Source organism: Dasypus novemcinctus, chromosome 25 (assembly GCF_030445035.2).
Source record: "Dasypus novemcinctus isolate mDasNov1 chromosome 25, mDasNov1.1.hap2, whole genome shotgun sequence".
Taxonomy (NCBI): Eukaryota; Metazoa; Chordata; class Mammalia; order Cingulata; family Dasypodidae; genus Dasypus; species Dasypus novemcinctus.
In genome coordinates, this window is record NC_080697.1 from 1,119,328 (window position 1) to 1,191,416 (window position 72,089).

The following is a 72,089-nucleotide window of genomic DNA, read 5'->3' on the forward strand; positions in this document are numbered from 1 at the left end:
TTGCAAAACGGTTTTAAATCATATGGCCAAATTTGGGAGCATGTAGCTAATAACATGTCAGTAATGAAAATATGTGTGCCTGATATTGGAGCTCCAGAAGTTGCCTGTAGTCAGCTCCTTCAATTTACCCAATTCCTATGGGCTATTTGCCTCAATTGTTTGTTCAACTGGACATAGTCAAACCAGCAAGTTATTTGTACAGCAGGGCTTTTATTAGCCAAATTTGATGGCATATGGCTCTCAGCATTTGATATTTTTGTTTGAAAGAATGACTTATTTGGAGGATTTCGGCCTCTGGATTACAAATGAAGGAAAGCACCAAGCACAATAGCAACAACAAAAAAGCCAACAAAATGGTATAGGTCTCCATTCAATAGGCTTTTACTTGGTTTATCCTGCTTCCTTTCTTGGCATGAGTTATTACCAATAATAATATTACAAATAAAAATATTGCTAATATTGTCTGGTTTCATCATGGTGGGAGAGGGTTTTTGCTCCACATTATTTTCTAATATGATTATCATTTACCAAGTGGAATTGCTAATCTCCCTTCTTGGTGGCACATACTTTATGTAAATAGTCCCAGAGCACTAATTTAAATTTACTGAAGGATATTGATAGGGAAAGAGTAATCATTCATCTCACATATACTGAAAAAGTGGAACGTTCCCAGGTGGTATGAATTTAGGTTTATATGTGTCCTATAACAAATAGTCCCATGATAGATCCTGGACTGTAAAATAATCTCGCATTAATGGGCCTAGAAGAGTATCTGTCTCAATGTGTCCTCCAGTCCTGATGGGTTGAAGGCAAAATAGGAAATCCGTATTCATGAGGAAAGATATGAAATGGTCTCATGTATACAGAATCCTATAAACATGAAAATGAGACATGCCCCTTTTAAGTATATAAAAGAGCAATAGAAATGTTTGTAAAAATTATTAAGTGATGTAAGTCTTCCCAAAGGTCTAGAATTAAGAGAAATTAAATTTTAGGCAAACGTGAAACCCAGGCAAGAAGAATCAATGATGAGGTTCCTGGGAAAATAGCACCAGAATAGCTCATACAGGGTGCAGCTCTCATAAAAAAATAAAATAAATAAAAATAGGGAGAAAGCATAGACATCATCCCATGGAGCTAGTTTGGGGACCTGCAGGAAAGAAGAGTGCCACATTCATCACTGAAGAGAACTGGAGATGGAAAAATTAATGGCCCAAAAGGAAAACTGTGAGTGGCTGACTCCACAGCAGGGAATGGCACCCATCCCCCACCCTCAAGGAGAACAAGCTCCATAAAACCTGCAGCTAAGTAGCCAACAGAGAGGGAAAAGGGCATATTCCTCCCAGGGAAAGAGAGAGTGTGGCAGAGGCCTGACTGTGGTTTGTGTTAAGGGTGTTTAACGGTATAATTTGGTTTTGAGTCTATGGTTCAGAAGTCAAAGGAAATTGAAGGATTCATCAGTGGAAAGATTTGACAAAGAGCACCATCTGATGTCCAGCCAGGAAAGTGAAGAAAGACAGACTTTGTTGCCCCTGATTCTTTCCCAGTCAATTTGATCTATTCTATGCCACATTATTGGATCCCTGACCCTGTTTTGATAACTTAAACTGGGAAAAGTTAAGTTTTAGAAAAAATAATACCAGAAATCAAAAAAGAGCTGTGAAAAAAAAAAAAACTAGGCAAGAGAAACAAGTTGATGAACAGAGAAAGATCTCCAACATGATTAGATGCCCAGATATCAACAGCAACAAAATAACAAAACATAAAAAAAGGAATATATGGCCAAGCATGGAAACAAACTAAGAATCCAGATGAGACAGAGGAGTAAAGATAACCAATCAGTGATGTTAACAAAAATCTTCTTAACCAATTCCAGAAGTTGAAGGAAGATATGACTGAGATAAAGATATTAAGATGACACTGTTAGGTGCATAAATGTTTATGATTGTTTTTTCTTCTTGAAAGATTATCCCTTTTACTAATATGTAGTGTCCATCTTTGTCTCTCACAATAACTTTGTATTTTAAGTCTATTTTGTCTAATATTAACCTTTTTTGCTTATTGTTTTCTTGTAAGATTGTTTTCCAGCCATTCACTTTCAACCTCCTTGAATCCCCGGGTCTAAGGTGGGTTTCTCGTAGGCAGCATATAGATGGGTCATATTTCCTTATCCATTGTGCCAATCTGTATTTCTTGACAGGTGAGTTTAATCCAGTGACATTCAGTGTTATTACTTCCAAGGAATTACTTATATTAGCCATATTTTCTTTGGATTTGTGTATGTCATATTTTGTTTTTATTTCTCTTTTTGTCTTTTTAGTTGTTTTTTTACACTCTCCTCCAACTCTGTCTCTCCTGTTTTATTCCTTCTTCCTGCAGAACTCCCTTTAGTAATTCTTGAAGGGCAGGTTTCTAATTGGCTTACTCTATTAGTTTCTGTTTATCTGTGAATATTTTGAAAATCTCCAACATTTTTGAACAACAGCTTTGCTGGATAGACTATTCTTGGTTGGAAATTTCTTCTTTTAGTATCTTGACTATGCCATGCCACTGCCTTCTTGCCTCCATGGTTTCAGATGAGAAATCAGCACTGAATCTTATTGAGCTTCCCTTGTACATGATGGTTCTCTTTTCTTTTGTTGCTTTCAGTATTTTTTCTTTGCCTTGAGCATTGGATAATTTGACAAGCATATGTCTTGGGATAGTGCTGTTGGGATTTATGCTGTTTGGGGTGTGTTGTGTTTCCTAGACATGTACATCCATCTCCCTCAATATGTTTGGGAAGTTTTCAGCCATTATTTCCTCCAACACCCTTTCTGTCCCCTTTCCCTTCTCTTCTCCTTCTGGGATGCCTATAATGTGTATGTTTGTGCATTTTGTGTTGTCATTCAAATCTCCAAGTCCCTGTGTATTTTTCTATCATTTTATCTATCAATTCTACTATCTGTTTGATTTCTGATATACTGTGTTTCCATATCACTAATTCTTTCCTCTGCCTCTTCAAATCTGATGTTATTTGCTGGGAGTGTATTTTTTATTTCTTTGCTTGTGCCATTCATCACCATCATATCCATTATCTTTTTGCATATGTATACAATTTCTTTAGTATGCTTTCCAAGTATTTTTTTGATATCCTAATCTGTCCCTTCACTTCATTAACTTGGACCATTATATTTGTTTGGAGAATTTTGATCAGTTGTTCAATGTTTTGCTCCACATCCTGGTTTTTAGCTTGTTCATTGTATTGGGCCATGTCTTCCTGATTATTAGTATGGTTTGTGTTTTTCAGTTGCTAACTATCTGGTCATAATTTTATGTTGTGGTTTGTTCGGTTGATTATCTTCTGTCTCTAGTCTCAGGTTTTATTTAGGTGCTATTTCTGTGTATGTGTTAAGTCTTCCTTTTGATACTTTGTTCTTTATTTTCTATTTCCTTGTTGTTGTCTAAGTTCCTTAGACTGAAGGAAAAAGATTAGGACCAGGGAAAGCAAAAGAGGTAAGAAAAGAAATTGTATAATAATAGTATTGATAGTAAATGCTAGCAGAAGAACCATATAAGACTTAAGTGAATGAATATTAAACTCATGTGCAACACAAAGAGTGAACCCTAATGTAAACTATGGACTACAGTTAATAGTATAAATATTTTCATCAATTGTAACACAGGTACCACACTAATGCAGTAATAATAATAAAGAAACCTCATATTTTTAATGTAAAAAAATAAACTCATGTAAGTTCTGTAGAGTTACAGTAATAAAAAGTGGAGTTCCAACAATGAGAATGGAAACTAAATATGGAGAAGAATACAGTGTGAATTAAAAGACCAGTGTGATCAGGAGAGAGGGAAAAAAAAGAAAGGACAATAACATAAAGAGTGAATAAAAGATAGAAAACAGAATAGAAGAGCTAGAAATAAAATGCCAGAAAATTTGGTGGCTAAACAAAGAGAGGTGGAATATAAGAGCAACAACAGAAGATGGAAGATAGAAAAGTGTAAAGGAAAGGAGATAGTGGTGGTAGCCAAAATCAGTACACACAGAAAATTGAGGGAGTGTTGAATTCCCATCCAGGGGAGCTTTTTGTATTCCCCAATGGAAGAGCAAGAATCCCCCAAGTACAAGGGCAAAGTGAAGTGAAGAAGGATGGTCCAATGATGGTCCCTTCATGCTGATGAGCCTATCCTTATGAGCCTGTGTACTTAAAATTTCTATGTGTCCTAGAGCTGCTGTGTGCCTATGATTTACCTCCTGAGAGCCTCTATGTAGCTCAAATGTGGCCACTTTCTAAGTCAAACTCAGCATATAAATACATTACCTTCCCACCTGCATATGATATGACTCCCAGGGAGGAGCCTCCCTGGCACTGAGAGATTACTATCAATCCCAGCTGGTAATGAAATGAGAAAAAGACCTTGAGTAAGAGAGGTAAATGGTAAAGAAAAATGAGTTGATTTGGTCAAGAGACTTCAAAATGTGTCAGGAGGTCATCAGAGGGGTCACATTTATGTCTCAGCAGGATCCCAGAGACAGCCAAATAAATACAATCCAGGGTAATGCTGCTTTTGAGGGCTACAGAGATACACAGGTTCTACAGTCATGGCAGATGACTCTGGAGTTCAGTGCCTTGCCAGCGGGCCCTACTTTGGAATTTGTGCTCCTCAGTGTGAAGGAGTTGGACTCAGGTGAGACTTCTCTACACATGCCTCTTCTGTCACATTTACTGAACCAAAAGATGGTTCTTGGAGAAGATTAGCTAGTTTAAACAAAGGAAAAAGACAGACGATGTAAATAAATAAAAGTAGAAATGAGATGGGGGCATTAATGCTACCTGAGCAGAAATCAAAATATCAAAAAAAGATAATATTAACTGTATGCAAACAAACTTGACAATGTTCATAAAATGGATGAATTCCTAGAAATCCATGAAGATCACACACTGACCCTAGAGGAAATCAAAGACTTCAACAAGCCAATCACAAGTAAAACAAATTTAAGTCATCAGAAACCCCCCAAAATGAAAGGCCCAAGACCAGTTGGCTTCACAGTGAATTCTGCTAATCATTCAAAGATGATCTAATATTGATCTTTCTCAACCTCTTCCAAAAGTTGAGCAGGAAGGAACATTACCAAACTCTGTCACTGAAGCCATCACCTCAATACTAAAGCCAGACAGAGATATTATGAAAAAAAATTATAGACAAATATCTATAATGAATATAGATGCAAAAATCTTCAAAAAAAAAAAACCTTCCTGACCAAGTTAAAAAGCACATTAAAATTATGCATCATGATAATATGTTGTTTTTTTGTGTGAGGTACTGATGCCAGGGATTGAATGCAGGACCCTGTATGTGGGAAACCAGTACTTAACCACTGAGTCACATTGGCTTCCCTGAGTTCGTTTTTTTTTTTTTTTTTTGCTTGTTTGTATCAATTTTAGAAGGAATTGGGAACTAAACATGTGGGAAGCAGAGACTCAACCATTTGACCAACATCCATTCCCTGATCATATGGGTTTTATAGCAGGTATGCAAGGATGGTTCAATGTAAGAAAAACAGTGTATTACACCTCATTAATAAATTGAAGGTAAAAAGCACTTGATTATTGCAATTGAGCTGAAAAGATTTTTCACAAAACACATCACTTCTTGATAAAAACTCTCTGAAACATAGCAGGAGAAGGAATCTTTATCAATAGGATAATGGCCATATGTTAAAAAACCCAAGACAAACATGGTAGTGAATGGTGGAAGATCATTTTTTTCCCCAATCTCATTGGAAAAAACCTAGGATGTCCACTATTTCTCCAGTTAATTAGTATTGTGCTAGATGTTCCAACTAGAGCAATTATGCAAGAAAACATACAAAAGGCACCCAAATAGGAAAGGAAAAACTAAAATGTTCACTATTCCCTGATGATATGGTCCTATCTTAGAATATCCTGAGAAATCCACCACCAAATTACTAGAACTAATAGACATTTTTAGCAAAGTGGCAGAATAAAAGATTAATATGCAAAAAGTCAATACAGTTTCTATATACTACCAAAGAGCAAACTGAGGAGGAAGGTAGGAAAAAAATTCCATTTACAAGAGTGACTAAAAGAATCAAACATTTAGGAATAACCAGCCAAAAACATAAAGGGCCTGTATTCAAAGAACTACAAAACATTTTTAAAAGGAACCAAGGAAGTCTTCAATAAATTGAAGAACATTCCAAGTTCATGTGTTGTAAGACTAAACATCACTTAGATGTCAATTTTACACCAACTGAACTATAGATTTAATGCAATGCTGATGCAAGTTTAAAAACCTTTTTAGGGAAGCTGACTTGGCCCAGTGGTCAGGGTGTCCGTTTACCACATGGGAGGTCTGCGGTTCAAACACCTGGGCCTCCCTCCTTTACTTATATGGAGCTGGCCCACATGCAGTGCTGATGCGCAAGGAGTGCTGTGCTGTATAGGGGAGCCCCATTCGCAAGGAGTGCTCTCTGTAAGGAGAGCCACCCAGCATGAAAGAGAGTTCAGCCTGCCCAGGAATGGCACTGCACACACAGAGAGCTGCCACAACAACAAAATGATGCAACAAAGAGAAACACAAATTCCCATGCTGCTGACAACAACAGAAGTGGACAAAGAAGAACACACAGCAAAACAGACACAGAGAACAGACAACTGGGGGGGGGAAGGGGAGAGAAATTTAAAAAAAACAACCACTGTCCTAAAAAAAAAACCTTCTTAGTATAATTGGAAAAGCCAATTATCAAATTTATCTGCAAGGATATGGGCCCCTGAATAACCAAAACTGTCTTAAACTAAAAGAATGAAGTTGAAGGACTCTCACTTTCTGACTGTAAAGCATATTATTTACCTACAGTGGTATAAAAAAAAAAGCATGTACTGATATAAAGATAGATTGATGGAGTCAAATCAAGAGTTCCAAAATAGACCCTCATATCTATGGTCAAGTGATTTTTGACAAGGCTGTGAAACAAACCCAGATGAATCAGAACAGCCTATTCAACAAATTGACCTGGGAAAACTGGATAATCATATCTCAAAGAAAGGAAAGGATCCTATCTTACACCTTATACAAAAATAACTTAAAATAGGTCAAACTAAAAACTAGACTCTTAAATCTCCTAGAAGAAAATGTAGGGAAACAACTTTTAGATCTTGTGTTAAGTTGTGGTTTCTTGGCCCTTCCACCCAAAATACAGCCAATGAAATAAAAAGCAGATTAAAAGGACTTAAGACTTCCTCAAAATTAAACATTTTTGCATTTCAAACATTTTTTCAATAAGGTTAAAAGGCAGCATATTCAATGGGAGAAAAAAGAAACAAGAGTTTTATTGCCATGTTTTATAAATAGTTCACATAAGTCAATGACCAAAAAACAGTCAAATTTAAAAATAGGCAAAAGAATTGAATAGATGTTTTTTCCAGAGAGGAAATACAGATGGCCAAAAGAGCACATGAAAAGATGTTCAGTATCACTAGCTATTAGGGAAATGATCAAAGCTGCAATGTGATAATGTTTCATGCCATACAGAATGGCCATTATTAAAAAGATAGAGAATTACAAGTGTTTGAGAGGATGTGGAGAAATATAAACACTCCTTCATTGTTGATGGGAATGTAAATGGTGTTGACTCTGAAGGATGATTCGGTAGTCACTCAGGAAGCTAAATATAGAAGTACTCTATGATCCAGCAATCCTACAACTAGGAATATATACAGAAGAACTGAAAGAAAGAATGCTAACAGATATTTGCACATCCATGTTCATAGTGGCATTACTCAAAATTGCTAAAAGATGGAAAAAGCTTAAATGCCCATCAAACAATGAATGGATAAACAAAATGTGGTATAAACTTCAAGATAATACTCTTCACTTGTAAGAAGAAATGAAATCAGGATGCATGTGACAAAAAGGATTAACCTTGAGGATACTATGTTGAGTGAAATAAGGCAGAAACAAAAGGATGAATATTGTATGTTCTCACTGATATGGACTAACAACTGTTAGTAAGCTTATGTAATTACACTATAGAGTACAGGTTAGTAAGAGATAAAATGCTAGCTAAGAAGGGGGAGTTGATATGGAATGTATGTAAAAAGTTTAATAAAGTCAGTTGTAAATATGTTGCAATGGAGAGAGTTGAAAGTAACACATTATAATGACTATTACATACACTGCTTATTTATAACCTGTGATTGCAGATGAAAGATGTAGTCTAGGAAGGTTAATGTTAATTGAAAGACAGCTATAGGATAGTCTGCTTGGTCATTTTGGTGGTAGATGAGGATTCTGTTTAATAATATAAATACAAGAATGTTCTTCAACTACAAGATGTTAAGAATTTGGTGATAAATAAGAAAAATACAACTAATATAGACTATAATTACAAACAATATTGTAATGTTTTTGTAGGAAAGGCAAAGAAGGTACTATATCAATGCTAAAGGTAAAAAAAAGAGTTTAGTTTTATGAGAGGTTAATATGATTAAATGGTTTTTTCTTCATCTCCTTCATTAAGAAGGAGATGTAGGTCATGTCATTTAACCAATCTCTGCTCATTTATGTATCCTTCTGAACACTGAAGAAATAATTGAGTTTGCTTTTAGGATTAAATATGATAAATGTGACCGGGCAGAAAATATTTAGATTAATGCTTCCATAATTTGTTAAGCCACCTTTGTATTTTATTTTATTTTTTGAAGTAGAGATAAAGTTAGGAAAAATCAATGAGGGAGTAGATGTGCTCAAGTGGTTGGTTTCCTGCTTCCCAAGTATGAGGTCCTGGATTCAATCCCTGTTACCTTCTAAAAACAAAATAAAAAACTGAAATAAACCAACTCTCATTGGAGAGTGGATGTAACTCAGTGGGTGAGGTCTTGCTTCCCATATAAGCTGTCCTGATGTTATAGACCAGTGATATTGACCAGACTCAGACTTTGAATAAAATTACAATTGAGAGCTTTATTAGCTGCACGGCGACTGCCTCACCCTATGCAGAGGGGAGAGAACAGCCCAGAGTCTCAGGGAAGGGGTGGTTTTATAGCTTTTTAGGAAGGGGGCATCTACTAATAAGCAAGCAGGCACAGAAGCAGAACACTGCGGTTAGCTGAAGATAGCGTATCTATTTTTTTAAAAAAAAAACTCTTCTTGTGAGCAGTCTCATATTATTTATTGGCACTCTCCTTGGCGGCAGCCCTAAGGTATTTATTTAACTGCAGGCAAGGTTATTTATTGGCACTTTCCTTAGTGGCAGCCCTGAGGTATTTATTTATCTGCAGGCACTTGCAATTCCTATTTCTTAATGTAGTTCTATTCCTATTTTCCCAAAGTGGCCTTACCCTTACACTGAGTTCAATCTCTGGTAACTCTTGGGGAAAAAAAAAAAAATCAGTGGTGGCGGGGTGACGTCATCAACCAACGCCGGAAGCCATACCCTGAAAACACCTCCGCAAAATGGTAAAGACTGGAGAGGGGCTCCACGAATGCCGAATTGAAGAAAGAGAAAAGTATCAGGTAGGAAACTTCTATCCAGGACCAACTGGTCCTCTTTGCTTCCCTCTCAGTGGGAGCCCTGCAAAGCTTCTGGGTTCTGCAGCAACCAGCCTGGACCCCTCTCACTGGGGAAAGAGGTTTTCGAGGAACTAACAGCAGTGAGTTGGGGCCCTGTGTGTATCCAGGCACAGAGACCCAGTGCTGAAAACAATTTGCTGCAGGGTGCTGGAAGCAAAAGGGCCCCCATTTTGGGGGGGGGGGGTAGGGAATAAAATCTCAGATTGGCTGTGGTTGAGCAGTGCCATCACTACATCCAGTTTGTGCGGTCGAATTCCCTAAATGCAGAATGGACCTTTCCGAGGGTCCCACCTTTCTGCAATGACTCTCCGAGGCAGGATAACCTAGCAGGGAAGAAACTTTAGGCAGAAAAGCCTCACAGAGAAAAATGGAGAGGGAGGATTAAACTGAAAACCTGCTGGACTGGAGAGTTCCAGAAATGAAAAGTGTAAGGAAAATGGGGTGTGGAGAAGTAGGAGCCTGTGACCACCCCCACCTGAGAGGAAAATTCCACAGCCCCCTAACCGCCTATATCTCACTTCTGTAACTAGCTTGCTCAACTGTAAAACCTTATCTCAAGGCCTCCTCCTGTAGAAAGTGTCATCAGCCCCTGCCAAAAGACCACCTGACCCAGACCCTTGTAAATAACAAGAACTCCCTGACTGCTTGTCTCCCCTGATAGAATTCCCAGCGCTTGATTAACCACAAACACCTGCTTCTGTATGTGCTTGCTTGCTGAGCTATTGCCCCCCACCCTGAACCTAAAAGCCTATATAAGCAAACTCCCCCCATGACTCGGGGCTGCTCTCCCTTCTGTGTAGGACAAGGCAGTTCTCATGTGGCTAATAAAGCTCTCAATTGGAACTTTATTCAGAGTCTGAGTCTGGTCGATATCACTAGTCTATAACAGGGGAACTGAGTGAGGAAGACTTTAAACAAATCATAGGAGCAGGGGACAAAATTCTACACAGAAACAAAGAGAACAGATGAAGATTCCTGAAGAAGGAAGAGAGGAAAAATGGGCAAGTTATGGCAGGCTGTTATGTTTTTTGTATTGGGGAAAGGAGCACTTATAAGAGATAGGAATTAAGTTAAGCTTCAGCTTGCTGATGTAGGGCTTAGCATAAAGGTCTCCATCTAGGGTCTGTGTAATTTATTTACCTCACCTCAGTTTGATCTGGCTGTCAGCCATTGAGAGTTGTGATAAAAATTTAAGGTGTTGAACCCATTTCATTTACTGCCTAAGGCCTTGGGGTAATATTTGCTAGTTGTTTTCATGTTGGGCTCATAGATGGTCATGATGTCAGTTTTAACATGATCATAATTTTTAGATCATCCCAGACATAAAGAAATCATTTGCTGGGTCACAAGTGGTTGGTGACCTACATTCAAGTGTTTGGGAAAAACAGTCCACCAGGGAGATTATAATGAATACTATGAGTGATAAAAGGTCCAAATGCCCACCTCATAGTATATGCCTAAGCCCAGTTCCCATGTTTTGACCCAAATGAAATCAAAGTGATCAAAAGGAAGGCCTTACCTGTTTAAATCATGTAGCGCATTTAATTATTTCATTCACTTTTACCTTAATCTCCATAGAAGTATGTACCCAAATATAACAGGTGGTGTTGGCAATGACAAAAATGCTTCCTTGTGCAGCTAAAAATAACAAGTAATAAGTAACAAATCTAATGACTTGTTGTGCAGCTATAGCTTTAGCAGTAGATTCAGTAATTTCTCCTATTGTAAGTCTACTCCTGTTCTCATTTGTGTTAGCCCTAAACCAAGATAGCAGCAATCTGCCCAAAGAACCAAACCTAGAATCATTACCTCCTTGGGTAAATTCTCTTTCCCCTGAGACTGTAGCTTGGGGGGAGTAGTCCAATGGGAAGTTTCAGATTTATTATGAATTCCTAAAGGACTGTGAGGTGACCAAATGCTTATTGCCCAGGCATTTTACCAACGATAAAGGTAATTTACAACCCAGTCAACTATCTGATAACATTTCCAAAATAAAAATATTGACCGGGGGGATGGATGTGGCTGAAGTGATCAGGCTGCCAACTACCATAAAGGAGGGCCAGGGTTTGATTCCCAGGGCTGCCTGTTGAAAGGCAAGATGACCATAATGGTGAGCTGGCCTGAGTGGAGTGCTGAGAGCTGGCCCATACAGAGAGCTGGCCCAGCAAGATGATGCAACAGAAAAGGCACAGAGGAGATACAATAAGAGATGCAGCAGACCAGGGAGCTGAGGTTGCACAAGAGTTTGAGCACATCTCTCTTCTGGAAGGTCCCAGGATCAATTCCCAGTGCCACCTAAAGAGAAGACAAGCAGACATAGAAGAACACACAGAGAGCAGACAGTGAATACAAGGCAATGGGGTGGGAGGGAAATGAATAGATAAAATCTTAGAAAAAAATTTTTAAATTATTGCCTGGCAGAACAATGTAAATACAGTCAATGTGATGTTGTTTGTAGATTTATTAGTAGGAATACTATCATTTGTCCTTAGTGTCCAAGGATCTGTCTTATTGAGACTATAAATGAAAAGCTTACCAGAATTTATTTGTATTGTGAATATTTTGCAGATCCAGTAACCTAAACCTGAAAGTGGACATGCATTGTTAATATAACTTGTAGTTTGTGGAAGTATGTGGACTATTAAGGCAAGTTTTATGAATTCTTCTGTGATATTTTTATAATTCTCTCAATTGGTTGTGTGTATTATGTGGTTTACACTGAGCAAAAACAGGTACTTTCCTTCCAATGCACTTTAAAGAACAATTCCTGAAATACTGAGTTTCCAAGGGAGAAAGTTTGCTAGGCAAGCAATGAGATCATTGGTCTAGCAAGGGCCCAAAAATCTGCCTCCTTGATTTTGAGGAGTTTAAGGTTTTTATGGTTTCAAACAGGGGAGGGTGGAGTGGTTATAATCACAATAGTAAATATACACAAACCTATTTTTCAAATAACCATAAGCAAAAGTAAGATCAGACTGTAATAACCATCACAATAGTATGTATACACAAGGGTGTGCCTCATTTGAAATAATCATAAAGAAAGGTGAGGTTGACCTAGCCAGTTTCAGTAATTTCAGGTATTAGCTTTGGACTATTCTATAATATAGTGAAAAAATAAGGGGAAAAAACATCTGTATAATGATTCAATAATCATAAATTTAAGCTAGTTCTTAATTCTTGGTAACAAGGTTCCAGGTCCAAGAAATTTTAAAGCAGAATAAAGAAGACTTGGGTCTAGTATTCACATTTGATATGAACCAAATTGTGCAATTTGATCTGAAGAGACTGAACCATTTGGGATAAAAAAGAAATTTGTTATGGGTAGAACTGTGGGGTCCCTTGCAATGTGCATATATCAGGGTTTATGGTAACAATTCAAACAGTCTATAATGTTACATTCCTTCGAAAAGTCCTTGTAGAAACAGACAATGACATTGTCTTTCCAAGCCAGTGCAAGGGCAAAGCATAATGAAATATAAAGATTTTATACATTATGAGTGTTTGTAAGGTAGAGTCTATGTGAGGACTTGTTTATGCTAGCATTTGATCTGTTACCTTGCAAATAAGTAGTCTACTTTGTGACATTGTCTACTTCCTTTCCTGGCTATTTGGATTTTTAACTCTCCAAAATTAGTCCAGGAGTCTGGTAGAACATTTTTTTTGTTGAGTAAAGTGGACCCATGGCTCAACACCCTGTAATAAATTTGCATTACCAGAATTTAGGAATACTTGGCAGAGTTCCTTTTAATCAGGATCTAGGGCTGTATTTGTATGTGTCATTTCCAGTAGATCCATTATCCTGGTGTCAGATTATGATTAATGGAGTGTCTGTCATACGGGATAGGAAAAGTGTCCTTCATTTGTTGAAGGTAATCTTTGGCATAATGCATTAAGGATTTACAAATTGGGTCATGTTATTGTGCAACAATGTTCTCAATTTATTCCCAGAGATAGGTCTGCCAGGAAAAATGTCATATGGGGAGAATTTGAATTTCCTAAAATAAATGCTATGAATAAACAGAGGGCCTAAGGTAAAATTTGGGGCCTGTAAAGTCTAGGTTCTTCAATTAATTTAGACAGCATTAATTTAAGTTTATAATTATGCCTGTTTTACTAATGGCTGTTTTTGCATGAAAATATGCAAGTGCATTTTAAAAATATTCACACTCAGTCCTTTTTGTGTAAACCTTTATCTTAGTAAAGTAACTGCATATGGGAATAAAATGGCAGAAAGGAGATAACTTACTTGTTCACAATTTTCAACTGGCATACCAGATGTGAGGAACCCTCTTTGCTTCCAGAGCATGATGAAATCACTGTAGATCAGGGGCTGTAAACCAGGGTCTGTGGAGATTTCAGGAGCAGGTTTTCAGGGGCTCTGTGAATTTGAATTGAAAATTTTAATTTAAAGATATGCTGATGTTGTATCATAAAATTATGTGCTGCTACATTCTGAGTAGGGGTCCATATTGTTCACCTGACTGGCAAAGGGGTCCTTGGAACAAAAATGGTTAAGAACCCCTGTTATAACTGTTCACTGAATTTCCTTTTGATGGAAAGCAGGGTTGGGTAAGGGTAGAGAGTTCATCCTTTTTGGTGGAAGAAAATTGTGGATGGCTGCCTTATGCAATCAGTGTGTGCTTGATACTAAAGTAAACACACTCTAGAACAATAAAAATTTTCCTTGTTTCTTCAGCACAAATATAGTCACAAGGGTGACTCAGAAAATATTGGTAGATTTCCATTCCTCTTAGATATACAGATTAATAAGAAACTTTTTGCTATAGGTGCTCTTTAGAGTACTTTCCTGGGACAACCAAAATCCATAAAAGTGAGACATATCTTTGAAGAAGCAGAAAGGTTGGTTTTGAGAGTTTTAGAAGGAAATGAATGACACAAGGTGTGCATTGAGTAAATTTATCTTAACTAGCATCTGTGTTAATCTAATTTTGTCTTTTGAATTATAGGACTGATGCTGTTACAACTACATTAAAAAAGAGTTTGCCATCAAAGTGCTGGTTTTTTTAGAGAGAAAGAAGCTCTGAACTACACTTGTGATGAAAGCAACCTCATTAAGACTTCGGTTCCTTGCATTCTCAGTTCTTTTGGATTCTCATGAATAAGGGAGAGAATTTTAACCAGGTGGGAGAGTACTCATTTATTTTGTAAATGATTTACTTTTTAATCAGAATGTGTTATTTACTTTGATGACAGGCAGTTGGATAAAGGCAATTTGAGGTCAGGTAAAGTTATTGTGGATAAATAATATTTCTGGATTTATAATTTGCTCATTTCCAAAGTGAGACTCTTTTACTATATTACCACTCAAGGCAGGATTTTATGCATTTAGATGAGGAGAGAGACCAAAATATGAACAAACAAATGAATAATAGTACAATGAAAAATTATATGAGTGACCTGAAGGAATAGTAGAATTTTAATATAGGCTATAGGAAGGGTAAAGGATACTTCTGGTTGGGGTTCAGTGACAAGATCTCTCAGGAAATGACAAAACAAAGACTAAAAGAACATGAGTATGATGTGGGAAGTTTTTAGAGGAGATTTCCACAGAAATGAAGGGTGGTTATAGTGTTCAGTGCTGAAATAATAACTAATATGAATGTGTTTGAATGTTTCTGAGAAATGAATTCTTATTCAATCCTTGGATGCCTGGAGAAGTCCTAACTTAAAATTACTTAATTTGAAGGAAATAGTTTGTTAAAGTGGCATATCTTGATTATATTCACATTGGGTGACATCTAGGTTAATCAGAGAGTTAGCTCTAGAAAAAGAATTTATTCTCGATTTGTGGGCTCCTGGTGGTATTATTGTTTTCAGTTATGTTGGATTTTTTGCCTTTATGAAAATAGAGATGTACACTCAGTTTTGAGCCAACAGTGGAGTAAATTAAAGCAATTGAATAGATGTGTGATTGTCATGATAGTGTACAGAAGTGGGAGAGAAAGGGGGCTACATACAATTCAGCCTTGAGATGGACTAATAATCCTGTTTGAGTATGGCCATGCAGAACACAAGAAGGAATATACTCAGGACTGAACTGTCAGAGAAGTCTAGGAAAAAGAAAGTTCCCAAAAGGTCCAATTCCTTACTTCCAAGTTATAGACTGAAGCACACACTGGATTTATTCATGGGGAGCTTATTGGAGATGGTAGCATGATTTACTTAAGAGGAAGACTGTCATGCTACTAACTCATTCTTTAAGGTGTGTGAGTAAAGCATAAAAGCGCTTATGTAGATTGACTATGAAAGAAGGAAAAGGAGATCAGGCACAAGAGATGAAATAGACACAAGGGGCATTTTGGTTCATAAAAGAAAAGAAACAATGAGGTTAAATGATGATGTGATTGAGTGTGATAGGAGAGAGCAGTTGCAAGTAAAGACTACAAAAAGGAACAGGGAAGCCAGTAATTCTCTTGGAGATATTCAACTTAAAACAGGTGACAAGGCTCTTCAGTGAGAGAGGAGGAGTAACTAATGGGTATGAATGCAGGAATAACTGTAGACATTGTGGTGCCAAGTTGAGGTGATTTCTTAAAATGACATCATTCACCTAGTTATTATGGGGTTAATCTCCTCTGGTAAAAGTAATATGAAATGTGAGAACATATGGATTCAAGCTACAGGACTTGAAGTGATTATGGGAGATGGAGGAATGACTCAATTATCAAGATATAGTCTTTTTCCCACATATATTTGAAAGTACTAGGAGTTGTGATTGTGTATTAGTCATAAGTGAGAGCTTAGTAATGTGCTGTGTCACATGCAGTAATAAACATGACAGAAAATTAAAGTCACTTCCTATGTGTGCAGATATGGAAAATAGTAAGTTATCTATTGACACATTGGGTAAATACAATGACATCAGAAATGTTCTTGATCCGAGGGGCAAGATGGCGGCTGAGTGAACATCCCTGTTAGGGTCTTCTGCAGGGAATCGGCTGGGCGGTGTTGGAGACTCTTCGGGACCGGATTGTTTCGGGATTTTTGCTGGTCCGGAGGTGTCTGGACATCGATTTGGAGGGAAGGTAACAGAGAGGATCCGTCTGTGAAATATACACGGAGATCCCAGCTACCTGTAGAGGATTCCCTCCTTGGGTAGGCGGAGACGAGGCATCTAGCCCCGCTCGGTGGGGCTGAGCCAGGCCGGGCCGCAGCGGCAGACGCCGGAGCCGGGCTGGGCTGCGCCGGCAGCGAGCGGGGCCGGGCGGGGCCGAGCCGGGCCGAGCCGGGCCGCGGCGGCCTGCGGAGCCGGGCAGGGCCAGTTCAGGCCGCGGCGGCAGGCGGCAGACGCCGGAGCCCGGCCTGGGCCGCTGTAGCGAGCGGAGCCGGGCGTAGCCAGGCCGGGCCGCAGCGGTGCACGGAACCGGGGGGGCCGGTCCAGGACGCGGCGGCGAGAGGCGGACGCCGGAGCCGGGCCAGGCCGCTGTAGCGAGCGGAGCCGGACGTAGCCGGGCCGGGCCGCGGCGTCGTACGGAGCCGGGCGGGGCCGGTGCAGGCCACGGCGGCGAGAGGCGGACGCCGGAGCTGGGCCGGGCCGCTGTAGCGAGCGGAGCCAGGCGGAGCCGGGTCAGGCCGTGGCGGCGTACGGAGCCGGGCGGGGCTGGTCCAGGCTGTGGCGGCGGGAGGTGGACACGGGAGCTGGCTGGGCCGCTGTAGCGAGCGGAGCCGGGCGGAGCCAGGCCAGGCCGCGGCGGCATGAGGAGCCGGGCAGAGCTGGTCCAGGCCTCCGCGGCGGGCAGCGGCGGGCAGAGCCGGGCCTGCGGAGGGGTTTCTGTTCTTTGTTTTTTTTTGTTTTTTGTTTTTTGTTTTTTGTTTTTTTTTGGAGCATCAGCAGTACTGGGGAGTTCGTGGGCCCTGGGCGGCCTATTGGGGGTTTGTGGGAAGGGAGGTGCTTGCAGACCCATTTGGGCAGACAGACGGGGGGTTTTAGGGCATAGCGGGGGGAAGTTGTTGTTTTAGATAGTGTTGCAATTGTGACACTGTATACCTGTATCTCTCTTCCCCCTATCCGTTCCCCACCGTTTGCCCATCCTCTTTTTCTTTCTTCCTTTCTTCTTGTCTTTCTTTTTTTCTTTATTATAATTAGTGTTTTTTTTTTTCGGTTTTCTCTTTCCCTCTTGTCCCTCATCTTCCACTCATTTTATTTTAATTCAAGTATACAATAGGTGCTACAGGGAACACCTCACATTTGCTGGGTTTTCCCATCCTCCACTGCCTCATTTCTGTGTGAACTGATTTAGGCTACCTACACTATCCCCCTTCCCCTGCATCTTGATATCCACTATCATCTACTGTCTCTCCTATATTCCACCCCCCACCTCCCGTTCTTTGATCCACAAAGTGTCTAACTCTTAATTTCTAATACCTTTGTTCTGTTTTCTGTCTGTTATCCACTCTTGAAACTCCTACCTTTCTTTTCTTTTTCCCTCTCTCATGAAAACAATAGCTTTGTAGTTCATACCATATTCCTCCCATATTCACTCATCTACTTCATAAAAGGTACTCTACCTACAGCTATAACTCTATACAATCTACATGAATCTAACCTCCATCCTCCCAGATCTCATATTCTTGCTTTGTTAACATACATCACCAATACTACTTTACACTTTTCCCTTGCTTACACAATTGCCTTTCCCCAACACTAATGCTTTCCTCTAAAGTGAACTTAACCAACAACAAGTAACTAGAATAAGAAGAAAAAAGTGACAAAGAGAAGAGATAACACCTATGCAAAAATAACAACTAATTAACCTCCAAGAGCAGACAAAGAAGCTAAGGAACTGATTAAATTCGTCAAAATAAAGAGATGACCAGAAAGCAACAAAAATCTACAAACCAAACCAATAATCAGGAAAACATGGCTGAATCCAATCAACAAACCAGTAATCACGAAGGGGAGCAAAACTTGGCACAAGCAATGAAAGATCTCAGAACATTTATCACCGACAAATTTGATGCAGTAATGAAAGAGGTTAACAACATGAAGACATCACTTGGAGGGGAAATTGCAGACATACGCAAAAAGATAACAGATATGATGGGAATGAACACCACAGTTCAAGAAATCAAAAATACACTTGCAGCAAATATCAGCAGACTAGAAGAGACAGAGCAGAGAATTAGTGATGTGGAAGACAGTACATCAGAAATCAAACAGATAGTAGAAGGGGTCAATAAGAAGATAGAAAAAATCCAATTAGGATTTAGGGACCTGAATGACAATGTAAAACGCTCAAACATACGTATTATAGGCATTCCAGAAGGTGAAGAGAAGGGAAAGGGGTCAGAAGGAGTGTTGCAGGAAATAATGGCTGAAAACTTCCCAAATCTACTGAAAGAGACAGATGTACATATCCAAGAAGCACAGCACACTCCACAACTCATAAACCCCAACAGGCCCACCCCAAGACATATACTTATCAAATTATCCAATGCTCAAGACAAAGAGAAAATCCTAAAAGCAGCAAGAGAAAAGAAAACCATCACATACAAGGGAAGCTCAATTAGATTAAGTGCTGATTTCTCTTCTGAAACCATGGAGGCAAGAAGACAGTGGTATGATATAGTCACGGTACTAAAGGAAAAAAATTTCCAACCAAGAATACTCTATCCAGCTAAACTAGCATTCAAACATGATGGAGAGTTCAAAATATTCGCAGACAAACAGAAACTGAAAGAGTATACCAACAAGAAACCTCCCCTTCAAGAAATTCTAAAGGGAGTTCTGCAGGAAGAAAGGAAAAAACAGGAAAGGCAAAGTTGGAGGAGAGTATAAGACCAACAACAACAAAAAAAAAAGACAAAAAAAATATACAAACAAAATATGACAAACACAAATCCAATCAAAATATGGCTAACACAAATAATTCCTTGATGGTAATAACACTGAATGTCAACGGATTAAACTCACCTATCAAAAGATTCAGACTGGGACATTGGATAAGGAAATATGACCCATCCATATGCTGCCTACAAGAGACACATCTTAGACCCAGAGACGCATGGAGATTGAAAGTGAATGGCTGGAAAACAATCATACAAGCTAACAATAACCAAAAAAATGCAGGAGTAGCTATATTAATATCAGACAAAATAGACTTTAAATGTGAAACAATTGTGAGAGACAAAGAAGGATACTACATTTTAGTCAAAGGGAAAATCTGTCAAGAAGATCGAACAATCATAAATATCTATGCCCCTAACAAGGGTGCCTCTAAGTACATCAGGCAAACACTGGAAAAACTAAGTGAAAGAATAGATACATCTACAATTATAGTGGGGGATTTTAATACACCACTATCAACTCTGGACAGAACATCTCAAAAGAGAATCACCAAAGAAACAAAACATCTGAATAGTATATTAGAGGAGCTCAACCTAATAGACATATATAGATCGCTACACCCAAACACAGCAGGATATACATTTTTCTCAAGCGCACATGGATCATTCTCCAAGATAGATCATATGCTAGGCCACAAAGAAAGGCTGAATGAATTCAGAAAGATTGAAATCATACAAAACATTATCTCTGACCACAGTGGAGTCAAGCTGGAGATTTGCAAGGGACAGAAGCCCAGATTTCACACCACGATTTGGAAATTACACAGCACACTCTTAGAAAAACAGTGGGTCAAAGAGGAAATCTCAAAAGAAATCAATGACTACCTTGAAACAAATGATAATGATAACACAACATACCAAAATTTATGGGATGCAGCAAAAGCAGTACTGAGAGGGAAGTTTATAGCCATAAATTCATATATCAAATAAGAAGAAAGAGCAAAAATTGAAGAACTAACTGCACATTTGAAGGAATTAGAAAAACAACAACAAAGTAACCCAACAGGAAGAAGAAGGAAGGAAATAACAAAGATAAGAGCAGAACTAAATGAAATAGAAAATAAGAAAGCACTTGAACAGATAAAGAAGACCAAGAGCTGGTTTTTTGAGAAGATTAACAAAATTGACAAACCTTTAGCAACACTAACAAAGAAAAAAAGAGAGAAGATGCAAATACACAAAATAAGAAATGAGAAAGGCGATATCACCACTGACCCCACAGAAATAAAGACTATCATAAGAGGATATTTTGAAAAACTATATTCCAACAAAAATGACAATCTAGAGGAAATGGACAAATTCCTAGAAACGCATAAGCAGCCCATATTGACGAAAGAAGAAATTGATGATCTTAACAAACCAATCACAAGCAGAGAGATAGAATCAGTTATTAAAAATCTCCCAACTAAGAAGAGCCCAGGGCCAGATGGCTTCACAGGTGAATTCTACAAAACATTCCAGAAAGAACTGACACCAATCCTGCTGAAACTATTACAAAACATCGAAACAGAGAGAACATTACCCAACTCCTTCTATGATGCCAACATTACCCTAGTACCAAAGCCAAACAAAGACATCACAAGAAAGGAAAATTACAGACCAATTTCTCTAATGAACCTAGACGCAAAAATACTTTACAAAATACTTGCTAATCATATTCAACAACACATTAAACATATTATACACCACGACCAAGTGGGATTCATCCCAGGTATGCAAGGATGGTTCAACATAAGAAAATCAATCAACGTAATACACCATATAAACAGATTGAAGGAAAAAAATCACATGATTATATCTATTGATGCAGAAAAAGCATTTGACAAAATACAGCACCCTTTCTTGATAAAAACACTCCAAAAGGTTGGAATACAAGGGAATTTTTTGAACATGATAAAGAGTATATATGAAAAACCTAAAGCCAATATTGTTTACAATGGAGAAATCCTAGACTCCTTCCCTCTAAACTCAGGAACAAGACAAGGATGCCCACTGTCTCCGCTCCTATTTAACATTGTCTTAGAAGTACTTGCTTGAGCACTGAGGCAAGAACCAGAAATAAAAGGCATTCAAATTGGAAAGGAAGAAGTCAAAATTTCATTATTTGCAGATGACATGATCCTATACATAGAAAACCCTGAGAGATCTACAACGAAGATTCTAGAACTCATAAATGAGTTTAGTAAAGTCGCAGGTTATAAGATCAATGCGCAAAAATCAGTAGCATTTCTGTACACCAATAATGAGCAAGATCAGGAGGAAATCAAGAAACAAATACCATTCACAATAGTAAATAAAAAAATCAAATACTTAGGAATAAATTTAACTAAAGAGGTAAAAAACTTATACACCGAGAACTATACAAGATTGTTCAAGGAAATCAAAGAAGACCTAAATAAATGGAAGACTATTCCTTGTTCATGGATAGGAAGACTGAACATTATTAAGATGTCTATCCTACCAAAACTGATCTACACATTCAATGCAATCCCAATAAAAATCAACACAGCCTTCTTTAAGGAACTAGAAAAACTAACTATGAAATTTATTTGGAAAGGAAAGAGACCCCGAATAGCCAAAGACATACTGAAAAGGAAAAACGAAATTGGAGGAATCACACTACCTGACTTCAAAACATACTATAAAGCTACGGTGGTGAAAACAGCATGGTATTGGCATAAGGAGAGACACATAGACCAATGGAATCAAATTGAAAACTCTGATATAGAACCTCACATATACAACCACATAATATTCGATAAAGCCACCAAACCCTCTCTACTGGGAGAGAGTGGCCTATTCAACAAATGGTGTCTGGAGAACTGGATAGCCATATGTAGAAGAATGAAAGAGGATTACCATCTCACACCTTATACAAAGATCAACTCAAGATGGATCAAAGACCTAAATATAAGAGCCAAGACCATAAAAACCTTACAAAGCAGTGTAGGGAAACATCTACAGGACCTTGTAATAGGAAATGGATTTATGAATATCTCACCAAAAGCACAAGCAGCAAAAGAACTAATAGATAAATGGGACTTCATCAAAATTAAAGCCTTCTGCACCTCAAAGGAGTTTGTCAAGAAAGTAAAAAGGTAGCCCACACAGTGGGAGAAAATATTTGGCAATCATATATCTGATAAGAAACTTTTAACTTGCATATATAAAGAACTCCTATATCTTGAAAATAAAAAGATAAACAACCCATTTAAAAAATGGGAAAAAGAATTAAACAGACACTTCTCTGAAGAAGAAATACAAATGGCAAGAAAGCACATGAAAAAATGTTCCAAATCTCTAGCTATCAGGGAAATGCAAATCAAAACTACATTGAGATACCATCTTACACCCATAAGATTGGCAGATATGAAAAAAACAGAAGAATACAAGTGCTGGAGAGGATGTGAAGGAAGGGGAACACTCATCCACTGCTGGTGGGAATGCAGAAGGATCCAACCATTCTGGAGGGCAGTATGGCGGTTTCTCAAAAAACTAGCCATAGATTTGCCATATGACGCAGCAATACCACTGCTGGGTATATACCCAGCAGAACTGAAAACAAGGACACAAACCGATATATGTACACCAATGTTCATAGCAGCATTGTTCACTATTGCCAAAAGTTGGAATCAACCCAAATGCCCATCAACAGATGAGTGGATCAATAAAATGTGGTATATACACACAATGGAATACTACTCGGCTGTAAGAACAAACACACTACAAACACATGTGATAACATGGATGAATCTTGAGAACCTTATGTTGAGTGAAGCAACCCAGACATTGAAGGACAAATACTACATGACCTCAATGATATGAAATAAACACGCTGCTCTAGATAGCAAGAGACTGAACGATAGGCTTACAGGAAATCGGAGGGTGGAGGAAGGATATGAGCCGATGTCTGCAAGGGTGGAATTTAAGACGAGATGGTGGTAAGTATGAACACAAAGAAGAGATAAAAGGGGGGCAAGGGGTTGCCTTTGTTTGGGGCTTTGCGGGTTTGAGGGTGGCTGGGGAGGGACGGATGGGTAACGTTGCCCAAAGGTGGGGTGAGGGAGGGGTAGCATACGAACACAGGAGAGGGTCAGGTGTTGGTGAGAGTAAAATGCCGAGAAAATCATATCAAAATATAATAAAGAGGGTTACCTGTTTAGAATGCTCAGAGGGGAGGGTCTGATGCAGGACGGGCTCCTGGGGAATGTCTAAATGCTCATTCTGCCAGAGTGGGTGACACCATGGGGTAGAAACCCAAGTAGTGAGAGTGGGGGTGGACCCACATCCTGGGGAGGACTAATGCCATCAAATAGAGGGAACTGTATCCCTCGAGAGAAAGGGTGGCTCCCAGGGCATTGGGGCAGTTGAGCAAGTTAGGCCCTGAACACTATTCCATCTATCTCTGGAAGTGGCTCCTCAGGAAACAGAGGTTGGCTGTCACTGTGGGCACCAAGGTGGAAGGGAAAATGGACGTTAAATGTGTGGAACCAAAGTAAATGGGGGGTAAAAGAGGAGTTTCTTGAGAGTACACAAGGATGGATATAAAACATGTAATATTACACCATAACATATAGGAGATGACAGACTGATAATGTAAACCATAATGTAAAACATAGGATAACTAAAAATGTAAAGAACTGTGTATCCTAAAGTATGCACCATAATGTAAGCACAGATGTTACCTTGTTAGAAAGCTAATGTCTCAGACTCTGTACATCACTTTAAGTAAATATGATATGAATAGGGCTTAAGAGTATCACTGTGGAAGGGAAAAGGTTTTCTGGTGGATGTGTGGGAGTGCTGTATATTATATATATACATTGCTGTGGTCTAGGACTCCTGTGAAGAAAAGCTGAATAATTAGGGGGGGAAAAAAAAAAAAAAAGAAAAAGATAGGATGTGGAATTTTTTCAAGTCAACATTCTTTATCTAAGTTCTTTATCTAACTTTATCCAAGTTCTTTATCTATCCTTTAAACCCATCGCTATATGCCATTCCCTAGTAAGGGACCATGACATTATATTGGGCTTCAAATTTCGGGGAGTTCTGGAACACAGAGTGTTTCAACAATGGCAATGGAGGGATACTGGTATGGGATACCAATGACAGGTGATATATGGCTGACAGGGAGCTGTACAGAACATATGTCCAGGGTGCATGGTAATGTTTGGATATACTCATAGTGGCAACAATTAAAAACCACAGCAGGGGGGGTACTGGGTTCCTGGCCAGTGGTGCTCTGTCGTGGTCCCTAGGGGAGCAGCAACAGTCTCCCAGGTACAGTGGCGGGGACCGGGAGGGAGTGAGGGTTCAACAGTGAGCCCCTGATGCTAATGACTATGCTTGTGAGCTGATAAACCTAAAATAAAAACAAGGCCTAGAGCAACATTGTGCCTGGGAATTTCCTCCTGTCAGCCTTCATGTTACTCAAATGTGGCCAGTCTCGAAGCCAAACTCAGCATGTAAATGCAATGCCTTCCCCCCAGCGTGGGACATGACACCCGGGGATGAGCCTCCCTGGCAACGAGGGACCACTATCAACTACCAACTGATGATGCAACTGGAAAATGACCTTATACAGAAGGTTCAATGCGGAACAGCAGAATATCCACGTCTACATAAAATACCATGACTTTAAAATGCTGTTTGACCTAAAGTAAGGGGGAAATGAAAAGGAGAAATGAGTTTATATGGTTACGAGTTTCTAAAAAAGAGTCTGGAGGCTGGCAGAAGGATTGCCCTCCTGCACAACTGAGCAGAGTCAGAGAGACAGATAAAGAAGATACAACCCCCAGATATTGGTTCCTTTGAGGGCTAAAGAGACACATGGGAGTTATGGTCATGGCCGATGGGGTTAACTACCAGGGCAGATGGCCCCTCTTTGGAAATAGTGTTTATGTGTGATGAATCTGGACTCAGATGGGATCTCCCTTCATAAGACTTTCATGCTAATGTGCTGGAGGTGCAGTTAATGTTGGGGTTTAAGATATATTTAGGGGATTTGAATCTCTGGACTGACAATGTGATAGCCAGGTCCTGAGCCTCAACAGACTCCAGCACCTACAATCTGATTTATTGGACTCACCACACTCAGCTAAGATGGAGTTGAAGAAGGACAACCACCACACCATGGAGCCTAGAGTGATTACAACTGAAAATGGGAGGATTGCATCCAGCATCCATGTGGAATCTGAGCCTCCTCTTGACATAGAGGTGCAATGGGCACAACCAATCCAATGTCCACATAGAAGAGGTGGCATTGGATTGGGAAAAGTGGACATGGTGGACGATGGGTATGGGGAAAGGCAGGAAGAGATGAGAGGTGGAGGCATCTTTGGGACATGGAGCTGCCCTGGATGGTGCTTCAGAGGTAATCACCGGACATTGTAAATCCTCACAGGGCCCACTGGATGGAATGGAGGAGAGTATGGGCCATGATGTGAACCATTTTCTATGAGGTGCATAGGTGCCCAAAGATGTACTTACCAAATCCAATGGATGTGTCATGATGATGGGAACGAGTGTTGTTGGGGGGGGGGAGAGGGGGGGGTGGGGGGGGTGGGGTTGAATGGGACCTCACATATATATTTTTAATGTAATATTATTACAAAGTCAATTAAAAAAAAAAAAAAGAAAAAAGAAACATCCTTGTATACCTGGAATAAAATTCACTTGATCATGGAAAAAAAAAAAAGAAATGTTCTTGGAAAAAGACCTTGACCAAAAGGGGGAAAATGTAAAAGACAAATGAGTTTATATGGCCAAGAGACTTCAAAGTCGGTCATTTCAGAGGTTATGATTGTGCATGTCTCAGCAGGATCTCATTTACTGTCAAAGTAGCTACTTTTCCAAATAGCAGGGCTCCTTGGGTCTCTGAAGACATCCAGACACTATAGTCAGGTCAGATAGATCAGGAGTTTGGTGCCTTGCCAATGTGCCGTACTTTGGAATTTATGCTCCCCAAGGTGATAGAGTTGGACTCAGTTGTGATTTCCCTACACATGGTTCTTCTGTTCTTGAATTTGAAAGGATAATTAGTATTAGAGTTGGTAGGTGTACATCCAAGAGACTTAAATCTTTGGGCTGTCTTTGTTCCAGCTGGGCCCTGAATCTCAATGGAATTGTAACATTTACTCTCCAGTTCATTGGACCCACCTAGGACAACTAACAAGGAGGTGAGAATGGACAATTTCCATACCAAAGAACCAAGAAAGTTTATAGCTGCAAGCAAGAGATTTCCATTCATCAGCCCTAATGGATCACAGCCCTCTCTTTTTTTTTGTCTTTATTTATTTTTTTAATGTTACATTAAAAAAATATGAGGTCTCCACACACCCCCACCCCCTTCATCCCACTCCTCTCCCCCCAATAACAGCAACCTCCTCCATCATCATGAGACATTCATTGCACTTGGTGAATACATCTCTGAGTACTGCTGCACCTCATGGTCAATGGTCCACACCATAGCACACATCTCCCACAGTCGATCCAGTGGACCATGGGAGGACATACAATGTCCAGTGACTGTCCATGCAGCACCACCCAGGACAACTCTAACACCCAAAAATGCCCCCACATCACATCTCTTCCTACCATTCCCTTCTTCCAGCAGCCACCATGGCCAATTTCTCCACACCAATTCCACATTTTCTTTGATTACTAATCACAATAGTTCATGAATAGAATATCAGTAAGTCCACTCTAATCCATACTCTATTCCTCCACCCTGTGGAACTTGGGATGGTTGTGTCCACTCGACATCTATATCAAGAGGGGGCTTAGATTCCACATGGATTCTGGATGCAATTCTGCTTTCAGTTGTAGGCACTCTTGGCTCCCTGGTGTGGTGGTTGACCTTCTTCACCTCCATGTTAGCTGAGTGGGGTAAGTCCAATAAACCAGAGAGTAGGAGTTGCAAGTCTGCTGAGGCTCAGGGCCTGGCTATCACATGGTCAGTCCAGAGATTCAGGTACCCTGGGTATACACTAAACCCCAGCAACAACTACAGATCTGGTAAAAGTAACAGGAGAGGCTTGTGGAAAAAAGATCACATCTGAGTTCAGCTCCATCACACAGAAACACAAACTCCAAAGTAGGGACAACTGATGTGGCACTGAACTCCATCTGCCATGACCATAAAACCTGTGGTCTCTGTAGCCCTCAGAAGAATGAATATATGGGGTTGTATGTACTTTACCAGTCTCGGGGACTCTGCTGAGGTGTGCATGAGGGCAACCCATCTGATAACCTCCTGGCTCTTTTTGGAGAGTCATAGCCATATAAACTCATTTTTCCTTCCATTTCCCCCTTTTCTTCAGGTCAAAAAGCATTTATAACTCCTGGTATTATATGTGGACTGAGATATTCTGCGGTCCGAGTTGACCCTTTCATTCAAGGTCATTTTCTAGTTATATCATCAGCTGGTACTTGGTAGTAATCCCTCGGCACCAGGGAGGCTCATTCCCAGGAGTCATGTCCCACACTAGAGGGAAGGCAACACATTTACATGCTGAGTTTGGCTTTGAGACTGGCCACATTTGAGCAACATGGAGGCTCTCAGGAGGTAACACTTAGGCACACTGCAGCTCTAGGCCTTGTTCTTATTTCAGGTGCACAGGCTCATAAGCATAGTCATTAGTATCAAGGGCTCATTGTTGGACCTTCATTTTTTTTGCTCTTTGCCTTTGCACTTGGGGAATTGCTGCTGTTCCTTTAGGGACTGTGATATAGCTCCCCTGGCTAGAACTCAGCACTCCCTCAGTTGTTGTTTTTAATGTAATCACTATGAAAATATCCAAACATTTTTATGTACCCTGGAAATACGTCCTGGAGAACTCCCTGCCAATCATGTGTCCCCTGTCAATAACATCCCACACCAGTATTCCTCCCCTGCCATTGTTGAAACTCTCTATGATCCTAAACTTCTTCAAAGATGAAACCCAATATATTGCCAGGTTCCATTAATAGTAAAATGGAATATAGTGATGAGTTTAAAGGTTAGATATAGAATACATATTAATTTAGAAAAATTGAGGTAAAAATAAATTGGGGTATCAAAAATTTTAAAATGCAAAAGATTTGTTTTTGATGTTTTGCCTTCCATCACTGCAGTAAGTGTTGCCCTGTATGCAAATTGGCAAGCCAACTTCTGTCTTTTCCTCAGTGTCTTCAACCTCTTGTTTCCCTTTTTTTCCATAATTATTAAGCTTATCTTCATGAAAGTTTAAGATCACAGTAATTCATATATACAATATAAAGTACTCCCACATATCCAACATAAAACCCTTTTCCCTTCCACAATTCCGCAATAATCTTTTTACATATTCATATTATATTTACTGAAACTGATGTACAGATATTGAGACAATAGCTTTCAAACAAGGTAACATTTGTGTTTACATTGTGGTTTATATTTTAGACTATACAATTTTCTAAATTTTTAGCTATCCTATGTTTTACATTATGATTTACATTTTAGCCTATCAGCCCCTATATATTTTTGGTGTAATTTAACATGTCTTATATCCGTCCTTGCATAATCTTGTTCAACACTTCTATTACCCACACACTTACATTGATTCCATCTATTCAATACCTCTTTCCTGCTTCCCTTAGGGCCCACAGTGACAGTCAATCTTCATTGCTTGAAGAGACATGTTCAGAGATACTTGCAACTGCATTGAGGGCTTGACATGTTCAACTGCCCTAATGCATTGGGAGCCACCATTTCTCTCAAGAAATACAATTCCCTCTATTTGAGAACATCAGTTCTCCCCAGGATGTGGGTATACCTTCACTCTCATTATATAGGTCTCTATCCAATGATATAACCCACCCTGGCAAAATGAGCACTCACACACTCTCTAGGAGCCTGTTCTGCATCAGATTATCCCCTTTAAGCATCTTAAACAGGTAATCTCCCTTATTATATTTTTGAAAAGGTTTTCTCAGCGTTATACTTTCAACGAACACCTGGCATTCTCCTATTTTCATATGTTGCCCCACCCTCCACCCAATTTCTTGTTCAATATTACGCATCCTCCCATCCCAAGCCTCCCTCAATCCCACAAAGCCCCACCCAAAGGTAAGCTTATTCCCCCATTTTATCCCTTCCTTGTACAAATACTTTCCTCCAGCTTATCATAGATTTCACCCATGTAGGTGTCAGCTTATATCCTTCCTCTACCCCCCAATTTTCTTTAACCCTATCATTCAGGCTCTAACTCTCTGAGGCAGCTTGGTTTACTTGTTTCATATCATTGAGGTCATGTAGTGTTTGTCCTTCAATGCCTGGCTTGCTTCACTCAACATAAGGTTCTCAAGATTCATCCATGTTATCACATGTGTTTGTAGTGTATTCATGCTTAAAGCTGAGTATTCCATTGTATGTATATACCACATTTTATTTATCCATTCACCTGTTGATGGGCATTTCAATTGATTCCAACTTTTGGCAATGAACATTGGTGTGCATATATCACTGTGTGTCCTTGTTTTCAGTTCTCCTGGGTATATACCCAGGAGTGGAATTGCTGGGTATTATGGCAAATCTATAGCTAGTTTTTTGAAAAACAAACTGTCCTCCAGAATGGCTGGATCCTTCTGCATTCCCACCAGCAGTGGATGAGTGTTTCCTTTCCTCCACATCCTCTCCAGCATTTGTAGTCTTCTGTTTTTTCATAGCTGCCAATCTTATGGGAATAAGATGGTATCTCATTGTAGTTTTGATTTGCATTTCCCTAATTGCTAGAGATTTTGAGGATTTTTTTTCATGTGCTTTTTAGCCATTTGTATTTCTTCTTTGGAGAATTGTCTGTTTAATCTTTTTCCCATTTTTTAAATGGTTTTTTTGTCTTTTCATTTTTGAGGTATAAGAGTTCTTTATATATGCAAGTTATAAATCTCCTATTAGATGTATGGTTAGAAATATTTTCTCCCATTGTGTAGGCTCTCTTTTCACTTTCTTGACAAACTCCTTTGAGGTGCAGAAGGCTTCAATTTTTAGGAAGTCCCATTTATCTATATGTTCTTTTGCTGCTCGTGCTTTTGGTGTGAAAGTCATGAAGCCATTTCCTGTAACAATAAAAGTTCCTGTAGATGCTTCCCTACACTGCTTTCCAAAGTTTTTATGGTCTTGGCTCTTATATTTAGGTCTTTGATCCATCTTGAGTTGATTTTTGTATAAGGTGTGAGTTGATAATCCTCTTTCATTCTTTTACATGTGGGTATCCAGTTCTCCAGGCACCATTTGTTGAATAGGCCATTCTCTCCCAGTTGAGAGTGTTTGCCGGCTTTCCTGAGTATTATATGAATACATATATGAGGATCTATATCAGAACTCTCAATTCAGTTCCATTGTCTGTGTGTCTCTCCTTGTGCCAACACCATGCTGTTTTCACTACTGTAGCTTTGTAGTATGTTTTGAAGTCAGGTAGTGTGATTCCTCCAATTTCATTTTTCTTTTTGAATATTTCTTTGTCTATTTGGGGCCTCCTTCCTTTCCAAATAAATTTCCTAGCTAGTTTTTCTAGTTCCATAAAGAATGCTGTGTTGATTTTTATTGGGATTGCATTGAATGTGTAGATCAGTTTTGGTAGGATAGACATCTTAATATTTTGTCTTCTCATCCATGAACAGGGAATATTCTTCCATTTATTTAGGTCTTCTTTGATTTCCTTGAACAATGTTGTGTAGTTCTCTGTGTATGAGTTTTTTACATCTTTAGTTAAATTTATTCCTAGGTATTTGATTTTTAATTTACTATTAAATGGTATTTGTTTCTTGATTTCCTCCTGAGCTTGCTCATTATTGGTGTACAGAAATGCTACTGATTTTTGCACATTGATGTTATAACCTGTGACTTTACTAAACTCATTTATGAGTTCTAGAAGCTTTGGTGTAGACTTCTCTGGGTTTTCTATGTATAGGATCATGTCATCTGCAAATAATGAAATTTTGAATTCTTCCTTTCCAATTTGAATGCCTTTTATATCTGGTTCTTGTCTCAGTTCTCAAGCAAGTACTTCTAAGACAGTGTAAAATAGAAGAGGTGATAGTGTTCATCCTTGTCTTGTTCCTGATCTTGGAGGGAAAGATTTAAGGATTTCACGGTTGTAAATGATGTTGGTTGTAGAATTTTCATATATACTCTTTACCATGTTCAGAAAATTTCCTTGTATTCCGATCTTTTGCAGTGTTTTTATCATGAAAGGGTGCTGTATTTTGTCAAATGCTTTTTCTAAATCTATAGATATAATCATGTGATATTTTTCCTCCAGTCTGTTATATCGTGTATTACATTGATTGATTTTCTTATGTTGAACTATCCTTGCATACCCGTATTGAATCCCACTTGGTCATGGTGTATAATTCATTTAAAGTGTTGTTGAATACGGTTAGAAAATATTTTGTTGAGGATTTTTGTGTCCTGGTTCATTAGAGAAATTGGTCTGTAATTTTCCTTTCTTGTGGTGTCTTTGTTTGGCTTTGGTACTAGGGTAATGTTGACATCATAGAATGAGTTAGGTAATGTTCCTTCTGTTTTGATTTTTTGGAAGAGTTTCAGCAAGTTTGGTGTTAGTTGTTTCTGCAATGTTTTGTAAAATTAAGCTGTGAAGCTGTCTGGCCTGGGGTCTTCTTGGTTGGGAGGTTTTTAATGAATGATTATATCTCTTTACTTGTGATTGGTTTTTTGAGATTGTCAATTTCTTCTTTCATCAATATAGGCTGCTTATCTGGTTCTAGGAATTTGTCCATTTTCTCTGAATTGTCATTTTTGTTGGAAAATAATTTTTCAAAGTGTGCTCTTATGACAGTCTTTATTTCTGTGGGGTCAGTGGTGATATCTCCTTTCTCATTTCTTATTTTGTGTATTTGCATCTTCTCTGTTTTTTTCTTTGTTAGTCTAGCTAAGGGATTGTCAATTTTATTGATCTTCTCAAAGAACCAGCTCTTGCTTTTGTTAATCTCTTCAAGTGCTTTCTTATTTTCTATTTCATTTAGTTCTGTTCTTGTCTTTTTTCTTTCTTTCCTCTTTCTGTGGGGATTCTTTGTTGTTTTTTTACTAATTCCTCAAAATATGCAGTTAGCTCTTCAATTTTTGTTCTTTTTTTTTTGATGTTTGGATTTATGGCTATAAATTTCCCTCTCAGTACTGCTTTTGCTGCATCCCATAAATTTTGGTATGTTGTGTTAGCATTTTCATTAGTTTCAAGGTAATTATTAATTTCTTTTGAGATTTCCTCTTTGACCCAGTTTCTCTAAGAGTGTGCTGTTTAATTTCCATATCTTGGTGTGAAATCTGGGCCTCTGGCCCTTGCAGATTTCCAGCTTCACTCTACTGTCATCAGAGATATTATTTTGTATGATTTCGATCTTTCTGAATGCATTGAACCTTTCTTTGTGGACTATCATATGGTCTACCTTGGAGAATGATCCATATGCACTTTAGAAAAATGTATATCCTGCTGTATTCAGGTGTAATGATCTGTATATGTCTATTAGATCCAGCTCCTCTAATACACTGTTCAAAGTTTTTGTTTCTTTAATGATTCTCTTTTGAGATGTTCTGTCCAAAGTTGATAGTGGTATTAAAGTCTCCCACTATAATTGTAGAGGTATCTATTCTTTCACTTACTTTTTCTAGTATTTGCCTCACGGATTTGGAGGTGCCCTTATTAGGAGCATAAAGATTTATGATTTTTCATTCTTCTTGAAAGATTATCCCTTTCACAAATATGTAATTTCCATATTTATCTCTCATAATCATTTCACATTTAAAGTCTATTTTTTCTGATATTAATATAGCTGCTCCTGCCTTTATTTGGTTATTGTTTGCTTGTAAGATTGTTTTCCAGCCATTCACTTTCAACCTCCTTGAATGCCTGGGTCTAAGATGTGTTTCTTGTAGACAACATATAGATGGGTCATATTTCCTTATCCAATGTCCCAGTCTGAATCTTTTGACAGGTGACATTCAGTGTTATTATTTTCAAGGAATTATTGATGTTAGCCATATATTCTTTGGACTTGTGTTTGTCATATTTTTGTTTTTGTTTTTGTTTTTTATTCTCTTTTTGTCTTTTTTGTTGCTCTTACACTCTCCTCCAACTCTGCCTCTCCTGTTTTTTCCTTTCTTCCTGCTGAACCTCCTTTAGTATTTCTTGAAGGGCAGGGTTCTTGTTGACATACTCTTTCACTTTCTGTTTATCTGAATATTTTGAACTCTCCATCATTTTTGAATGCTAACTTAGCTAGGTAGAGTATTCTTGGTTCAAATTTTTTTTCTTTTACTACCTTGACTATATCATACCACTGCCTTCTTGCCTCCATGGTTTCAGGTGAGAAATCAGCACTTAATCCTATCGAGCCTTCCTTGTATGTGGTGGTTCTCTTTTCTCCTGCTGCTTTTAGAATTTTCTCTTTGTCTTGAGCATAGGATAATTTGACAAGTATGTGTCTTAGGTTAGGCCTGTTGGGAATTATGGTGTTTGGGCTGTGTTATGCTTCCTGGACATATACACCCATGTCCCTCAGTAGATTGGGGAAGTTTTCACCCATTATTTCCTGCAACACCCTTTCTGTCCCCTTTCCCTTCTCTTCTCCTTCTGTGATGCCTATAATATGTATGTTTTTGTGTTTTGCATTGTCATCCAGGTCCCTAAAACACAGCTGGATTTTTTCTATCTCTTTATTGATGAATTCTACTATCTGTTTGATTTCAAATGTACTGTCTTTCACGTTGCTATTTCTCTCCTCCGCCTCTTCTAATCTGCTGCTATTTGCTTAGAGTGTATTTTTGATACCTTGAACTGTGATGTTCATCACCATCATATCTTATCCTTTTTTGTATTTCTGCTATTTCCAAGTGTTTTCTTCATATTGTTAATCTCTTCATTTTCTTCATTAGGTTGGTCCCTATTATATCTTTTGAGATCTTTAATTACTCGTCCGATGTTCTGCTCCCCTTCCTGGTTTTTTGTTGTTCATTGGATTCGGTCATGTTTTCCTGATTATTGATTTGGTTTGTAGTTTTTTGTTGCTGTGTGGTCATCATTTTATCTTGATGGTTTTAATCAGTTCCTTAGTTTCTTTGTCTAGTCTTGGGGATTAATTAGTTGTTGTTCGTGCATAAATGTTATGACTTCTCTTTGTCACTTTGTTCTTCTTACTATATTTTCTTATTGCTGGCTAAGTTCACTTTGAAGGAAAATATTAGGGCTAGGGAAAGCAAAATGAGTAAGAAAAGAAAATGTATAAAGTAGGATTGGTAATAAAGAGCAACAATGTGAGATCTTGGAGAATGGATAGTAGACTCATGTAAGTTGTGTAGAGTTATAACAGTAAGTAGAATACCTATAATGAGACAGTCAACTGAATAGGGGAAGGAATATAGTATGAATTAAAAGGCCAGTGTTTTCATGACAGAGGGAAGGAGAAAAGAAAGACAATAATATCAAGAGTGGATAAAAGACAGAAAACAGAACAGAGGTATTAGAAATAAAAGGTCAGACAATTTGGGGGCCAAAGAAAGGGAGGTGAAATATAAAAGAAACAGTAGATGATGGAAGATAGCAAGATGTGGGGGAAAGGGGATAGTGTAGGTCCCTAAAATCAGTACACACTGAAAAGAGGAAATGGAGGATGAGAAAACAGAGCAAATGTGAAGCACTCCCTGCAGCACCTATTATATAAAGAAAATAAAATTAGAAAGAAGAAAAAGAGAGAAAAGAAAAAAAGAGAAGAGTAAAAGGGGGAGCAAAGAAAAGGGAGGGAAACAAGCAAGAAAATGAAAAAGAGAAAACTAAATAAAAGAAAAAGAACCTTGGTTGATAAAATGGGAGAAACACCAGGAGACAATGCAATATTAGCAACCATGACAAAAAAAAAAAAAAAAAAGAACCAACGTTTCAAGCTAGGAATCCTCTTTGCAGTTAAATAAAACACTTAGGGATCTGATCTTCCCCCTTTCTCCCTTCCTCACTTTTCTCTCTCCCAGGGCTGCAGGAAAGCTGCCTGAGAGGTCTGGTAGAGATACAAGTGGGCCCTTGTTGAACCAACTCAACACAGAAGACTATGACTCTTTATTTCCAGTGTGAGAGCACCTACACCTCACCAGAAACTCCCAATATGCTTTTGGAAGCTTGGATAACACCTCCTATAGTCCCTCCCCCTTCAGTGTGCTAGGGAAGGTCTAATTGATTTTCTGACTCCACCTTGTCACAGACCAAGTTTCCTATCCCAGGACGTTTAGGTAAATTGGGCTTCCTCAGCAGATTCACCTCTCCTTTCTTTCCAGACTCTCCCCAGGTCAGCTGGTACACTCCTCCAATCTCAAGGAGAGAAAAACAACAACAAAAAATGCAGATGGTTAGGGTAATCAAGGACCTCAGATGGATTTCAGGGCATGGTGGATTCAGGAATGGGAAGTCCATGATATTGCAGACTCAAGGTGTGTGAGTCTTTGGAGCATGGTCTACCAGGGTTTAGGGGATACAGACCTGGGAACCACTCATCTGATTACCATGGGGTTTGGGAACACCACAGCACAACAAAGTTTTCAGGGATCATTGCAGCTGGGTGCCAACTCTAAGGGGAGGCATCCCACCCACAACTTCTGACCTTCATGTCAGAAACCCAAAATTCCACCTCTCACAAGAATCTCTTCTGTCACTGTCTCACCAAATCAACATCCAGACACCTCCTGTCCTGCAAACCCCTGAAACAGTCTGCTTAGGGTTTGGGGAACACCTCAGCCCAACAAAGTTTTCAGGAATTGCCGCAGCCAGGCTGCCAGTCCTAGGGGGAAAGGTCCCACCCACAACTTCTGACCTCCATGTAAGAGACCCAAAATTCTACCTCTTGCAGGAAACTCTTCTGTCACTGTCTCACCAAATCATCATCCAGACACCTCCTGCCCTCCAAGCACCTGAAACAGCCTGGTCCAGCAGGACTCTGACCCTATTCAGCCACTTCTTTGCAGGAGAGATTATGAGGTGCACTCACTCAGATCTTGCCCCACCCACAGCCCTCTCTTAACTTGAAGTGGAATGGACATCACCATCCCAGAATCCTCAGGATTGGGGAATGAACTGTGGACTAAAGTAGACTTACTGGTTTTCTGCTTTGACCTATTGTGATCCTAACAATGGAAGGAATTATATCATTGATGTGGAGGCAGTGGCCACTGGAGGTTCTGAGGGATGTGTAAGAGGGAAAACAGGGGTAATAAAGGGGTATTTTTGGAACTTGGGAATTGTCCTGAATGACATTGTAATGACAGAGCAAGCTAGTGTATATCTTGCCATAACCTACAGAATTGTGTGGGTGAGAGTGTAAGTAAACTAGAATGTAAACTTTAATTAATGTGTATTGGCAATGCTACAAAATGTGTTCCTCAACTGCAGTGGTTGTACCACATTAATGAAGGACTTGTTAATGTGAGAAGATGTGGGATGTGTGGGGATTAGGGCATATGGGAATCACCCATATTTTTTATGTAATGTTTATGTAATAAAAATATCTTTTTAAAAAAATAGGTGCAATATGTTGGCATTTTGGGGACATTGGAATTGTTCTAAATGATGTTTTCAGTGATAGATACAGGCCATTATATATCTGTGATAACTTACAAAAATGCATGGGAAAAAGTTTAAACTATAATGTAAACTATAATACACACTTAGTGACAATATTCCAATATGTGTTCATCAGTTGCAACAAATGTACCACACTAATGAAGGATGCTGTTATTGTGGGAAATTGTGGGAGAGGAGGGAGTGGAGCATACGGGAATCTCCTACTTTTTTTTAAGATTTATTTTTTATTTTATTTCTCTCCTCTTCTCCCACCCCAGTTGTCTGCTCTGTGTCCATTTGCTGTGTGTTCTTCTGTGTCTGCTTGTATTCTTGTCAGTGGCACCAGGAATCTTTGTCTCATTTTGTTGCATCATCTTGCTGTGTCAGCTCTCTGTGTGTGTGGTGCCAGTCCTGGGCAGGCTGCACTTTTTTTTCACGTGACATGGCTCTCCTTAAAGGGTACACTCATTGTGCATGGGACCCCCTTTCACTGGGGACACCCCTGCATGGCACGGCATTCCTTGTGCACATCAGCACTGAGTGCAGGCCAGCCCACAGCATGGGTCAGGAGGCCCTGGGTTTGAACCCTGGACCTCCCATGTGGTAGGTAGACACTCTATCAGTTGAACCAAATCTGCTTCCCTGTCTTACATTTTTTATGTAACATTTATATGATCTAAGTATCTTTTAAAAAATTAAAAATTTAAAAAAATATTCTCATGAAACATATGCTGAAATATGCATGCTTGGAATACATCTGGCAGTAAATATTGCATAAGTTGGGAGATAATGTTTGGGAAGTAGGTTTGAAGCAGGCAAGTTAAGGAATCAATAGACAGATCTGGAACCTGGCAGAAAAACCACCACCATTTAACATGTGGAAATTGGTACTCCCAAGATGGCTGCTGGAGAAACTTGCAAGAATCCCATTCTGAATGAGAGTTCCTCTGAAGTCAGGAGAATGCCTGGATATTCTCCAGGGGCTTTATTATAGGTCCCTCCTGGGGGATTGATTGGTGGGGTAGTCAATCAAAACAGCAAACAGCTGGGACTACCCCCTGTCATTAGCAAAAGGGTGTGATAATGTTTCTAAATGCAAGTGCAAAGGCCAACTGACCCTCTCTTACCTTTTGACCCCTGTTCTTGCCTTCTGCCCACTGTTCTGGCCTTCTTCACCCCTCGCCTGGATCAATACACAAGTAAACCTGGGGATTTATAATCTGTAATGGGGAATTGTAGTCTGTCAACCCTCTTTATCACTCTCCAGCCCCTTCCTCTTTACTTGGGCTCCATGATCTGTTATTTTCTCCCATTTCTCTTCTGACCATTCCCCAATAAGTTACTAACCTAACTAACCCAGTTTTCTCTTGAAATTAATTTCTTATAGATTAGCCAAGAACATAGAGAAAATCTGACAGGTTCAATGAAAAGGGGATTTCCTTGAACAGGTTTGCTGTTCATGTATGTAACTAACAAACTCTATGAAGAGGAAGTTTTGACAACAGTGAGGATCTGAATACTGAAATGAGAGGTGACATTCCATGTAATACCTAGGTGTGTTATGTAACCCTTAAGATACTCAAAATTGGGATACAGGAAGAAAAAATTCAAACTCTAGCTGTGTCTTCCAGTGGCCATATAAATTTGTCATTTTACTTCACCTCTCTGAACCTTAATGTAGGACATTTGTTAAAGGAGCAAATTAGCCTTTATCATTTGGGGTACTGAGAAGATTAAAATTTTAAAATATGTAAGTCTCCAAACATGTTGAATATAATCACTTTCTTCCTGGAATTGAGGTACAAATGATTAAGTTAATCTTGGTTCTGATCAACCTCATAATAATTATATATATATATATGTGTGTGTGTGTGTGTGTGTGTGTATAGATATTATTTTTTCTTCTTTTAATAATACATATTAAGTTTCCTAGTTGATTTCCAAATATATTTGTGTGGAATGTAGAACTCAGTGTTGAGTGGGCTGCATTATACATATGGAAGAATAAAGATGTTTTAGGACAAATGTATCCAGAAGATCAGGTTCATGGTAGAGCAGAAAGGGAGAATCCAAAAATCAGAAATGCATGTTAGAGAACCAATGCTATCACACACACACACAAAAAAAAAACAGTAATATTTATAATGAGAGATTCCACTCTGCTTCCTCTTATGGTGAGAACCCAATTCCAGATAATATTTTGGTAAGGGATACCTATGTTTTGAAATCTGCAATGAATTAAAAGTCTCCAGTGAACCAGAGAGCATGTATTGCAATTCTGTTGAGGCTCAGGGCCCAGCTGCCACATGGACAGTCCAGAGAGTTAAGTCTCCTGAGCATACACCAACCCCAGCACCTACCACAGGTTTAGTAAGTGACAGAAGAGGCATATGTAGAGAGGCCACATCTGAGCCCAACTCCATCACAGTCAGGACACAAGTTCCAAATTAGGGCCCACTGACAAGGCACTGAACATGATCTGTCATGACTGTAGAACCTTGGTGTCTCTGTAGCTCTCAGGAGTACTACTATTTGGAGTTGTATCTACTTTTGCTTTCTCTGAGATCCTGCTGAGATGTGCATAAGTGTGATCCCTCTGATGATCTTCTGACTCATTTCAAAGTCTCTTAACCATATAAACTCATTTGTCTTCACCATTTCCCTCTTTTAATCAAGTCTTTTTCTAGTTGCATCACCAACTGGTGTTTGCTAGTAATCACTTGACATCAGGGAGGCCCATCCCTGGGAGTATGTCCCATGCTGGGGGAAGGTAATGCATTTACATGCTGAGTTTGGCCTCAGCAAAGTTGTAACACCTGCAGGTTGATTGGACTTACCCAGGTCAACTAACAGGGAGATGAGAATGGTCAACCAGCACACCAGGGAACTGAGAATGTCTACAACTACAAGCAGGAGAATCCCTTCCAACAACCATGTGGGATCTAAGCACCCTCTTGATTTAGAGATGGAGTGGACATCGGATGGAGGAATAAAATATGGATTAGAGTGTACTTACTGGTATTGTACTATAGAATTGTGACTCTGGCAATGAAAGAAACTATCATTGATGTGGCAACATTGGCTATGGGAGTTGGTAAGGGCAGGGAGAGGGAAGAAGGGGTGTGATAAGGGGATGTTTTCAGGACTTGGAGTTGTCCTGAATGATATTGCAAGGACAGATGCAGGACATTATGTATCCTGCCATAACCCACTGAATGGACTGGGAGAGACTGTAAACTACAATTAAACTCTAACCCATGCTGTGTAGTGGTGTTCCAAAGTAGATTCATCAAATGCAATGAATGTGTCACACTGATGAAAAAGGTTGTTGATATTGGTGGAATGTGGGCAGTGGGGAGTGGGAGTGTTTAGGAACCTCTTATATTTTTACTGTAACCTTTTATGCAATCTAAATATCTTTATAAAGAAACTGTTACAAACAAAAATAGTAAAACTGGCATTATATTTTCAAAAAAAGTCTCTGAACATCATGGACTAATTAATACATGCAATTCATGGATTTTCATCTTTTTACCTATAATATGAAGATAATCATTTCTTTATTAGTCAGAGAAGACAAGATCTCCAACATCTTGATCTTGGGAAAGGAGAGTCCTTCCTTATTTCTCTTGAGCATACCGTATGTTCCATTTCATTTGGGCAGGAAATACTCCTAGGGGAAAGTTTTGGCATTCATGATGGGGGGGGCCTAGAAAATTGTGGTCAAGACTTGAATCTTAAGACTTCTTTTTCCATTCTCAGCTTTGTTTTCCTTCTGCTTACCTGGTTGCAAGTGAAATTCCAGAGGAAGATAGATGCCAGCCAAGGTTTGGGCAATGCAATCACATGTGAGTAGATAATTCTTTTTTGCACCTCTGTTGCCAGCAGATGGGAAGATTTCTCCTATTGGTGTGAATATTCCAAGTGTATTCAGGAGTTATTCAAGGATCTCATCTTAAGTTTATATATGACTCTTTATTAATTATGGTAAGTTAGGTGTGGCTCTATGAGTAATCTTCCAAGGTAATTAGAAGAGTTGTTTAAAGCTACCATTAAAGCTGTGTATTCTCTGAGAAGATTACAGAAGTTTTCTTTTTCTCACTCATGCATGGTCTCATTGAATAAATAATGAAGTCATGGATCATGTTAGTGCTTGAGATTGGCCTGGCCATATGATGAATAATGATGACAGACATGAGTAAGAAGAGGGGTTTACAGTCAGAAGGGATGCTGAGTTTTCAACTGTGCATGCAGTCAGCCCAACATTACAGGTACTAGGGTGTAGGGATAAATATATTTGTCAGAAGCACATGAGAAGTTTTGTAAATTAAATGAAATTAGAAATAATGTATTTGTTTCCTCCAATTTTAATTTTCTTAAACTTTTGACAGAATATATTTGTACATTTTGAAATATTTTTAAAAAAGATTTATTAAACCCCCCTCATTGTTCACACACACTGTTTGCTCTCTGTATCTTCATTGCATGCTCATCTTTTATTTAAAAGGAACCAGGAACTGAACCCAGGACCTCCCATGTGGGAGGGAGGCAACCAATGACTTGAGCCACCTCTTCTCCTGCTGGTTGTGTCTCTCACTGTGTTTCCTATTTGTGTCTCTTCATTGCATCATCTTGTTGCATCAGATTGCCATGCCAGGGCATCATATCGTCTCTTCATTGCATCATCTTGTGTCAGCACACTCTGCCAGCCCATAATGGCAGCTTGTTGTCTTGCTCATCTTCTTTAGGGGGACACCAGGAACCAAACACAGGGCCTCCCATGTTGTATGCAGGAACCCAACTATTTGAGACACATACACTTTTCTTGAAATAATTTTTTAAAAACTACAGTTCTCCTTACCACTCTTGGTCAAATTTCCCAACTTCAATTTTCTAAATTAAATTTATTCAAATTTTATAAATGGGTGTCATTATAGAATTATTTTTTCCTTCATTGTGGCTGTGGTTTCAGAAGCTGTATAATAGAGAGAATACAATTTATGTCTCAGTGAAAATTTTTAAAGATTAGTAAAGGCCAGAGGCAACGAACAGGAATGTTTTCATCTTAGATGACATGAAGATAAAAGTGAAACAATGAAACTCATCTTTGTACACCCCAGAAAGTTGAGATTGGGAGGTCTCCTACCACAGGAATAGTCAGTCTAAGGCCATGTATCAGTACACTCTCTCAGGTGTCCCTGTCTTGTGACACTGAACCATCTGTATTTGTACATTACCATGTATACCTGAGCTATGTAGCACTGAGGAAATCAGGACTTACTGATTTGAAACCTATTTAGTTTTGCAGAATTCTGGTTATGTTTTCAAGGATCCCTGCCATTTTAATGAATAATAGACCTGTGAAGTGAATTTAGATAGAAAGCAATTGATACATTAACTTGCATTTGCCAAAATGCATAACATATTCTTAAATGATTTTATAAATGAGAGGAAAGTGAGCTCATCTATACAGGGGAGTAACCTAACCATATCCATTTTTTAAAATGATACATATAATTGATATTGCTTGCCTTATAATAACTGTAAATTTACTTAAAATTGTTGACAAATATTGATTTAGTTATTAATGCTCAAAGGAAAACTGAACAATTAGCAGAAAGAGGCATAATGACAAATTTATTGGGATATTTCCAAATGTATGTCATACCCTATGTCATGTGATTTTCTTTTACAATGGGGTATTGTGGGCTCAGAATGTATATGTGTCTGTGAGTGCATTTGGAAGGCAAATGGAAGTTCAGCATTGATAATGATGTTTCTGGAACCCCAACAAGTTTTGAGTTTTATATACACAGTTTCTGCTTCTTTAGTGCTGTTATTTTGTACATCTCACTCAAGACATTGGTAAGGATAGCCCTGTGTGAACACAAATTTCTGTGATTTTTTAGGCATTAGTGACCTTCAAGGATGTGACTGTAGACTTCACCCAGGAAGAGTGGGACCTGTTAGACACAACCCAAAGAAAGCTGTTCAGAGAAGTGATGCTGGAGAATATCAATAACCTGGTCTCAGTAGGTGAGACTCAAAATTTATCTACCACCTATATCTATCTTTTTTGTATCTAACATCTATCTAATCTACCTATATATTCATCATAAATCATCTTTCATTTTTTAATTCAGATATCTAAATCAGCTTCTCCAAATTGTATAATCTTTCTTATATTATATTTTTATATTTTATAATTTTAATACATTTATGTTGTGCTAACAATCCCTAAATGAATTTGTTTCTTCATTTTTTATTTACATTGAGTTCACCCCAATAGAATTTAATCTTCTTGACCACAATTTAATGTCTTTCTTGAATTTCAATTTCCAACAATCAGGGCTGTGCTGATATAAGCATTCTCCTCCAAGTGCTATGCTGAGGCTTCAGAACACAGTAGTAGAAACATTGCGTATATCCTTTTCCATATAGAATTTAGATCATTTTTTGGGATTTTATGTTAATTGGATTATTTTTGAACATACTATTCAATCACTTTGAAAACATAGACTTCTCACTATTTAGAATATAGATAATTCCGCAGTCTCTCTTTTTATTAGTACATGGGTAACAACAAACAGTGGTTTTCATTGAAATGGGCAAAAGGTCCAGAGTTACAATTTCTGTTGAAATATTGTCAATGATCTAAGTTCAAGTTATTGCTGCATTGCTGACCTTCAGTGCTTACCCTATTCTTTGGTAACTTGTGATGTACATCGTGATCATGCCCTATTACTGTCATAACTCCAAATCCAGTAACTTTTTTCCATACAAACAGGATATCAAGTCTGCAAAAGGGATGTGCTTTCCCAGTTGGAACAGGAAGAAGTGTCAAGAGAAGGAGTAGTTTTTCCTCAATGCCAGAATCCAGGTGAGCTGTAAAGACCTCTGCATTAGGAGGGGTCTCATGATAAAGTATGTGCTTGAATATTTTAACTTCAGGATTCCTTAAGTGTGTAATGATTTCTTCAGTTTTCTTTGTATGAGTTATGATTTCTAAAATGTACCTCAAGATATGGGGACATTTTAGTCACATGTGTTTGTTCCATACATTTCTCAAGCTTTATCAAGTGTCATTGGCATTTGGAAAGGGATATTCATTTGTTATTGTAATTAAACGCTCACATAACAATCCTTTTCCTGTTCCTATTCTTGGAAGATATTTTCCTCTTTTTTACCTCACTGACATCCTAGTTTTTTCCTCACATTCCATGTCTCAAAATCCTTTCTGACTGTGATGTCCTAGAATTATTTATGACTTTGACTTTCTTTCCCAGTTAATTGTGAATGTGGGAAACATACTGAACTTTTAAAATTTTTCTTCCCCTGATACTATTCTAAAATTTTATTCTGCTTTTTGCAATCACTGCAGGGAGGAAATGTGCCTTTAAAACATGGGAAATGATAGAAATGGTATTCAGTAAACCTACCTATAGGAAAGACACTTCTAAAATCATGTCATTGGTAAGTTCAATTTTGTAAACCATAGTGTTCTAAATAGATACCAAAGGATGTAGGAATTCAGTAAATCATGAAATTATAATTAATGTTAGAATTAAGTGCTAATCCAGCAAAAATTTGTGATAGTTTCAATTTTCGGTAAAAACCTAAACAGAAACTCTAACTTGAGTTCACATAATAATCAAATTGCATAAGCAGATTTCATAAATGTAATCTTGAAACATCATGAAGCTCAAAATTGATCAGATAACTCTGCAATTAGAATTTTATAATAGAGAAAATCTATGTGTATGGATTAGAATACTTTTTATATGAAACCAACATGGCAGATATTTTAATTGGATATTACCACTTGTGGATTAGTCTAGGTTTCATATATAGGGAAATGCAGGAATTCATTCAAATGTTCAAAAGTTTTACAGTCTCTCATCTGATTCCCCACAGCACAGATCTCACACCCAGAAGAATTCCTTTAAATGTATTTCTTTGCAAGAAGATTCCTCTCTCACATCCATAGTGAACCAATATGCATTGATTCACTTAACAAAGAAATCCTGTTTCAGGAAACCACCTCCAGCAGTCCTCAGTGACTACTCATATTTTAAACAACATAAGCCTCTTCACCATACATGTAAATCATATGAATACTACCAAAATGATAAAAATTGTATCCAGTGCTCTGAACTCAGACAATACAGTGTAACTCCCATTGGAGAGAAAACCCATGAATGTCACCTAGGTGGGAAAGCCTTCACTATATCCTCTTCCCTTAAACAGCATGAGAGATGTCACACTGGAGAAAAACTGCAAGAATGCCATCTCTGTGGGAAAGGCTGCACTACATTATCTTCCCTTAAACAAAATAAGAGATGTCACACTGGGGGGAAAACATTTGAATGTCATCTGTGTGGGAAAACCTATAGTCATTATATTTCCCTTAAATATCATGAGAGAACTCACACTGGAGAGAAACCCCATGAATGTCATTTTTGTGGGAAAGCCTTCATTCAACTATCTCACCTAAAACAACATGAAAGAACTCACACAGGAGAAAAACACCATGAATGTCTTCTATGTGGGAAAGCTTTCAGTAATCGTGGGTCTCTTCAACAACATGAGAGAACTCACACTGGAGAGAAACCCCATGAGTGTCATCTTTGTGGGAAAGCCTTCATTCAACCATCTCACCTGAAACAACATGAAAGAACTCACACTGGAGAGAAACCCCATGAATGTCATTTTTGTGGGAAAGCCTTCATTCAACTATCTCACCTAAAACAACATGAAAGAACTCACACAGGAGAAAAACCCCATGAATGTTTTCTATGTGGGAAAGCTTTCAGTAATCGTAGGTCTCTTCAAAATCATGAGAGAACTCACACTGGAGAGAAACCGCATGAGTGTTATCTTTGTGGGAAAGCCTTCCTTCGAAAATCTACCCTAAATCGACATGAAAGAACTCACACTGGAGAGAAACCCCATGAATGTCATCTTTGTGGGAAAGCCTTCCCTCGAAAATTTACACTAAGACAACATGAAAGAACTCACACTGGAGAGAAACCCCATGAATGTCATTTCTGTGGGAAAGCCTTCACTCAACCATCCAACCTGAAACAACATGAAAGAACTCACACTGGAGAGAAACCCCATGAATGTCAGTTTTGTGGGAAAGCCTTCAGTTATCATAAGTCTCTTTATAAACATGAGAGAACTCAACACTAGAGAGAAACCCCATGAGTGTCATCTTTGTGGGAAAGCCTTCAGTGTGTATAGTAATCTTCAAAAACATATGAGAACTCACACTGGAGAAAAACCCTATGAATGTCATCTTTGTGGGAAAGCCATCCTTCTAAAATCTACTCTAAAATGACATGAAAGAACTCCAGAGACTCACACACCTTGAGTCTGCAATATCACAGACTTCCCATCCCTGAATCCACCATACCTTGAGATCCATCTGAGGTCCTTGATTACCCTATCCCTCGGCGATAGTGTTGTTTTTTTGTTTGTTTCTCTCTCTCCTTCAACTTGGAGGACTGTACCAGCTGACTTGGGGATAGTCTAGGAAGAAAGGAGAGGTGAATCTGCTGAGAAAGCCCAATTTACCTAAACGTCCAGGGATAGGAAACTTGGTCTTTGAGTAAGTGGAGTCAGAAAATCAATTAGACCTCTCCTAGCACACCTAAGGGGGAGGGACTGTAGGAGGTGCTATCCAAGTTTTCAGTAGCTTATTTGGGGTTTCTGGTGAGGTATAGGTTATCTCATACTCGAAATAAAGAGTCATAATCTTCTGTTTTGAGTTGGTTCAACATGGACCTACTTGAATGTACTACCGGACTTCTCAGGCAGCTTTCCTGCTGCCCTGGGAGAGAGAGAAGTGAGGAAAGGAGAAAGGGAAAGGTCAGATCCCTAAGTGTATTATTTAACTGCAAAGAGGATTCCTAGCTTGAAACTTTTTTTTTACTTGGTTGGTAATATTGCATTGTCTCCTGGTCTTTTCTCCCATTTTATACCCCAAAGTCCTTTTTCCTTTATTTAGGTTTTTTTCTCTTTCTCTTTTTCTTGCTTGTTTCCACCCCTTTTTGCCCCCCCTTTTCTGTTTTTTTTTTCTTTTCTCTTTATTCTTTCTTCTTTCTTATTTTCTTTTCTTTATATAATAGGTGCTGCAGGGAGCACTTTACATTAACTGTGTTTCCTCATCCTCCATTTCCTCTTTTCTGTGTGTATTGATTTTGGTGACCTACACTATCCCCTCTCCCCCACATCTTGCTATCCTTCATCATCTACTGTTTCTCTTACATTCCACCTCCCTTTCTTTTGCCCCCAAATTGATTTACTTTTTATTTCTAATAACTTTGTTCTGTTTTCTGTCTTTTATCCACTCTTGATATTATTGTCTTTCTTTTCTCTTTCCCTCTCTCATGAAAATACTGGCCTTTTAATTCATACTGTATTCCTTCCCATAGTCAGTTGACTATCTCATTATAGGTACTCTACTTATTGCTATAACTCTACACAACTTACAACTTACATGAGTCTAATATCCATTCTCCTAGATCTCACATTGTGGCTCTGTTAACATTTATTACCAATACTACTTTATACATTTTATTTTCTTACTCATTTTGCTTTCCCAGGCCCTAATATTTTCCTTCAAAGTGAACTTAGCCAGCAACAAGAAAATAGAGTAAGAAGAATAAAGTGAGAAAGAGAAGACATAACACACACAAACAATAAGTAATTAATTCCTAAGACTAGACAAAGAAGCTCAGGAACTGATTAAACCCATCAAGATAAAATGATGACCAGACAGGAACAAAAAACTACAAACCAAACCAATAATCAGGAAAACAGCCGAATCCAATGAACAAATGAAAAACCAGGAAGGGGAGCAGAACATTGGGCAAGTAATTAAAGATCTCAAAAGATATATTAGACACCAACTTAATGAAGTAAAGGAAGAGATAAACAATATGAAGAAAACACTTGGAAAGGAAATTGCAGACATATGCAAAAAGATAACAGATATGATGGTGATGAACATCACAGTTCAAGGAATCAAAAATACACTCTAAGCAAATAGCAGCAGATTAGAAGAGGCAGAGAAGAGAAATAGCAACGTGAAAGACAGTGCATTTGAAATCAAACAGATAGTAGAATTGATTGATAAAAAGATAGAAAAAATCCAGCTGGGACTTAGGGGCCTGGATGACAATTGAAAATACACAAACATACATATTATAGGCATCCCAGAAGGAGAAGAGAAGGAAAAGGGGACAAAAGGGGTGTTGCAGGAAATAATGACTGAAAACTTCCCAAATCTACTCAGAGAGTTGGATGTACATGTCCAGGAAGCACAATGCAGCCCAAACACCATAAAATCCCAACAGGCCCACCCCAAGATATACTTGTCAAATTATCCAATGCTAAAGAAAAAGAGAAAATTCTAAAAGCAGCAAGAGAAAAGAGAACCATCACATACGAGGGAGTCTCCATAAGATTAAGTGCTGATTTCTCAACTGAAACCATGGAGGCAAGAAAGCAATGGTATGACATAGTCAAGGTATTAAAGGAAGCTGGAAAGGGGGGAGTGACTTGCCCCTTTCCAGTGAGTCCACACCTTCTATTCATAAGCCACATTCCTTTTTGATTGTTGTGCACCCAACTGCCTGGAAGGGGGGGAAATGAAGGGGGTGAAAAGCAGAATCAAAATAAATGGCAGTAAAGTTCCCTCCCTAGGGTGTCAAAGCCAAAATACGTTTGCATTTTGCCCAGGTTCTTAGAAGGCATTGTAGTAACTTTAAGTAAGAGAATGTGTTCTGTGAAAGTAAAATTTGTCTTAAGGATATGAATAATTATAAAAGTTTAACAAAGCATTGTTTATCATAGTGGCAACAATTAAAAACCACAGCAGGGGGGGTACTGGGTTCCTGGCCAGTGGTGCTCTGTTGTGGTCCCTAGGGGAGCAGCGACAGTCTCCCAGGTGCAGCGGTGGGGATCGGGAGGGAGTGAGGGTTCAACAGTGAGCCCCTGATGCTAATGACTATGCTTGTGAGCTGATAAGCCTAAAATAAGAACAAGGCCTAGAGCAGCATTGTGCCTGGGAATTTCCTCTTGTCAGCCTTCATGTTACTCAAATGTGGCCAGTCTCGAAGCCAAACTCAGCATGTAAATGCAATGCCTTCCACCCAGCGTGGGACATGACACCTGGGGATGAGCCTCCCTGGCACCGAGGGACCACTATCAACTACCAACTGATGATGCAACTGGAAAATGACCTTATATGGAAGGTTCAATGTGGATCAGCAGAATATCCCTGCCTACATAAAATAACATGACTTTAAAATGCTGTTTGACCTAATGTAAGGGGGAAATGGAAAGGAGAAATGAGTTTATATGGCTACGAGTCTCTAAAAAAGAGTCTGGAGGCTGTCAGAAGGATTGCCCTTATGCACAACTGAGCAGAGTCTGAGAGACAGATAAAGCAGATACAACCCCCAGATATCGGTTCCTTCGAGGGCTAAAGAGACCCATGGGAGTTATGGTCATGGCCGATGGGGTTAACTACCAGGTCAGATGGCCCCTCTTTGGAAATGGTGTTTATATGTGATGAATCTGGACTCAGATGGGATCTCTCTTCATAAGACTTTCATGCTAATGTGCTGGAGGTGCAATTAGTGTTGGGGTTTAAGATATATTTAGGGGATTTGAATCTCTGGACTGACAATGTGATAGCCAGGTCCTGAGCCTCAACAGACTCCAGCACCTACAATCTGATTTATTGGACTTACCACACTCAAATAAGATGGAGTTGAAGAAGGACAACCACCACACCATGGAGCCTAGAGTGATTACAACTGAAAGTGGGAGGATTGCATCCAGCATCCATGTGGAATCTGAGCCTCCTCTTGACATAGAGGTGCAATGGACACAACCAATTCAATGTCCACATAGAAAAGGTGGCATTGGATTGGGAAAAGTGGACATGGTGGCTGATGGGTATGGGGAAAGGCAGGAAGAGATGAGAGGTGAAGGCGTCTTTGGGACATGGAGCTGCCCTGGATGGTGCTTCAGGGGCAATCACCGGACATTGTAAATCCTCACAGGGCCCACTGGATGGAATGGAGGAGAGTATGGGCCATGATGTGGACCATTGACCATGAGGTGCAGAGGTGCCCAAAGATGTACTTACCAAATGCAATGGATGTGTCATGATGATGGGAATGAGTGTTGCTGAGGGGGGGAGAGGTGGGGTGGGGGGGTGGGGTTGAATGGGACCTCATATATATATTTTTAATGTAATATTATTACAAAGTCAATAAAAAAAGCATTGTTTAAATTAAGGTATTTAAATGGCTAATTGCAGAAAGTCATTATTAAACAAAAACTGAATTATTAATAACAATAAAAGGTAATTTTATAACAAGAAAGCTTTTCTTCGGCAGCCAGCCTCCCCTGCCAACTTGCTGCAAAAAAAACTTTCTGGTATTACATGCAACTAAGTATTTAAAGTGAAGAAAAGTTCATTATTTTAACAAGCTTGTTTAGTATTAATGGCAATTATATATTGTAAGAACTTTGCCTGGTAACTTAGTATGTGGGATATATGGAATGTGTTTTTATTGTTAAAGAAACAGAAGATGATTTTGTCCTAAGATAAAATGATTGATTATTGGAAAGAGTAGAGTGTGGGACAAAACCTGAATGGATACTGAAAGTGTAGAAGGTTTGTGGAAGGAAACTTTTATGATTAAAATTGAGTAAGATCAGTATACAAAGAAAATCTGTTTTATCAAAATAGCTTCTTGTGCTTTAACCTCATCATTTCCTCAGTGTTTGAAGAAGAGTCTTACCTCTTTTAAAAGAACATAATCTAGAAATCAAATCCTGAAAGGTAGCTTTTTATTTCAAACTAACTGCAAGAGATTTATTCTTTTACTTTAAAGGAAAAATTAAAGTAATGGTTAAGTTCATTTAATATGTTATAAGTCGAATGAAAGGTATTTAAAGCTGTTATAAATTAACAGTTTTTTAAAAAATTAATAAAAACTGTAAGAGAAAATAATTTATAAATGCATTTATATTATAAAACAGTGAAAAGATAATAACTGAAATTATAGCTAAGTGAATTTAGCCTGAAACTATTATTTAAGTGTAAATTCTAAACTAACCTTTCCTTTGTTTATGGTTACTTCAAGCCTAACCTCACCCCTTGCCTTTGCCTATGGTTATTTCATAATTGAGAAGAGCTGGGACAGCACTGTCTCCTCTTCTGGTATTAGTAACCCTTTCTCTCATGAATTCAAGTGTAAACTAAATAAATTGCTGCCTGATGGAATAAGGTTAAATGACCACTGGAGTTTTATTATCTCCAAAATCAAAAAGGGGGGTAGTGGGGGAGAAGTCTCCTGCCCTGACGGTCAGTGTTTCTAAGAGTAGTAATTCATGAGAGAAACCAATCTGTCTCCCTGAGGCTTCAAATCATCTCAGTAAATATATATAAGATTAATCTTGTTGCTTATCCAAAATTCTGCTAATTTCAAAGTAAAATATAAAGTTCTGAAACAAAATGGTGCTACAGCATTGAGAACATTTTGGTTACAATCCATTAAGAAAGAAAATTCTTGTGTAAAACTGCATGGTCATAGTGTAAAACTGCACAGTCATAGTGCAAATTAAGAAAAGTTTCAGGAGTCTTTGAAATGTTTTGCAGTCACACTTGTTTTGTAAAAATTAGAAGTTTAACTAAAGTTACATTTTTGTGTCAAGCTATTCATGTTTGCCTATTTGCTCAAATTGTTGAGGCCAAATATGCAGTTATATAAGTAATATATATTTCTGGACCCCAAATTAAGCTAAACAGTATATAAAATAATGCAAATTATAAGTAATATCAATGAGTTGTGTTTCTGTGTCTCTTTGTGTTTGCCCATTTGCTCAGTGTATGTCTTCATACATCAGAATAATATCAAATTAACAAATGAAAATTCTTAAATGAGCTCTATTCAAATTGTTAAAAATAAAATATGCAGTTATATATGTAAATATTCTTATAGCCCAAATTAAACTAAGCAGGATGAAAAAGTCATAGAAATCTGATTATAGAAACAATTGGGAAAGGGCCTCCTCTTTGCAAAAGCTTTAAAGGCAAGACTAGGTATGGCAGATTAAACCTATATACTAGGCTAGGGAAATAAGAATGAGTTTGCCCGGCAATTTCCCAGTTTAAACCTTTTGTCAGCCATAAAGTGTAAAAAACAAAAACAAAAAAAAAACAAGGATTAGGTTAGTTTTCACATAAAGGAAAAAAAAATGATGTTGATTGGTATAACCTGGTGGCCTGCTGGCTCAGTCTCCCACTCCCAGGTTAGACAGCAGTAGGGAGACCAGCTTAGGCCAGTCCTATGGGCAGTGAAAGGATTCCCAAGAAGGAGCTAGGTCAGTGCCATTTCAGCACTAAATTCTATTCCTTATTTAACAAAGGGGAACAGGTAAAAACTAAAATGGTTGGAATGTGATAGAGGAAGCAGTTAAATCACAAACTTTTGCGTGGGAAAGGTAGATCTCAGATAAGCTGTAACTTCTGAAGTATCTAATCTATGGAAAAACAGAGGAAGAGTTTGTGTGCTAGGCTTAGGGGTATAAATTGTGTCATTTTTCTTTGTTCGGGGCACCAGCCATATCTGGCTCTGTGCCCCTTCTTGCAAGATTGAGAATAAATTCTTTTCTTCTCCACAATCTGGTGAGCCTTATTTTCTTCCAGAAGATTTCTTTCCAACAAAATTAAGGTAATTAGTGGCTCTATTAAAAAATTTCAGTAAGTAAAGAAAAGTCCATAAAAACTATGGAGAAATCTTTCCTGGATTATGATTAAAAAATTAAGTAATTGTGTAATGTGTTTTAAAACCTGGTACTCAGTATGCTTTTGAATTATTCATTTTCATAACTTAAACAAAGAAAAGAAGTTTTTAGCTCCTGTAAGGGAAAAAGAGAACATTCTTTGCATAAACTATAATGGTTTCAATTTTATTTAACTTGAATGTTAATCCCCCATAGTTAATTTATAAAATAAATTAACATTATATGTACGAAATCTTTAGAGTAATGAAAATTGTAAGTTCACATTGGTGAAATTAGGCTAAAGGAAAAAGATTGTAGATATACTCTCTTAAATAAATAGAGTAAATTTCTTTGGTAATTGTAATTTAATAAGCTTATTTAAACATGAGGTGGCTAGTTAATATGGTTATAGTCAATTATAAGAAGTTTGTAAAACATCTGCCAAACTGAAAATGTTTAAATATTTACTAGTTCTAGAAGTCATTGTTAACTAAATCTTAGCTTGGTATTGGTAGCAGAAATGACTTAATGATAATAAAACATGTCTGAATGCCACCGCAAAGTACATATTTAAGTAAATGGTAATAAAGTTATCTTGATTCTATTGGAAATCTTCTGTTTTCATTTTAACAATGAAAAATAATATTTTTCTGCTATTACTAAAGTAAAGTACCTACTGTTATCTTCATAGTAAAATTGTGTAAGTAAACAGTCATTTGATATATGTGTTGCATTAAGTTGTTTAAAATATATAAAAACAAGGAATAAACTTTAACATTGTCAAACTCTTGTGCACTCAAACCAGGCCTTGAATACATTACAGGTGGCCTCTCCATGTGAGTTATTGGCTAGGCTAGTCACTGACCCCTCAATTAAAAATATTTGCTATATCAGCCTCTGGTTCTGCTCCTGAAGTTGATGGAAACTACGCTGCAGTTTCAAGCTCCTGCAGCAGCCAATAATGACTTGGTACAGCCAAGTGTACAATGGATATTGCCTCCAGACTGGCACTATTCCATGGTGCCAGAGAGCACTATGCACCAGGCTAGTAGAATACTGGAAAATCTCTAAGATCAAGGATGCTGTGACTTGCTCACTGCATTGAAGAACATGCTAAGTGGAGCCATGATACCAGGATACCGTAAGTGCAACTTAAACACAATTGGCATTATGACCTGCTCTCATGGAGAGATAACATGTAAAGTATTACAAACCTGAAACTCAAAACTAATGATTGGAACTCTGAATCCTTAATCCTTATGCATTAAGTAATACATTAGTTAATATTAAGTGCTGTACTTTTATCCTGTACTAAATATATGCCTAATAATTATAACATTATCTTTTCTATTTTGGATCAAGTGCAGAAGTATATTAGACATGTTAAATTCCTGGTAAAATCATTTTCTAAACAGTTAATAAACATGCCTATAGAATAAGGTGGCAGTCTCAGCTAGTCTCAGTCAACTTACTATATTCTACTGTACTCTGCTGTGTAGCAAAGGTGAGGCTTGCTTGCTGATGGTGATTCACCTATTGAACAAGTCAAATTGCTAGAAATTGTACATTTAAAACTAAGGCATAAAAAAACATTCTGTAGTTCTGATCACTCCCACAGGTGATCCCACTCAGTGTTCTAATCGTGAATGAATCCAGTTGCCCAAGGAGTGCCAGTTGACCAGAAGCATCTGACAGAGTAAATGAGTGCCAATCATTAAACAGCTTGGAATGTGTCTTCAGACAAAGCTAAGTGTCTGTTGCAATTTCTATCTGAAGATGAATAACTTAAAAAAGAATATATATGCTGTTCCCACCAGCTTTTAAGGAGTGCCATCTTTATAGGCACCTAACCTTGTCTACCTCTGTAATCCAATGTCCTCTTTTAAAAATGGTATTCCAAATTTTTAATTAAGTTTGTTTCTTTCAGAGTGAACATCTTATTAACCATATGAAAACTTCATCCAACTTTGTACAGAATGCCAGATCTATCTTCCTCCAGTTAAAATAAATTAAGAGTTTTACACCTTATTAGGCAATGACTACAGCCCATGGCCAGCAGGAAGCAGTTACAGAAAAGAGATCATCTCCCTTCAGCACCCCTTTTAAATTAAAGGTGTAAACTCTAAAGGGTAAAATAAAATTAATAGATGGATCTGGAACCTGACTGGAAATCCACGTGAGCGCCAGGGGCCACAGAATGACTGCAGGACACCCCTGCCCAGGATTCTGCTGTCCAGAATGAAAACTTCTAAACTTTTAAAAACAATCCTGGATGCTACACTAAAGATTGATAAATAATCAATCAAAACAAACAGCCATCCACCTCATAGCTCCAACAATAATTATGCCAAAGCTTAGCAAGTTAAACTTTGGCAAAGGGGAGAAATGATGTGGGCTATGGGTGGGAGGCTTTTTGTCTCTTCAGAGATAACCTAAGCTCTCTGACTTGTGGGTGTGATGGTAAGAGGCTGCAGTCCTGCCCTTGGTAACAATGGCAAGGACTCCAGTCCCAGGAAACAGTTTAACAATGCAAGGTCTATAAACTTTAAGTATTTAGGGGAAATGCAAACTAAATATGCTAAAAGCTTACCTAGACCGTCTGAAGTCCATGCTAAAAGCTTACCTAAGATGTGTAAGATATATATGCTAATTGAAGCCTATTGAGAACTGAAACAAAGGGACCATTTGGCCTTTCCTCTCTGCATAAAAGGGATTCAAAAATCTTGTTCAGGGCTTGGGATTCAAACAGAAAGCTCCCGAGTCCGGCCAGCCATCAATAAACCATTTTTCCTTCTTAAAATCATTCCTGAGTCCTGGCCTCTCTATACACAAATAATTGAACCTCTCTCAAATTCTACAACAGTAGCAGGGAGCCCTGGGTAAAATGGATCAGAATTTCTGGTGTTTCCCAACCCTTTTTACCTTTTTTTTTTTTTTCACTTGGAGGAGCATACCAGCTGCCTTGGGGAGAGCCTGGGAAGAAAGGAGTGGTGAATCTGCTGAGAAAGCCCAATTCACCTAAATACCCTGGGATAGGAAACTTGGTCTGGGAGAAGGGAGTCAGAAAATCAGCCAGCCCTCTCATAGCACACCTAAAGGAGAGGGACTGTAAGAGGTGCTTTCCCAGCTTCCAATATACTTAGGGCTCCTCATGAGGTGTGGGTACTCTCTCTCTGGAAATTAAGAGTCATTGTTTTCTGTTCAGAGCTGGTTCAGCAAGTACCCACTTAAATCTCCCACTGGACCTCTCAGGCACCTTTACTGCTTCCCTGGGAGAGAGAGAAGTGAGGACGGGAGAAAGGGAGAGTGGCAAATCCCTAAGCATTTTATTTAACTGCAAAGAGGATTCCTTGCTTGAAACTTGCTCTGGTATTTTGTTGGTTTCTGTTCTTGTTTTTCTTTCCTCTTTATCCCCCCCAAGGCCCTTTTTTCTTTATTTTTGCTTTTTTTTTCTTGCTTGCTTCCCTCCTCTTTTTGTCCCTGTTTTTCATTTCTTTTTTTCATTCTCTTCTTTTTTATACTTTTTATATTAGGTGCTGCAGGGAGCACTTCAGAATTGCTGTATTTACTCATCCTCCATTTCCTCTTTTCTGTGTGTATTGATTATGGCCACAAACACTACCCCCTTTCCTCTACATCTTTCTATCCTCCATCATCAATTGTTTCTCTTACATTATACCTCTTTTTGTTTGCCCCCTATGTTTCTGACTTTTTATTTCTAATACCTTTGTTCTGTTTTCAGTCTTAAATTCACTCTTTATATTATTGTTCTTTCTTTTCTCTTTCCCTCTCTCCTGAACACACTGACCTTTTAATTCACACTATATTTCTCTGCATATTCAGTTTACTGTCTCATTATACATACTTTACTTTTCTTACTGTTATAACTCTATATACCTGACATGAGTCTAATATCCATTCTCCTAGACCTCACATGGTCCCTCTGTTAATATTTACTATCAATTCTACTATTATTCATTTTCTTTTCTTACTCCTTTTGCTTTCCCTGGCCCTAATATTTTCCTTCAAGTGAACTTAGCCAACCACAAGGAAATAGAATAATAAGAAGAAAGTGACAAAGAGAAAACACACACTCAAAAACAACTAATTAAACCCCAAACTAGACCAAGGAGCTAAGCAAGTGATTAAACCTATCAAAATAAAATGTTGACCGGATAGCAACAAAAAATTACAAATCAAACCAATAATCAGGAAAACATGGTCCAATCCAATGAACAAACTAAAAACCAGGAAAAGGAGCAGAACATCAAAGAAGTAATTAAAGCTCTGAAAACATATATTAGGAACCAATTCAATGAAGTGAAATAAGAGATTAAGATTATGAAGAAAGCACTTGGAGAGAATACAGATACAGAAAAAGATAATGGATATGCTGGTAATGAGCAGCACAATTCAAGATATCAAAAATACATTCTCAGCAAATAACAGCAGAATTGAAGAGGCAGAGGAGAGAATTAGTGAGGTGGAAGACAGTACATCTGAAATCAAACAGATAATAGAACTGATTGAAAAAAAGATAAAAATTCCAGCAGGGTCATAGGGACCTGAATGACAATGCAAAACACGCAAATATATGCATTATAGGCATCCCAAAAGGAGAAGAGAAGGGAAAGGGGACAGAAGGGATGCTGGAGGAAATAATGGCTGAAAATTTCCCAAATCTATTAAGGGAAATGGATGTACATGTCCAGGAAGCACAACACAAACCCCAAATAGCATGAATTGCAACAGGCCTATCCCAAGACATATACGTGTCAAATTATCCAATGCTTGAGACAAAGAGAAAATAATAAAAGCAGCAAGAGAAGAGAAAACCATCACACACAAAGGAGGCTCCATAAATTAAGTGCTGATTTCTCATCTGAAACCATGGATCAAAGAAGGAAATGGTATGACATAGTCAAGTTACTAGAAGAAAAAAAAATTCCAACCAAGAATATCTAGCAAAATTAGCATTCAGAAATGATGAAGAGTTCAAAATATTCACAGATAAAGAAAAACTAGGAGAGTATGCCAACAAGAATGCTCCCCTTTAAGAAATACTAAAGGTAGTTCTGTAGGAAGAATATATAAACAGACAAAGTTGAAGGGGAATGTAAGAGCAATTAAAAAGACAAAAACAGTAAAGAAAAATCAAACAAAATATGACAAATCCAAATCCAAAGAAAATATGGCTAATATAAGTAATTCCTTGAAAGTAATAATACTGAATGTCAATGGAATAAACTCACCTGTCAAAAGATTCAGACTGAAAGATTGGATAAGGAAATATGACCCAACTATATGCTTTCTACAAGAAACACATCTTAGATTCAGGGATTCAAGGAGGTTGAAAGTGAATGGCTGGAAAATAATCTTACAAGCAAAAAATAAACAAAAATATTCTGGAGTAGCTATATTAATATCATACAAAATAGACTTTAAATGCAAAACAATAGAGACAAAGATGGACATTACATATTAGTGAAAGTAATAATCTTTCAAGAAGAAAGAGCATAAACATTTATGCTCCTAACAAGGGTGCCTCCAAATACATGAGGCAAACACTGGAAAAACCATGTGAAGGAATAGATGTTTCTACAATTACAGTGAGGGACTTTAATACAGCACTATAAACTTTGGACAGAATATCTGAAAAGAAAGTCAATAAAGAATCAAAGACTTTGAACAATATATTAGAGGAGCTAGACCTAATAGACATACACAGAACATTACATCCAAATACAGCAGGATATACATTCTTCTCAAGTGCACATGGATCATTCTCCAAGAGAGACTACCTGCTAGGACACAGAAAAAGCCTCAATGAATTCAGAAAGATTGACATCCTACAAAATGATTTCTGTGACCACAGTGGAATGAAGCTGGAAATTTGCAATGGCCAGAAACCCAGACTTGGCATCAAGATTTGGAGTTAAAAAACACACTCTTAGGAATACAGTGGGTCAAGAGGAAATTTCAAAAGAAATTAATAACCACATTGAAATTCATGAAAATTATAACACAACATATGTGAACTTATGGCATGCAGCAAAAGCAGTATGGGAAGGGGAATTTATAGCCATAAATTCATACTTCATAAAAGGAGAAAGAACTAAAATTAAAGAACTAACTGCACACTTGGAGGAATTCACGAAAAAACAACAAATTAACCCCAAAGGAAGAAGAAAGAAATAACTAAGATCAGATTAGAACTAAATGAAATAGAAAGTATGAAAGCACTTGAAAAAAATAAACAAAACCAAGAGCTGGTTCTTTGAGAAGATCAATAAAATTCACAAACCCTTAGCTAGACTGACAGAGAAAAGAGAGAGAAGATGCAAATATGCAAAATAAGAAATGAGAAAGGAGATATCACCACTGATCCCACTGAAATAAAGACATATATGAATATGGTTTAAATGCAAATTTTCCTTTGTAGTTATGTTGCTATAATGTAAACTTTTAAAAATATATAGTTTTTAATTGCTTGTTTAGTTTTAAATTTATAGAAGCAGTAATAGATCTATTAAGGAAAAAAATTGGGCACCCCTCAAGGATTTGCAGGAAAAATAAATGATATTGCTAGGTTCAGACTCTGGTATGCAAAAAGGTCTAAATATATTTCTTATAATGAACAAACATTTTATAAATAAGAGAAAAACTGACAGGTGGTCATTTTGTCACAAGCATGATATTCCTAATTGTTTTAACAAAGTATCATCAAGCAAATGAGTATAGTATCCGTGCTTTCCATGGTTTTATATCTAATGGATACAGTTCTCTTTATTGAAAATGAGAGCTGAAAATTTTGGGGGGTAACATCAAGGACAGTATTCTCACCCCATGTCAGTGCTTTGAAGATCTAAGGGAGCTGGTTCAGGTGGGCACCTCAGTCTTAAAATTTGGAATAAACTTTAAGTCAATGGATGAGGTGCATTGCTAGGAGGTTGCATCTTTGGAAGGCAGGCGAGTTTGTGGAGGAAAATAAGAAGAAGGAGATTCCCCTGAATAAGAACCTGGGCTATTGGGAACAGAAAATCAGTAGGAAAAATTTTTCTGTCCAGATCACTGTCCCACAGGGAAATGATGGCTGATGAGTAGAAGCAACAAGGAAATGTGCTAATAAGTGGTAATAATGAAGCTGAAAATATCTCATCTGCTGTTGTCACTCAACCTGTGCAAACTTGGGAGTCCCAGCTCTGGCTAGGGGATGGATACCTGACTTGCTCCTGCTGTCTTGATGGTGAAAGAGGTTTATTCCTCTCATCAACCACCTGGGGAGGAATTTTTTTTTTTTATAATTTTTTTGTCTTTATTTGATTTTTTAACGTTACATTAAAAAACTATGAGGTCCCCATATACCCCCCAGCCCTCTCACCCCACTCCTCCCCCCATAACAACAACCTCCTGGGGAGGAATTTGGACTTCCACATGGAGACCTTCTTTGCAGAGACACCATCCTGGTGACTCTGAAAACTCAGCAGAATTTGAAGGAAAAGGGTCAGGGAGAAAGGAAGCCATGAGTTATTCTCTGAGGTGGTCTGAGAGCCAATCCAGCCTAGCGTGGAGATGAGAAATCATCATGCTTGTTTCCTTGCTTGCATAATTAACATATGCATTTATTTATTATGGTAAAAAAGGAGGTGTCCATTGGACTCAACTATGCAGGTGTCCTTGGTGACAACTAAATGATGGGATTGGGAGCACAATTAGAAGAGGAAATGTGTGGGATAAAGTGGTTGCAGGAAAGCAGAACTTCTGTCTGTGGAAACTTGGACTAAATGGGAATAGGGAAAAATGGGGGTATTAGCAGTGGAGGGGTGTCTGTAAGTGAGGGCATTTTCTTAAGAACACTTTAAATACATTTCCGTATTGATGGCAATGGTGTTGTCCAATGGAGGTAAATTTTAATTTGCTTAGCAGTTTCTGGTGCAAACAGTCTCATAATAGGTATTGCATGAGAAAACATCAGTTTTATTTAATAGCTGTAAGGTGATATACTATAAACCTTACCTGGCCATCATGCCTTTATTGGCAAAATTAAATCAATGTGGTTTTATTACCCATTTAATTTTTCCTTTGCAACTAATTTTTTATTTAACTTTTGTTCTGTGTACTGGGGCTGGTTTTTTTTTAAGCTTTAGATTATATATATGTTATATAAATAATATAAGAGATTCCATATGCCCACCCCATCTCCCACACATTTTCCCATTAAGAACATCTTTCATTAGTGTGGTACATTTGTTAAAATTGATGAACACATATTGAAGCATCTCTACTAACCAAGACTATAGTTTACATTATAGTTTAAACTCTGTCTCATGCAATTTTATAGGTTATGAGAAAATAGGTAATGGTCTAAATCCATCCTTGCAATGTCAGTCAGGACAATTCCAATGTCCCAATAATGCCTACATATTACACCTATTCTTCCCTCTCCCTCCCCTCAGAACCTCTGGTTGCTACTGCCTTTATATCAATGATAAAATTTATACTATGATTAGAACAATGTCTTTAATGGAATACTAAGAGGTCTACTTTAGTCCACTGTTCATTCCCCAATCTTGAGGATTTTACTCTTGCTTTGCTTGTAACTTTTCAAATACAGAACTGTAGCATTTTCTTTACTTTTTCTTTCTTACTTGCTTTCTTTAATATACTAGCTGTTTGCTTTTTAGTTTTTTTATGTATGTGTAGATGTATTTAGAGCCTTTTTGTGAAAGTTTATACATATTCTGTGGTCAAATAAATCTATCAGTGTTATATATAGTTTTTCTACCATTCACTTTCTTTTTGCGTTAATTTTTTTTTACTTTTGAAGAAGATTTTAGATTACTTGAATGTTACATCAAAGATATAGGAGATTCCCATATATCCTACCCCTCAACTCTTTTCCCCATACACAACATCTTTCATTAGTGTGTTCATTAGGATGTTGTTAATGTGGGAAATTATAGGAAGGGGTGGGAGTGGGGCATATGGGAATCCCTTATATTTTTCATGTAATATGTAATCTAAAGCTTCTGTAAAAAATAATATAAAAATATAGGGAACTTAAATATACCCTGCCACTTTTCCTCCCACACTTTACCCCATTAAGAATATTTCTCATTTTTGTGTTACATTTGTTACAAATGATGAACACATACTGAAGAATTGTTACCAACCATGAACTATAGTTTACACTTTTGTTTACATTTTGCTCCACACAATTTTATAGGTTTTGACAAAATGGGCCGTATCTATCAATGCATTATCATGGAGAACAATTCCAATGTCCCCAAAATGCCTCTTGTTACAATTCTTTTTCCCTCTCCCTCCCCTCAGAACCTCTGGTGACCACTGCCTTTGTATCAATATTACAAGTTCTTCCATTACGATAATAATAAGTCTACTTTGGTCCATAATTGTATTCCCTCTTTTGTTTGTTCATTTCTCAATCATGAGACTTTGGGATGGTGATGTCCACTCAGCTTCTGACTGAGAAAGGCCTTAGATCCCATGGGGCAAATGGATGGAACTGTTGTGCTTTACGTTGTAGAGACTCTCTGTTTGAGGAATGGTTTTTTTTCCATCATCCTTTTATTAGTTGTCCTGGGTGAGTCTGATGAACTACCTCATGGGTTATGGTTTCAATTCTCTTGAGATTCAGGGCTTAATTGGTATATGAATAGACTGGAGATTTAATTCTCTGGGATATATATTTAATGGGCATATATTGGTTTAAATTACAGGGGCAGAAGAACCATATGTAGGGAAATTATAAATGAGTCTAACTCTAATATGTTGGGGAGATGGATTCTTGTATATTCCAGGGTAAGCCATTGCCTTTCAAACTTAGAAAACCATGCTTCCTTTGACCTAATAATTAATAACGATTAATATTTTATATATATTGCTCTCTTGGCTTCACGACTCTATTTTCTTTATTGTGCTGCTTGTCTTTTGTGGTTAGATCTCTTTCTATATTCACAGTATCATATGGCATCACCTGAAAGCATTCCTCTTTATAATTTGAAAACATGCCCCATTTATCCTTTTCATAATCTAGAGGGGTGCACAGTCTGTAATTATTGTGAGGAATTTTAAGGAACTGAAATAAAGACAAGAGATTGGAGACTTATTTGGAAAGAATGAGACATTTGATTGGTTGAAGAAAATCTAGCCTCAACTTCTTACCCATAATAGCCTTTTATTCACTGACAGGAAGGAGTCATGCTAGGAATCTGACAGATATTCATTTATCATCTTAACCATTTCAGGAGGATGGATACCAAAATTGCCCCTATATAGGTGATTATATTAAGAATTTAAATGGATTGGTTCCTGTTAAATTTCAACAGCTAATGTAATGGTAGATCTACTCTTTGAAATATTTTTTTTCTGGTTCCATATTTTTTGACATTTAATATCATTTAAAAATCTCCTACCACCTTGCATAAAAATTTTTCTCAACATTTGTGCTATTTATTAGAGTTTTGTGAAAATTTGGTTTGTTCCCATCTCTCATTTTACTCTTGGGGTGTTCAGTCTGTATGATACCTTGACACTGTGAAAATATCACTACTTTCATTTTAGATGCCCTTATTTTTTCTCTTTTATTAGTTTTTCCAGGTATAAGGGTATATTATTAAGGTTGGAATGCCACCAGAACCAAGAAAACTTTCTTTATTGTAGCCCCTCATGGGTGATTTCAGATTATAATTTTTTTCCTCCTCTGTCTATGCAGCAGATTTTTATGTTCTTTAAACACAGGACAGAGAATTGTCATACAAAATGAAGCCCCTAGTTCTCATTTGCAAGAGGTCTTTGGAATTTCTGGATACCATTTGTAATTAGTTTGGGAATATAATTTGATGTCAGCTTGAACTGTACTCACTTGTGACCTACTCAATTTTTCTGGGGGTTGAGAAGAGCATGTTCTCAGCAGGGTAAGAGGAAATTATTTTGTGGTGATTGTGTGTATCTCTCTGTGTATATGTCTCTGCGTTTCTGTGTCTATGTATGTGTTTGTGTGTGCATGTGTGTCTATCTTTCTGTGTGTGTTTTTTTCCTGTGTGTGCTTGTGTGCATGTCTGCATGTTTCTATTTATGACTGTGTGCTTGTCTGTGTGTATCTCTTTGCATGTATGTCTGTTTGTGTCTCTCTCTTTGACTAGGTCTATGCATATTTGGTGGTTTGCATTGTTATCATAGTAGGTGTGTTTTAGTTCATAACTTCTAATAAGTGTCTTTTACAATATAGAATATGGACACAAACTTACCCATGGAAACAGGAATGGTTCCCTTTCATTTCAGTGAGACATTCTGGGATCATTAATTTCATTTGTCAACTTGTCTAGGTTAGAGTTCTTGCACAAGGTAGCTCTGACCTGAATTACCTTGCACGCATTTTTTTAGAGTTTCTAAGGATATGAGTTTTATTCTTTTAAAAAACTTTAAGTTATATACATAAGAAATATAGGGGATTCCCATATGCCCCAACCCTCCCCCTTACGTAATTTCCCACATTAACAACATCTTTTGTTAGAGTGGTACATTTGTTCCAATAGATGGATACATATTGAAGCATTGGCACCTACCATGAACTATTGTTTACATTATAGTTTAAACTCTGCCCCAGACTACTTTATAGGTTGTGTCCATATATAATGGTCTGTAATCATCATTGCAATGTCATGTAGGACAATTCCAAAGTTCTGAAAATGTCCTCATGTTTCACCTATTCTTTCCACTTCAAGGGTACTTTGTAGATGGATTAAAATTAGTCAGTTGAATGCATCAAGAATGATTGCATCTACTATCAACAAAGGAGACTGCCTTCAGTAAGGAGAGAAGTTTCCTCATCCAATCACTTGGGGGACTTCAGGGTAGATGGAGAATTTCAGCAATTCATACAGAATTTCTAAGAACTGGGGTTTTCAGCAGTTAGAAAGAAGAATTTCTAACTCTATTTAAGACAGACAGCTTTACCTAGAGAATCTGAAGTTACCTTAATTGAGTTTATAACTTGTGGTCTGCCATACGAAATTCAGCCTTGCCAATCCCCAAAGTCGTAGGAGCCAAAGTGTGTAGTGAATATAGCTCTGTGTTGTTTTTTGTTTCTGGGTGATCCTAATAAAGACTTGATAACAGGAGTGCTTTTTGAGAAATAGCATTTTAAGGCTAAAATTTCAGAGTTTGCTCTAGGGTTTTCAAGTGGTTCATTCTGATGATTGCATTAAGCAGCAGTAATGGCTCTTTTCCAATTTCAAGAAGACACTGATAGTCTGCAGCAGGATATCATAGTAGAGATTCACAATGTATCACAATTGGATGCTGCTACTCAAATGCTCATGCAAGGCAAGCCTCTGGGAAACATTGTACTTGATATTATAAATGATTTTTATTAAGATAAAAATTATAAAGTCTGGTTGCTCATAAATGTGCTAGATAAAATTGTTAAAGCTTGAGCACAGGGCTTCAAGTTTGCATCACAAGCACCACCTGAAATATTTGTAATATTTGAAAGTTACTATGTGTGCTCTGAATGAAACTTAGTTTTTGTAGCTACATGCTTGAGATTTCTGAAAACCAGCTGCTTAATCTCATTGGGTGAATGGTGAATTATAGTCAAAATTCAGTTACCAATATGCAGTGTTTTTGCTGTTGAAGTCAGGGCCTTCCTCAGAATAGAATGAGATCCTGAAAATAGGGAAGGGGCTGTATGTGTGATGATGGCAGGAAATGAGCTTTGCCAGATAAACCTCGAAAGCTCTGCCCTGAGGAACCAGCCACCTGATCTCCAGTCTACACTGAGGAATCAGCCTTCCAACTCCCAGCTGAAGACACTAACTTTGTTCCTTCAGGTGCAACTGTGGTGGAACCTCCTAAGGGAGTGGGCTATCAAGAGACAAAAAATTCCCCTCATGACCCACTGCTATCACTCCTCTTTTATTCTAGACATATAAATATACTTACATCTCAAAAGGCCCCAAAATTTGAGGTACCAAGTGTGATGCATTTCAAAAGAACTGCATGAGTTTTCCAATGTTCAGACAGAATTCAGGGGAATATGCTTGGGAATGGATATGAAAGATGTGGGATAATGGTAGGAGAAACAAAAAATTGAATCAGGCTGAACTTATTAGTATGGTCCAGTAAGCAGACATTCTGGACTCAATCATAAAAATTGAGGGCCTGGAAGGGCTGCATCCATCTGTTCAGTTGTTTGACTAAAGCATGGATCATTGGTGGTCTACATTAAGTGAGGCTGAAATGCCGGTACTGCTCTGGTATAACGTCGATAACGGAAAGGCCAGGCTTAGGAAGATTGGAATGCTGAAGTGGATCTTCACTACAATTGTGAGGAATAAATTAAGAGAGCAGCCCTACCATCCTAAAGGGCCCTGTGGTCATTTTTTTCTGTATATCAGAAATTAGTTTGGGAGCTGCTGTCACTGAAATTGGATTTTTTTTTTTAAAGATTTATTTATTTATTTATTTGATTTATTTCTCTCCCCTTCCCCCCCCCCCCACCCCACCCCACCCCACCCCAGTTGTCTGTTCTCTGTGTCTATTTGCTGTGTGTTCTTCTTTGTCTGCTTCTCTTGTTGTCAGCGGCAGGGGAATTGGTGTTTTTTTTCTGTCGCATCATCATTGTGTCAGCTCTCCTTGTGGATGGCGCCATTCTTAGGCAGGCTGCACTTTCTTTTGCCCTGGGCAGCTCTCCTTACGGCGCACTCCTTGCATATGGGGCTCTCCTATGCGGGGGACACCTGTGCGTGGCACAGGACTCCTTGCGCACATCAGCACTGCGCATGGGCCAGCTCCACATGGGTCAAGGAAGCCCAGGGTTTGAACTGCAGACCTCCCATGTGGTAGACGGACGCCCTAACCACTGGGCCAAGTCTGCTTCCCTAAATTGGATCTTTAAAAAAAGTAAGTAGTCAGATTCTGAGTGGGCTGAAGCCATGTGGCAGCTTACTTAATAGTCAAAGACAAGATGTGTGTGTTTACTTTAATGGACAACAGAGTCAAAGGTCTAATCAGAATGGTCTGACTCGCAGACATGTGGTATTGGCTAGTTGATCTTGGGGCCCATAGAATTTAAAATGATAGAAAAACCACTAGATTCTGATTTGATATCTATAAGGAGAAGTGTTCTAGGTTAAATGAAATAATGTAAAACTTGAATCATACACAAAATCCTGATTCTTCAATCAGTGCACAGACTTGGGATGGATGATAGGCCTAGAATTTCTTAAAGCAAGCAAATACCAAAAGATCTGGGGAAGGGCTGACTATGCTGACAAAAAAAAAAAAAATGCATATTGTTAATCTTCCAGCAATTCCCAAGTAGGCCAATGGCTTTTTTTGTTTATTTATTTGGTATTTTTGTTTATTTTTAATTTTTAAATTTTTATTTAATTGTATTTTTTAAAAAGATGCATAGATCACAAAAAAAGTTACATTAAAAAATATAAGAGGTTCCCATATATCTCTCCACCCCCACACTCCTCCCACATGAATAACCTCTTTCATCATTGTGTAGTATCTAGGTGGTAATACCTTTGAGTGCTAGGCAATGCTCTCCAGAAGGCTCTAAATCAGCATATTTCTCCCATAGGCAGGATCCGATCCAAGGGTCTATGAAATAAGGTATGGAAATGGGAGTGGCACCATTCAATCTTACCCTATTGGTTCATTAGAAAATCTTTGGTTCCTTTATCTTTGACCTTATGCTCTGCTAGTCTAGAAGTCTTCTTTGCAAAAGAAAGAGGGCTCTCACCATGATTTACATTTCCAATGAACTGGGAAAATTTGCTAGCAGGCCGCTTTGGGTGCACTTTACCTCTGAATCAACAGAGAAGGGAGTTACTTACTCTACTGGCTGCAGTGAATGATCCTGACTATAAAGTATCTCTTAATACTATCATTCCCTATGGTTAAAGTCAATGGAATATGCAACAACCCAACCCAGGCAGACTACTAAAGCGCTGTTTTGTCAGGATTGAAGAATTGCTTCTTTAAACCAGGAAAATAACTGAAATCCTTGCTGAGGGTGCAATGACTATGGAATGGGTAGAAGAAGGAGATAGTTTTGAATAAGAGATAGGCACACAGAACCAGTTGCAGAAATAGGAGTTATTTCTTCCTTTTTTCGTGTGTGTGGGTATATTTGTATATATACATAAAGCAAATACTTTTGTTTTTCCTTTCCTCTTTCCCTACATAATTTTTTAAATTGTGTTAATTTTAATTTCATAGATATAAATAATAACCATTAATATTGCCTAAGTTCTTGCATCCTTTTCTGGGGGTAGTGTTAATATATTTCTGGTACTATGCAGGACAGTTGAATTATGTTAGGTGAAACTATGTCTATGCTATTGACTTAAGAAATATTTATCATTTAAGGATATGTGCCGGGGTGGTAAGTTTATTCATTTTAAATTGTGATGGTTAATTTCAAGTGTCAGCTTTGCTGGGTGATGGTGTCCAGATTGGTCAAGCACGCATGGGCTTGATTCTTAATGTGAGGGTGTTTCTTAGATGGATTTAAATCATTAGTCTGTTGAATCCATCAATGACTGATTACATCTGCAATCAACAATGGTGATTACCTTCAGAAATGAGAGGAGACTTCTCATCAGTCAGTGGAGGCTTAAAAGGGAATAAGAGATGCTGAACATTATAGATCCTGCCATAACCCACTGAATGTACTGGGGGAGAGTGTAAACTACAATGTAAACTATTATCCATGTGGTTCAGCAGTGCTCCAAAATGTATTCACCAAAGGCAATGAATGTGCCACAATGATGAAAGAGGTTTTTGAAGTGGGAGGAGTGGGGTGAAGGGGAGTGGGGAGTAAATGAGAACCTCTTATCTTTTTTTGAATGTAACATTTTTTGTGATCTATGTATCTTTAAAAAAATACATTAAAAAATTGATGGAGGTGGGGGATAGGGAGTGGGGTATATGGTGTTTTTTAATGTAACATTTTTTGTGATCTATTAACTTTTAAAAAGATAATTAAAAAATAAAAAAATACAAAAAAAAGGAAACATGAGAATTTCATTAGTCAAAAAGAATAATTTCTATCTTTATTTCAGGTATCCACCTTCTCCTGGGGATTTTTTATCATCATAGTTATAGGAATTTCCAATGTGCAGCTTCTGTGGGGGAATTCCACATTACCTTTTTTGAATTTCTTACCTGTCTGTCCTATAGTATTTTTTTAAAAGATTTATTTACTTTTTATTATTTATTTCTCTCCCCTTCCCCTCCTACCCCTGTTCTCTGTGTCCATTCACTGTGTGTTCTTCTGTGTCTGCTTGCATTCTTGTTAGCAGCACCAAGAACCTGTGTCTCTTTGTTGCATCATCTTGCTGTATCAGCTCTCTGTGTGTGTAGTGCTCTCCTGGGCAGGCTGCCCATTTTCGCACTGGGTGACTCTCCTTATGGGTAGCACTCTGCGCATGGCTCTCCTACACATGGGCCACCCCTGTGTGGCACAGCACTCCTCACCGTGCATCAGCAGTACACGTGGGCCAGCTCACCACACAGGTCAGAAGGCCCTGGTTTGAACCCTGGACCTGCCATGTGGTAGGCAGATGTTCGATCAGTTAAGCCAAATCTGCTTCCCTGTCCTACAGTATTTGGACTCATAAAAGCCCTTGCTCTCATGAGCCTAATCTTATTATAAATCTCTTAATATTTTCATATGTATGTATATGTATGTATATATGATCCATCTATCTCTAGCATCTATCTACCTATATATCTATATATCTCATCTCATCTCCTGCTAGTTTCATTATTCTGAAGAACCCTGACTAATACACCTTTGCAAAGAAGTTAATAAAGTACATGAAGTACAACATGTAGATAAGGGACTTCCTATATTTTGAACTTTCATCATTGGGGTCCACCTTGCTTTTGAACTTCTCTGATACCTTCTGTCATTCCCCCTCCCTTTTACTCATTCCCTGCATCTCTGCCTTCCTTGTTGATTTTAAAATCCAGTAAAGCTTTTTGCTTATGGTCTTCACCCTGACCAGACCCTGAACACACCCTCTGCTGATCTTAAACTTCTGATGTCCTTCTGGCCACTGCCTTCTGCATTGAGGTCTCTCTTAAATGTTTCTCCATCTGCCTGTCTCACCTGAATATCGAGTACTCCTTCAGAAGTTCTCAATTTTACCTGCTCTCATTTCATTTTAGCAGTTGTCACCATGTGACATTTTATATGAGTAAAATTTTATTTGCTTGTTTTCTTTCTCCATCATCAGATTGCAGTTAACTTTAATTTTCTGCATGTTATTCCCTTTACCTACTCAGTGTTTGCAGAAAGCTGGACTGACTATTCATTCCACTAATGAAGGATTTAGTTTCTATAAAAATTTTACTGTCCATGACAGATAGGGGAATATTTTGAAAGCAGGGGAGCAATTGCTAATCAAAGATTGCACAGTCTGTTTAGATTTAATAACAATTCCAGAAATTATTTTCCTGACTCCAAAATACAAATTTATAGATAGGTTAGTAATGGTTGCTTGAAAACTAGTCACGTTATTTCTCTTACCAATTAGTTACACCAAGCACATGGAACCAGGAAATAATACAGGAATTTCAGAATTTCTCCTTTGGGGATTTTCAGAGGAACCAGAAGTGTAGTCCTTCTTCTTTGGGCTGTTCCTGTCCATGTACCTGGTCACCTTGACTAGGAACCTGGCCACCATCACTGACGCCCACCTCCACACACCCAGGTCTTTCTTCCTTTCTAACCTGTCCTTTATAGACATCTGTTTTACATCCACCACAATACCAAAGATGCTGTGGAACATACATACACAGATCAGAGTCATAGTCTATGCAGGCTGCTCACCTAGATGTACTTTATCATGCTCTTTGGAGGGTTGGATGACTTCCTCCTTGCTGTAAGGCCTATGACCGCTTTGTGCCCATCTGTCACCCCTTGAACTACACAGCCATCATGAACCACCAGGACTATATCCTGCTGGTTCTGGGGTCCTGGATCCTGAGTGCCCTGCATTCCTTGTTACAAAGCTTAATTGTGTTGCAGCTGTCCTTTGGTAAACACTTGGAAATCCCCCACTTTTTCTGTGACCTTGATCTTATGATCCAGCTTTCCTGTTCTGATACCTTCCTTAATGAAATAATGTTATATTTTGCAGCTGGGTTGCTGGTTTTTGGTCCTTTCACAGGTATCATTTACTTTTACTCGAAGATTTTTTCCTCTGTACTTGCAATCTCATCAGTTCAGGGAAAGTATAAAGCATTCTCCACCCATGACTCTCACCTCTCAGTGGTCTCCTTATTTTATTGTAGTAGTCTGGGGGTGTACCTTAGTTTCACTGCATCATCAAATCCACACTCAAGTGCAACAACCTCGGTGATGTACACTATGGTCAGTCATATCCATGCTGAATCCATTCATCTACAGTCTGAAGAATAAAGAAATGATGAGGGCTATGAAAAGATTCTTCAGGTGGGAAGACATAAAAGTGTCAATTCTTCTGGGACATAGGAAATGCCTGTGATTACAGAGCTCAAAGCCTCAGAGACAGAAATTGTGATCTTCTGATAATTTCATGGAACAGGAGATGCCTAAAATTCAGATATAATCTTAAATATGATGAAGGAAACTTTAATATGATCCAGTACCATAATAAAGAATTGTTCTTGATGATTAGCAACTCTCAATAATAAATCTGGGAGTTCATATGAAGTGGGGTGTATACATTGGGGTACAGAACTGGGTTGCAGGTTTTCCACTATTTTGTTTGACAAGATAGTGTCTTTATCCATTTCTTTTAGCAAAATGTCTGCCCTTTCTACACATTTTGTCCTAAACATTAAAGAATATGCAAAATATGAGAAATTGGTTGGTTTTAATAAAGGGTATTTATTTGGGGTAGGAGTTTACAGATATCAGGCCATAAAGCATAAGTTACTTCCCTCACCAAAGTCTATTTGGAGCAAGATGGCTGCCGAAGTTGTGAGGGTTCAGGCTTCCTGGGTTCCTATGTTCCTGGAGCTTGCTTTTCTCTGGGTTCAAGGTTCCTTCCTTCCTGGGGCTGGTTTCTCTTTCCTCTGCATGCTTCCTGGGGCTCCAGCTTAAGACTTCGGCATCAAACTCCAACATCAAAACTCCAATATCAGAAACCCTCAACTCTGTTCTTTGCCATGCCTTTTATCTGTGAGTCCCCACCCCTTTGGGACTCAACACCC

At 38.2% G+C, this 72,089-nt stretch overlaps 2 protein-coding genes across 2 annotated transcripts; both read left to right on the forward strand.

Annotated features, from left to right (window-relative positions):
• Positions 1-9,450: 9,450 nt before the first annotated feature.
• On the forward strand, positions 9,451-58,011 carry LOC101421613 (zinc finger protein 705D-like). Its single transcript, XM_071211872.1, has 7 exons — positions 9,451-9,534; positions 14,559-14,733; positions 40,800-40,885; positions 42,947-43,073; positions 43,825-43,917; positions 44,419-44,524; positions 54,466-58,011. Exons 3-7 carry the CDS (start codon positions 40,853-40,855, stop codon positions 54,467-54,469), a joined length of 363 nt encoding a protein of 120 aa, XP_071067973.1. The 5' UTR covers positions 9,451-9,534; positions 14,559-14,733; positions 40,800-40,852; the 3' UTR covers positions 54,470-58,011.
• LOC139437604 (zinc finger protein 596-like) lies at positions 44,593-46,474 on the forward strand. Its single transcript, XM_071211874.1, has 3 exons — positions 44,593-44,645; positions 45,071-46,195; positions 46,281-46,474. Exons 1-3 carry the CDS (start codon positions 44,593-44,595, stop codon positions 46,375-46,377), a joined length of 1,275 nt encoding a protein of 424 aa, XP_071067975.1. The 3' UTR covers positions 46,378-46,474.
• Positions 58,012-72,089: the final 14,078 nt, after the last annotated feature.

Coding starts and splice junctions, on each gene's coding strand:
- LOC139437604 (XM_071211874.1), top strand. CDS start 44,593: ATGTTAGAATTAAGTGCTAATCCAGCAAAAATTTGTGATAGTTTCAAT. Junction 44,646..45,070: donor TGTGATAGTTTCAATTTTCG/GTAAAAACCTAA, acceptor ATCCTGTTTCAG/GAAACCACCTCCAGCAGTCC. Junction 46,196..46,280: donor AAAGCCTTCAGTTATCATAA/GTCTCTTTATAA, acceptor CAGTGTGTATAG/TAATCTTCAAAAACATATGA.
- LOC101421613 (XM_071211872.1), top strand. CDS start 40,853: ATGCCAGCCAAGGTTTGGGCAATGCAATCACAT. Junction 43,074..43,824: donor CAATAACCTGGTCTCAGTAG/GTGAGACTCAAA, acceptor CCATACAAACAG/GATATCAAGTCTGCAAAAGG. Junction 43,918..44,418: donor TCCTCAATGCCAGAATCCAG/GTGAGCTGTAAA, acceptor CAATCACTGCAG/GGAGGAAATGTGCCTTTAAA.